A 72089-nucleotide genomic window follows, 5' to 3' on the forward strand; every position below is an offset into this window, starting at 1 on the left:
TCTTATCAATCGCATGCCTCTGACTTCCACCACTCCCACCACTCCATTTGAGCTTTTATTTCATCAAAAGCCTAACTACCTTAAATTACGCACTTTTGGTTGCAAATGCTATCCTTGGCTGCGGCCCTATACAACAAACAAACTACAACCTAGATCCAAAGCCTGCCTCTTTGTTGGATATTCTACTTCTCAAAGTGCCTATAAGTGTTTTGATCCTACTACCTGTCGTCTTTACATCTCGCGACATGTTGTGTTTCATGAAAATGACTTCCCTTCCTTTGTCCATTTTCCCAATCCTTCTGTTCCACCAATCGCAGCTTCCTCTATTCCCGCCTCTTTGATTGTTATATCTCCCCCCAATCCATCACCGTCCTCCTCTCCAGCAATGTCCGCCCCTAGCTCACAATCTTCCCTTCCCATCAATTCGCTTCCTACTGATGCACCTTCCTCTACTCCTGACAACTCTAATCCTTCTCTCCCATTCTCCCATCCAGTTGTCACCACTACCACTTCACCATCTCCTCCTCCTGAACATCGCAGTCACCAAATGACTACTCGCTCCATGAATAACATTTTCAAACCTAAGAATATTCATATGACTACCCTACACCCTTTACCTGAAGCTCCCGAACCTCACACCGTTGCAGCAGCCCTCTCCAATCCTCACTGGCAGAAAGCTATGCAACAAGAGTTTGATGCCTTAATTCACCATCAAACCTGGCAATTGGTTCCTCCATCCGCTGAACACAAACCGATTGGTTCCAAGTGGATCTTTCGCATCAAGCGCCATCCCAATGGCACAGTTGCCCGTTACAAAGCGCGCCTTGTAGCACAAGGCTTCGCTCAACGTCCCGGCATTGACTACACCAATACATTCAGTCCTGTGATTCGTCCTGCAACTATCAAAATTGTCTTAAGTATTGCTATCTCCTGCCAGTGGTCCATTAAACACTTAGACATCAATAATGCTTTCCTAAATGGGATTCTTCAAGAACAAGTGTACATGAAACAACCAAAAGGGTTCGAAGATCCCACACATCCCCATCATCTGTGCAAACTCCGTAAATCTATCTACGGACTTAAGCAGGCTCCTTGAGCGTGGTACACAGCCTTAAGCGGATGCCTTCAGCAACGTGGGTTTATCAACTCACTTGCTGATCCTTCTCTGTTTATTTTACAAGAGTCTCATCAAATTATGTACATACTTGTTTATGTTGACGACCTTATACTTACAGGTTCTTCTCTTACTCTAATTAACAGAATTGCTACAGCTCTGGCTGCCAAATTCTCACTGAAGGATCTAGGCGATCTTTCATACTTCCTTGGAGTTGAAGTCTTACCGACACCAACTGGTTTATTTCTCTCTCAACAAAAATACACTCGTGACATTCTTGAACGTGCTGGAATGGAGGGCGCTAAATCAGTCCACACCCCTCTACCTGCACACTTCTCAGTCAGTGCTGATGATGGAACCCTTCTGTCTGATCCTTCCATCTACCGTCAACTTATTGGCTCTTTGCAATATCTTAGCCTCACACGTCCCGATGTATGTTTCGCAGTCAATCGTCTTGCTCAATTCATGAGCAAACCCACAGACGTTCATTGGTCTCTTCTCAAGAGACTCTTACGGTTTCTGAAGGGCACCATCACTCATGGCATCACTCTCACCAAATCTCACAATCTCCAACTTAATGCTTACTCTGACTCAAATCTTCAACTTCATGGTTACTCCGACTCCGACTGGGCCGGCAATCCCGATGATCGTAGCTCTACTTCAGCGTACATCATCTTTTTCGGCAATAACCCCATCTCTTGGAGATCTCAAAAGCAGCGTGCCATCACTCGATCATCAACGGAGGCCGAGTATCGATCGCTTGCTAGCACTGCCTCTGAGGTTGCTTGGCTCCGGCATCTTCTCACCGACCTTCGCTGGAAACTTCCTCAACCACCTACACTTTATTGTGACAATCAGGGAGCTACTAATCTCAGCCAAAATCCAGTTCTCCACTCACGTATGAAGCACATCGCGGTTGACATTCACTTTGTTCGTTCTCTGGTTCATCAAGGTATCATCACGGTCCGACAAATCTCCACCGAACATCAGCTGGCTGACCTTCTAACCAAGTCTTTATTACGCCATCGTTTTGAACATCTAAGCTCCAAGATTGGAGTGACTTCCAGCCTCTCCATCTTGAGGGGGTGTAAAGAGGAGAAGCCTAGTCCGTCTACAAAGGCCCAATCTAAGGCCCACACTTAACAAGACCAGCTCAACTATTTCTGTAACCATCTTTAGTTTAGTTCAAACCTATATTAAGTCTCAACGGCTCTCTAGTCAGTTTGCACAGTCTTTGTGCAGTCCTCTCTGTACCTATGTCAGTGTTTTCCAACTGTTACCTCTGTTATCAATCCTTTCTATATATGCTCTGTAATATCAATTGTTTCAATTAATGAAAATCATCTCTTCATCTTCTTTAATTTTCACTTCACGTCATTAAAGAGATTTACAAATAAGTTTCTCAATTTCACCCATCAAACACACCGTCATTTCACAAAAGATGAAAAGTTTCCAGCACGCATGAAACAATTCAGGCCTAGACTACCCTTATTTTTCTGAGCAATCAAACAACCACACTCATTGAAAAATCAACACAATTCTTCTGGCCATTCTCCCTCTCTCCGGAGACTCCATCAACGATCGATAACCACAGCTGACTCTAAATATATAGATAGACAACGATGATAGTGGTTGTGTTGAATTTCAGAGGGAAAGAATCTATTAATTTGTTGAATAAGTTAGAATTTGATTATACAAACCTAGCATAAATAAAAGAGAAGAAGAGAAAGTTGTTGGATATATAAATGTTATAATGAAACAAAGTTGAAATGTCAAGTTAAGACTATAACATATATTTGAATTTTAATAACAATTTGTAGTGCAAACACTTATTTAATACAAATAGTCCAATCAAGCATAAATAACACAAATATTTTGTATTGAAATAAACATACAAATTGATGCACCTTTAGACTCAAATAGATTAAATATTACCACAATATACCGATCAATTGAAGAACCGGATGAGTTGATTTGTGTAGTTGTCGAACAACAAGTAAACAACAAGGAAGAGAGAGGTACGGTATGCACCGAATCTCCTTAAAGTGAATTTGCCCCTACCACGTGGTGTCCAACAATGCCGAGCAATCACCTCTCAAGATACAACGCTCCTTCACTACCATGTTAATGACACTCAAAAACAGGTGGTTCAAAACGAACCAAGTAAGAACTAACACTCTCAGACTAGATAATAGAATAGAATTTTGGCAGAGTAACAATAGGGGAGAAGCAGAAGAATTTCGTGGCGACAGAGAAGAAAAATTTTCATGTCTATGAAATGAAGCTACAGGTCTCCCAGAAAAATCAGAGAGTGGTTGATGATTTTCTGGGCACACCTCTTGACCAGGAACTGCCGCCCACCACACGCGACCGAATCGAACCGAGCCGGCCGAACGGACGGCGGCACATGTGTGTTTTTTATCAAAGCCCATAATGGGGAGCGTCTCCCTGCTAAAAAAGCTTGGGTGTTCTTGGTCCCAAAGTCTTACTACAAAGCTTGAGCCTATAAACATCATAGCCAAATTGTATTTTTCCAATGTGGTATTCTCACACACACACTTATTGCACTTTGTTCACCATGCTCATCATGGTCACTTTGGAATATTTTTACATTCAACCAAAAAATGATTTGGTCACACTAATTGCTCCAATTCATTTTCTTTATAACAATGATTAATTATCCATAAATTTCATTCAATAAATATTATTGAGTTTTTAATTAATAATGGTCAAACTATGGTTGACTATCATTTTTTGTTGCCTATCATTTTTTTTAACGAAAGTGAGAGATAGAGCGGAAGAGAAACGAGAGATGAAAGAGTGAGAGAGCTATTTTAATTACAAATTTGCCATCCCTGCAAAATATTATAAAATAACATTTTTTTTATATTTTTTTGTGTTTTGTGTTTTTTTAACACCGGACCTCCCCCGGATCCTTCAGCTTCTCCTATATGCAAGATATCAAATTTTTGTTTATCCGTCTCCACTCTCTAATGGACTAACCCATGTTTACTCATCCTTTCCCCCTTGATGCTCTGCCCGGCCCGACATTGGTGCTCCGGGGGCGTCTTCTTTTTTAGTGTCCATTCTCGTATTTCGAAAAAAATAATAATAATAAAAGCGAGATGAAAGAAATTATTGCATTGCATATTAAACTTTAAATCCTCAGTACAGAGGTGGTATCACGACCATCCGAATAAACATATGCAAGAAATTACAAAAACAAAAGACCCCAAAAAATATCTCAAAAAAATAAAGAACATTAAACACACTCCCGACCGACCCATTGTTTAACATATCTTATTCTTGTTGGATTTCTTAGCCAAGACAAAATTTTTCCAGTAAGTAGTGATTTCCCTCTGAGTCTCCAAGCTAGTTTTCTTGACGACCGTACCATTCTTTCCATTCTCTTGATGAGCAGCACTCATTTTGGCATTAATCCTTGCGGGGAGTGTGTCAAGCTCATGGAGCACCTTTGTGATGTCAAGCACAAGCCTTTCAGCAAGGGTGCGCGAGAAGTCCTCTCTAATCACAACACGCAGCACCGTCACATGCTGAGCGTCTGCTGGCATGGTGTAGGCAGGCACGATCCACCCGAATCGGCGCAGTGTCTCTGCTACCTCAAATTCATCGTGGCGGCTGTTGTCCTTGAGAGAGAATGCCACCAGTGGAACACCGTTGTCCTTTGACACAATGTTGAATCGCCCTGTCTTCTCCAATCCTTCCTTGAGCACAATCATGTTATCATGGCAGTTCTCAATCACATTCCGGTACCCCTGTTTCACATATTTGTTAAGCTAATTAGTGTTGGTTTGAAATCACAATGAGATTTGTACTTCCTGGGATTTATTTTTTGGCAACGAAGGTGTTTGAAGATTTGCCCCAATAAAGATTTCCAACAAGGTCTTACCTCAAAACCTAAGCGGATGAGCTGGTAATACTGGGCAATGATTTGACTGGAACCTGCAAATTAAGGACCATATCAAAGATTGAACACTTGGTAGGATGGAAGCAGATCTATGAGGAGGTTATTTGATTATGTGTGTTACCTTTGGAGAAGTTGAGGGTGAAGGTGGGTTGATCAGTTCCAAGGTAGTTAATGTGGAAGATGAGTTCTTCAGGCAAGTCTTCTTTGCTCCTCCAAATAGCCCAACCAACTCCAGCATAAACCAAGCCATACTTGTGTCCACTGACATTGATGCTCTTCACCAATGGAAGTCTGAAATCCCATTCAAGCTCTGGGTAGATGAATGGAGCAATGAATCCACCACTTGCTGCATCAACATGAATTGGGGTATCCCATCTGCCAAAATGTGAATTGACACAATTAGCACACTTAAAAGTTCTAGACCTGGAGATGATTTTCAACATTAGTGGGCAGAGTGAATGATTATATACCCTGTTTGCTTGTTCTTTTCTACCAAGAGGTCGTTCAAGAGCTTGACATCTTCGAATTCTCCATTAAGGGTTGATCCTAAGATAGCAGCAACACAAATAGTGTTTTCATCTACCATTTCCACAGCTTTCACAGGGTCCATTACGTAGTAATCTTCTCTCAGCTTCACTTCCTTCAGTTCTACTTCAAAGTACCTGGCAAATTTTTCCCAGCAAACCTGTTTTTGCACATACCCAGAATGTAAACATCACATAAAATTCTGTGGGTTGTGATGAATATCAGTTGAATTGATAACTGGTGTTGTACCTGAACATTGGCTCCAGTAACAATGTTTGGGTTGTCATAGGGCTTCCCTTCAGCCTTTCGCTTGTTCTGCCACTTTCTCTTGAATGCAAGACCAGCAAGCATGATTGCCTCCGACGAACCCACCGTTCCCACACCAACAGCAGCCTCGGATTCTCCCAGCGGAGCGTTGAAGAGATGTGCTATCATGTTGACACATCTATTCTGCATATTCATATCACACAACTTGGTGTGTTAGCCTTACATAACAGATTTCTATACATAAATAACATGTCAGTGTCTAAAGAGACTTGCCTGAAGCTCTGTGGTGACAGGGTACTCATCCATGTCAACATAGTTTTTGTTAACGGAATCCATGATAAGCTTGTCACATTCAGGCTCCATCCAAGTAGTCACAAAGGAAGCCAAGTTCAGCCTTGGCTGCCCATCAAGCATCAGCTCATCGTGTATAATCTGGTACGCCGCCTCCTTCGGTATCGAGTTATCCGGCATCCTGAACCTGCATCAAACAAAATCACATGTTTGAACATCATTAAGAACCGCCACAAAATAAAAAAAAAAAAAAAAAAAACAACAATAAAACAAATTGAATTGGCGAAAACATTACCTGGGTAGTGAGTCTCGGACATAGCGAGAGGCGAAGGTGGAGTGGACGGAGATATCAGACTCTGAAACAATCCTTGAGAGCACCATGGTTAATTGATATTCAAGTAACTCAGAGAAAAGAAACTTAAGAGAGACGATGTCTGAACGAATGCGAGTGAATGAAGAGTTGTGCAAGTAGTTATGCTTCTCTGGGTTGCTTGTAGGGTATTTATAGTGATTAGTGAAGGTGATGGATTGAAGATTTTTCTTGTAATTTAAAGTGAGAACAAGAAGGGAAGGGAACTCGGAACGAAACCAGAAGAATGCTCATGCTTTAACATTTTCAATAATCAAGACCCGTTGCCATAGTGGACCGTTGATCTAATCATGCGGGTCCCCCACTAAATACCCTATTGGTTATGTAATGTTCCTCCAAGTCGGTCTTAAAGAAGCAGCGAACCACCGTCACCGTGTACTCAATTTCATAGGAAGGGCTCTCTCTCGGTCAATACTCAATAGACTTGAGGGGCTTTTAAGGCTTTGTTTGGTAGTAGATAAAAAAAGAAAAAAAAAAAAAAAACAGTTGGTGACAAGCCTATCAGGATGGCCATGCCCCGATCCCAAACAAACCTTAATCTGTGGTTCAATTAGCTCGTGTAATTTACTGATCTATTGGTTCGGTTGGTGCCAATCAAGATGGACCCAATCCAAACAAGCCCTAGTTTGTTTGTGTTCCATTTTTTTTTTGGTTTGGTTGGTTGTTCAATTCTTTGAATAGAAAATGAAAGCTCTAGAACGAGTGAATAATGAAAAAAAAAAGGTGGAGATATTTCAAGTCATTGAATTAATTTGAAGACTAAATTAAGAAAAGAATCCAATTCGATGACCTTTTTAGAAAGGTAGTTAGTTCCTCCCTACCCTTGTCAACAAAAAGACAATGTGCGGATATTTCGATTTACCTATTTATTTTGGGTACATTGACTTACACAAAAATACAATGTGCGGTCATTTTGATTTTTATTTATTTATTTTGAGTATATTGACTTCTACAAAAAGTTGAAATGTTGAAAAAGAAAATGTGGCATAATTCATCAAACATTCAACTCTTACAATGGTTTTATTTTTTACCAATGTAAAACTTTAATGTTCGATGAATTCTATCACAAATAAAGCCTTCTTTGGTTCCGTTTGGTAAAATTTATTTGATGTCAAAATAAGTTAGCTTATAAGCTGTGAAAAATAAATAAGCTTATATGTTGTGAAATAAGTTATTAGGTATTTGGTGAAATTTATACCTGATGCTAAGTCGTGAAAAAAGTCTATGTCTACGTAATTTTAGTTTAAAAGATATTATAGGAAATACACCCGAATAAATCACTATTTGTTATTTCATAATTTTTTATTTTTTAGTAAATTTCTTTATTTTTATTCTAAATATTTTTACTAAACTTAATTTTATGGAGTTAAAATATTTTTTATCCAAATAAAATTTAAATTTAAATTTAAAAAGTTTATAATATTATCTTTTAAGAAAAAAGAAACGAAAAAATAATAAAAAAGAAAAAAAAAAGGACCAAAAAATAAGCTTTAATTGGAAACTTTTATTTTTTTGAAACTTAAGAGAGCTTATAAACTAACTTATCCAAGGTGTTTAGTAGAGCGTTTATCCCCATCTTATAAGCTAGTTTATCAACTTTACCAAATAGACTATCTGTATAGATTTATTTTCAAAAATGATTGGAATATATATGACTAGTTTATAAAAATGACTTCAACCAAAGATGAACGTAGTTGATATTATTTTATTTTTAAACCTGGAAACAATATTAATTTTTACTAGTACTTTACATAAAAAATTAAGAACATGTTCCATGTTCAGGCGTTGAAGCAAGATACATAAAATGATAAATGATGGATCATATGCTGAGCAAATCAAGTGGTGTTGAAGCAAGATATGTAAAATTTTCATATGGTGAGCAAATCAAGTGGTGGCATTTGATTCATAATTATCTGAGGTGAGTGTATGGTGAGTATGGTCATGTTTGATATAAAATAACTAGTGAGTATGAGTGTGAGAATTTTAATAGTACAATTTTCATATTATTTTTTTTAAAAAGAATAAAATAATTTTTTATAATAAGGACAAATGAGTTTTTTACACAATAAAACTCATTATACTTTGTGGAGAATAGTCATTCTCACAATTTTATTGAGCTTGACTATTCTCCACGATGGATAATAGAGAGTGGGATGAATTTGAAATTTCACTCTCAAAATTAACTAAATAAGGGAATATGTTAATTCCACCCTCATTTTTCCCTTCTAAATAGCAAAACCAAATGCCCCCGACTATACAGTTCCGCCTTCCCCCACTAGTCTTCTAATAGCGGTATATAAATATTCACGTTGAATACACAGGCACCGACCTCATCTTTAAACCACCCTTGGAACTCCCTAAAAATAATTCATTCCGATGAGAGGAATCAAATGCCCCCTATTTACAGTAGATTGACTATCCAAGATGCTGATTACATCTAACAGCCATTTAGTTATTATTTTTATAAATTATACTATTATAAGTGATGAAATCAAGAAAATAGCTAGGCCACAATTTTTTTATTTTTTTTTTAATTTGAAAGGAGCAACCCATCAAATACACAGTTTAATAGGCTCGGCCTTAAATGATCGATAAATTCGTGGTACATAAATAGTAAATACTTGTGTCTCACATGTACTTGAGGTTCAGGACATTCAGTGTCTATGCTAAAGCTGACCCATTGGATTGTCAGAGAATACGCAAAGCTGCGGTTTTTGAGGAAATGAAATGAGGACGCGGCGAATCCAATTCCCCATTTCTGAATTCCAACCTACTATCACGCTCACGCGTTTTCTTTTGTCCTTTTGTTTGGATGAATTACTTTGATTGGGGAAATTAAAATATTCTACAGTCCAAAAACAAGACTTTCTTTTTTTGAAAAGAAAAGAAAAAACAAGACCTATTCAAAGTTGCACATGTCTAGTTGCTTGGTCAAGAGGAAACACAATAACTTGAAATATCATGTCAACTGTCATTTCTCAAAGCTCTGTGATATATGAAAATTATTTCATAATTATGAGTTAACTACTGCAATAACGTTGAGTCTTTGCAACGCTTATATGTTAACATTCCCATGGCAAAGCACGATCGATAGGAAGATGGAGAGATGCCGCTTGTACATTAATGAATAGGCTAATTGTCAATGTCTTTGAGAAGCAATGGGAAATTAGGAAATTAATATAAAATTTAACTTTTTATCATTTTCACCAATGCACAAACTCAGTTGCTTTTTTTTTTTTTTTTTTATACGCAGCAAATATATCGACAGAACAAGACAAAACAACAGGGCATCAATATGGATCACCTTTACCAAGGACAAAAATACAAGAAGAAAACAACTAAATACTAAAATACTAGAAGTGGCAGTAGTAGGATATAGATTAGAGCCAGAGTATGGAATCAAAGGTCATTCTTATCTCTTCTTTAGCAAGCAAATCAGCTATAGACAGTGGCAGAACCAGGATTTTGATTTACTCTGGGCTGAATTTAAAAGTGACAGGGTTTGGGGCAGCGCCTCGAAAAATTTTTAGAACTTCAATAAAGTCTCAAAATGATAAGATTTAACATGCCTTTCAAGATGTAAAAATAAGAGCATGCTATTACAAATATGCAGGGATACACTATAATAACTAACTACCAACTCAAATACTAGCAAAATGACACCTACTAGGAAAATAGGACTCTTCGATCATTTGAAGAAGCAAAGGTATCTATTATCGAATCTGTATTGATAGTTTCTGCGATTTCTCTTTCGATGAAGACAACCAATGAATCGTTCAAATACTCATTTTCCATCTTGTTACGAAGATCACTTTTGATGAATTTCATAGCTGAAAATGCACGTTCTGTAGTTGCCGTGGAAACAGGAAGAGTCAAAATGAGACGAATCAACCTGTCGATTAAATTATAAGACCCTGCCTTGTTTGTTTCTACTAACCCACGACACAATTCTGAAATTGTTGACATATTCTGAAACTTCTCATGGCAAACCACATCAAGTCAATAATGATCTAACTGACATTTCAAAAGATATATGTCTTGTCCGCTAAAGTCAGCTGGATAAAACTTCTCAGCAAGTAAAAGAATGCGATCATGATCAAAACCTTTGAAGTTGTCCCTAGGATCTAAAGCAGAGCTGAGCATAAGCAGTTCCATTGACTCTTCATTGAATCTAATACGTAACTCATCCAATATATAATCAACCGTAGCTTTAAAGATGTCAATGCAATAGTGATGTTGAACTGTGATATCATCATTCTGTTGGCAATAACATCCTGTAGCTTCTTTGTACCGAGTGCTCATATCAGGTATATCAATATCAAACTTCAAGCAAATTGATTTCACATGCCCAAGGAGATGATCAAAACCTTCTTCTCGCAGTGTTCGAAGTAATTCTTTTGTCGTTGAGACCAAATTCATTGCATTCAAAATATCCAAAGATTTTTGCTGCAAAGTTCGACAAAGCATATCCGAAATCCCCATAATCTTGTGCATAAGATGCAATATGAATATAAAATCAAAGGACTTCATTGACATTAAACAACCACCAGCTTCCCCACAAATTTTATTTGTAGCTCCTTCTTTAACCAAAGATCGAAGCACAATAATAGTTGCACCATACATATCTATCAAACTACAAATGGAGTCAAAATGTGAGCTCCATCGAGTGGTACCAGCTCTATGCAAAGTACCAATCTGATTAGCCCCTTTACCGGTCTCACGTTCACCACTAGCTATGTCACATTCAATCTCAGAAGCTTGGGTAGATCGTAACTCGATATGCCGCTTAGGAGAAGCACTAACAAGATTGACAATGCAAGTCAATTTTGAAAAGAATAGCCAAACTGAAATCTCTTTCTCGGCAGCTGCAACTAAAGCAAGTTGTAGACGATGAGCAAAACAATGAACATAGTATGCATACTCACAATCACTGCGAAATAAAGCTTGCAATCCGTTCCATGCACCACGCATATTGCTGGCACCATCATATCCCTGACCTCGTAAATCTTTGATGTGCAAATTGTGTCGAGTGAGAACTTGTGACATTTGATTCTTTAGAGTTAAAGCACAAGTATCTTCAACATGCACAATCTCAAAAAATCGTTCTTGTAAGTATCCGTGAATATCCACAAATCTCAGAATAATCGCCATTTGTTCTCTATTCGATACATCCTTTGCTTCATCAATACAAAACCTTGCATTCCCAACTTCCTCACGAATTTTGTTTCTCACTTTTGTGGATAGGATATGCAAAATATCCTTTTGGATCAAGTGAGACGTATATTTTGCATTCCCTGGGGCCTTTTCTAAGACAACATCATCAATCTCAACATTCAACTTTCCCAACAAACTAATCAACTCAACTAGATTACCACGGTTCTTTGATGTTAAAGATTCATCATGACCTCTCAAAGCGCATCCTTGTAAAGTAAGCCACCGAACACTATCAATGGTAGTCTTAAGACATAACCGATTTTTCTTAACATTTTCCAAACTTTGAACATTCATGACTTTATCGATGTGCCGAGATATATTCTTCAATGCCTCAACATTTCTCACTGCATTATTGTGTGGGGAAGTAGGACCTCCCATATGTGCTAAGAATACACATTTGGCCCCATTGTTCACTCTCTTCCAACTATTGAAACCATTAACGGTAAAAGCAGGATGTAGAGGTTCGCTATCTTGAAAAACGAAGCACGGAAAGCAAAATGCTGCATCCTTTGAAATAGAGTACTCTAACCATGGAAATTTTATGAACCAACTTTGTTGAAATCATCGGTTTTGACCTCCGCTTTTAGTCCTCGGATAGTTGGCCAAGACAGGTTGATTTGGTCCCCATTTGATATAAGCACGTCTAACTTCATCTTTATTATAAACTGGATGACTCCATATTGGAATACGTAGTCCAGGATCTCATTCAAGATCATTCTCATCAAATGCAATCCTTGAAACCTTGGCTTGAGGTTGAGATTCTGTAATAGTCATAGGAATATCAACACTTGTTGATGTTTCTTCTCCACGTTTCTTGTTGAAGAAGGAGATAATAGTCTTCCCTTTTTTCCGTCCTTGATTTTCCATCCTAATAAAATAGAAAGTAACAAGAAACAAGTAAACAACCATTGTGATTTTGTGAATTAAAAAAAGCTCAAAGACTGCCCAAGAATTGCTTGTTACAAGTAAACAACCATTGTGATTTTGTGAATTAAAAAAAAAAACCCAAAGACTGCCCAAGGATTGCATTTGAAGAGAAATTGAGAATGATCTTGAAACAACTATTGTGATTATGTGAAATAAAGACCTAATTATCATATTCAACTTTCAAGTCAGGCGAAACGAGTTGCAAAGTATGCCAGTATTTCGAAATCACTCAAATCAGTGAGGGGCCGAGATGAGGGCAATACCTACTTCTAGAGACAAAATCGAAGATCTGGACAGTTGGAGACTTGGAGCCTGTACTCTAGAGAAACACAGAAGCTGGACGACTGGAGCTTGGCCCTGGAGAATCAATGAATCATAGATGTTGGACGGCTGGTCCTAGAGACAGAGTTGAAGAAACGAAGAAATTCTTCTCGTCGGCGTCGGCGTCGGCGTCTCAAGTCTTGAAGAGATTAGTTGAGACAATGACGAAGGTGTGGTGTGAATAGGAATTCAGAATTGGGAACCAAATCTAACTCTTTTGGGCTAGCCCACCTTAGTGACATAATGTCTTGGTAGACTAAGTTAATGGGCTTAAGTATATTTGCTAAATTTCTTTTATTTTTTTCACACGGGCTCAAGCCCACCTTAGCCCACCTATAGATCCGCCTCTGGCTATAGAATTTCCATCCCTTCGAATGTGCTGTATTGTTAGGTTGCGAATCTGTGACTTAACGAAAGCAACGGTGTTTGGAAGTTGTGCAAGTTTCCAGGGGGTTTCGCATTGCTCAGTAACCCACTTGAAAGCATTTAGGGAGTCTCTTTCCAATTCCACTTCATTTGATTTACATATCCCCGGACTACACGAGAACAAACAAACAAACTGGCCATGTTTATATTGGCATACGTTAATATATTTATTAGGACAAAATTTGAATCTCTTCTTATTTTAGTAATAATAATAACAAAAAATGACATAAAAAATATAATCCTAAAGACTTGAATTTCTGCAAAATTTGAGTCCCTTCTTATTTTACTACTACTAATAATAATATAAAAAAAATGACTTTGTAAAAAAATAGGTAGTGTGATGATATTATATATTCGCCCGCGAATGGTGGAATCATTGCCTTTAAAATATAAACTGAGGCGTTGTGAATATGTTGACTTGGGTCAATTTTACATGGATGACCAACATATACTTTAGAAATGGATACATAACCAACTTATTTAAACACTTGTCTACAATAATGGAAAGCTGACAAGTTGATAATTAAGTCAAGTGTTTGAAATGTCATTATGATTGCTAGCTAGTTTGATCAACTTGCGAATTTATGTTTGTGTATCAACTGGTTTGAAGGTGATATATGACCTGCACCCAAAAGTGACGATCAAACTACCCAAGTGTAGAATGGTCATCAAATAATAAATCCGGAATATTCGGAGTCGAACCACAAAGAAAATTTTTTAAATCAGATGGATGTGATGCAAAACCTATTAGCAGAGCGTATCACAATTAACATAGAATTTTGCATAGAAATTTAAAACCAACCGATGACTCGATAACATGCGAAATTGTATCAAAACAAGGATTTAAGAAAACTATGAGCGAAAACAACGTAGTCCCTAATCCATCTCGATATACACACAGTTCTCATGTTCAATGCAACAAACACGCGATCACACAAGTTCCTTTAGAAAAGTGGTTTTGACGACTTCAATACAAACATGGAAAGACATCGGATTCATTAATTTACAATAAAACTTAAGAGTTGCTCACTTACGTTTCAATAAAAAGACCTAGCCTAGCAAACATCCTAGTTGCACACTCAAAAATCAATGCACCATAACATTATCACATTCATTCCATAAGTACCAAACAATTCTCAATCAAGACTCATATAATCACCAATCATACAATCAATGAAATTAATAATTGAGTTCTGAAAAATTTCATACAAACATGCTAAGATATCGAATCGTAAGATTATCGATGAAAGTTTAGAATACAACACACCAAATATTATGAATTAATGTTCACAACGACTTGGCTTAGTTGTCAAACTAGTTTCACACTCCAAATCTCTTAATCACAACATTAACATGCTCGCTTATAACTACCCAATCCGAAACCATCAATCAATCCCAAAAAAAATCGAAAGATTTAGAACGACAAACCTTACCTTTAACAATCAAACTTTACACCTACCATTCAGAGATTAGAGACTAGAAAAAATAATTAACTACTCATGATTTTGTGATAAATAATAATTTTATTGATTGAAATCAGTTCTCACAAGAATCAATGAGAAGAAACCAGAAAAATCTATGAAAGCTTGAGAGAAAACTGTTTTACAAATGCAGGGCTAACCACGAAAGTAACTGTTTATAACCATCGCACTAGGGTTGTAAACTCTCTCCTAACTCTAAAAAGTCCTATCTACTCTTACATAAATGAGCCCTAAAAGGTTACATGTTTTATTTTCCAAATTTCTTTGTAAAACACTATTCATGGGTCTGGTGTTCACGACACCCTATTCGAACGACACTCTTAAGGTGTCTGGAAGACCTTCTAAAACCTGTCTACTGCAATCTTCCTCATTGTCCAGACGAGCTTCACTATCTGGAAATTCTGACATATCTTTTGTGTTCGGACGGGACATCTGGGGTGTCCGGACATGAGGCTTTTCTAACTCAGTTTTGTAACACTTCATGACTGATCTACAACTGGTCTTTATTGGAACCTGTTCGGATAGTCAATAATAGGTGTCTGGATAGATATTCTGCTGCCTAACTTGTCAGCTACAAAATTCACTCCAAAACTGCTTGTTTTGTCTCTTTTTTTGCAAAACGAAAGGAAACCGCATGTAAGAGTGAAATTATGCTAAAACACGCACAAATGCATTAACTAAATATTAGAATACCCTAATCAAAAGACATTGAAACCTCAATTTAGAGGTCCAATCACACCCCCCCAACTTAGACGTTGCTAGTCCCTAGCAATGCAAACATATTCTAAACAAATAAAGTTAAACCTAACTCACTTTTGTAGGCCTCACAATTGCATTTAGCGCATTTAACAAGCCTTTAAATCCTTAGGTCACCCTAGTGGATGATTTGTAGTCTCGTGAGGTTTTATTAGAGTGATACCCACAAAAATTTTTCAAGGAATCCACATTTACTTTGAAAACACAACTAAAGATTCTTGAGTTCAAATAAGCAACAGATGAAGCTAATCATCAAAAGATGATCAAGAACACTTTATAAAAAAAATGTAAGTGCAATCAAACGAGTATACTTAGCAAATTCACATCCCCATATTGCATACATAAACATTAAAAACATTGTGATAGGTGAATGACCCACACAATTGAATAAAAAACAAAGTTCATGAAAGAAAATTTAAGATGTACATAGCTTTGGGGAAAGAAAATCACCTACACGAGTGACTTTAGCATTCATCAACATACTTGCTCACCATCGAATTGAACTCATCATTAGGTAAATGGGTTGTACGTGGTTAGGAGACAAGGTGGGTAAAATTTTGGATCTAGGTAACACGTCACAAATTTAAATTCAAAACTTGAGCTTCTGTCTCATTTTGTTATCACTTTTTCACGCACCCCCACATAAACATATCACTTCCTCAACTTTGAGCACACTGGGACTAAGCAATTTGTGTTTCTCGTCTATTCTTTTTTTTTTCTTTTTCTTGTATTTTTCTGCAATAGTTTTTTCTTCCGTTGATATATATAGCTATTCGAACAGAATAATGCTCCATTTCGATGAGTTCAGTTTTGCATATATTTCTCTTAATTGTTATTTCAATTAAATGCCTCACACAAGGATTTTTACATGTTCCAAGGAAAACTAGACATTTAAGCTCAAAACTAGGTAGTAGCTCACGAAAAGAATAGGCTAGGTTCAAAAACACTCCCCTAGTCAGTCGTTCAATTTTATATTCACAAGCAAGAGATAAAGATCTAAAAGTCATACTTCTTAGTAATTAATTGTAGTGTATCAAAGCTATCGAAAGAGTACGCTCAAAGAATAATCATGAGAAACATAAAAAATCACCCAAATCTCAAAATATGTCAATAACGAATGGCTTAAAAAAAGAGTAGGGTAATAAGGATTTTAAAGAAAAAGTAACACGACTCATTCATGCAAATGCTTCAAAACTAAGAGACTTGATTCAAAATAGATTTCAATCAACCCAAGAAAGATCAATCAAACTCATCCCATTCAATCACATGCATTGATCCGCAAAAGAAATCAAAGAATCTACATTACACTTGTAAATTCAAACAAGAATGCGAAATTGAAAAGGTTGGATCCCTTAGTCATCTACCCTTCCATTTCATAGGGTTAAACTATCTATTTCTTTATCAAAGAAATAAAAGCATAAATTGCTAGGAGATAGAGTGTAGAAATCATACCATACTATGATATTAGCACAATTTGAAATAGATAAAACTAACCAAATATTCGAGTATACAATGAAATCCGTGTATGCAATCCAAAATAGTCAATTAGACAAGAAATAACAAGTAAAACAGGGGTCATAGAATTTTACAGAACACGTATATAAAAAACACATCAAATAACCAAACAATCTATGCCTAAACTCCTTAGAAAACTACTTAGGAGTCTACTGGTCAAGTGGTGGTGGTGGTGCAGAAGATGTGGATGGAGCTTGTGGAAACCTAAAAACCAAAGACTAATGGGAGGATGTAAATCTCTCCTTGCTGCTGAACTATCTACTGTAACCTATTATCCATATGTAGCTGCCTGTAGGCAACCTGAGATATAATCTCCTCCTGTCTTTGCTCCATATGATGCAGGCTGGCATCCATACCTGTGTGAAGCCCTTGCATTATATCCACAATCCACTGATATTTGGGTTGCTCTACCGATGGAAGACCCTGATCTGTATAATATATGTCAGTTGATGTTCATTCGCTGATAGAGGTATATTTAAGGCTGCCCATGCCATGGCCATGGAAACATAATTGATTGGCCCTAGCGGCCTTCGAATGTCCAAATTTAGCCTAGATCTAGGATGTCCAACAAGCTGAGTGATATAAACTCCAAAAGGTAAGCTCGTTTGAGCCCCACTAGTTCGTCGATAGGTATTGAATAACTGATGAAAAATAGTGCTCCTCGTGTCAACCATCAGCCCACTACGTATGGCATACAACAATTTGGCTCTCTCTACGCTCACATCAAAAGTTCCACACAGTCGAAGAAGATTGCTACACGAAGACTTATATAATGGCATGTGGTGCCACTTTAGGAAGCCCTTTTTGACTGAGCGACCTATCCAATCCACATTTAGTAAGCACACCTCATCCACAACAACTCTCGAATCAAAAGCTTCACTTCCATATGAGTACTTCGCCTCACCCTCAAACTCGGGTAAATCGAAGAATTGACCAATGGACTACATAGTCACTACAACCTTCTTCCCTCTAACTCTCTTCACTATCCTGCTATTAGCACCATCCAACTTGGCTTTAGAAATATTTACGAAAAACTCGCACACCAAGTTCTTGTGGCACTTTCCAAAAAAGCGCACTAGTGTAGCCTAACCACGACCCTCAATCTATTGTCTCCACACCAAAGATGGGTACCTAAAATCCTCGAGCACATCAAAGTTATCTATCTAATGTCCATTCTCTCACAATACTAACTGCATTGAGTTTCAAATAATTATCGAAGTCATCCACCTGTCGTGCATGCTAGGAAGGTATTTTATACTATTAAGAATAAAAAAAGCCAAAAACCCATTGCTCAATCTACCAAAAATAGCATAAAATCTACTTGACTTCCAAATGAATATTTTGGGCATCTGAATGGGCCTTGTTATGTATTGCTGCAGCTCCTCTTTCCCTTCTCAATACCAATCGACAAACCCAAAACTATCACAGAAACCAATAAATACAACCAAACTAAATTTGATAATCAATTCTACTCAATCCCCATCTCAAAGAAACCACAAAATTAGGCAAATATCATTACCAATTTCGTTTCACCTGTATGGCCAGTCATAATTCAACAAGAGTTCTCCAAATATGAACATCCGAACACAAAAGTCTTTCAATAAACTCTAATTCTATTTCACCTAAATTTTCAATTCCTTGCTTCAAGCAACTCACATTCAACAAAAATTAAAAGTACAAATCTAACCTCAAAGACTTCTTTCTCTATGTCGATTAGGAACCCTAATGCCTATTTCTTTGCTTGAGATGGTGAACAACCAGTAAAAAAGAGTATTATGATGGCTTGGATGTTTGGAATTGTGAGGGGCGAGTGATTTACGGTAGAGAGAGTTCAGAGGACAGAAAGAGAAACTACTATGCTGAAAGATAAACACATTTGGTGTTTGGTCAATGTAGCTAAATTGTAATGCATTATGAATTGGTTTCTGAATTTGCCCTTCAATCTTTGACAATTATTATCAATATGAAAAAGGATTATACTAGCAAATGACAACACATAATGACTCCTAATTCTCTTATCCTCCTCCAACAACGGCGTAATTTAGCATATGCAAGAATAACCAACTAAAGTGAAAGAAATTGCAGAGATTGGTAGGGAAGTGTGCTCACCGAGATCTTGAGTTCCAAACCACGAGGTGAAGTCGGGTCGAGGTTTTACCTGTTTCGCTACCCAACTTGACCCACCTGTTTTGAAACAAACACAACTTAGCCTCCCTACCCGCTGACATTAAGTCCATATTAACTTGAACCTGAACCAACAATTTGTCAGAGCAAACCCCATGGGTACTCCACATTCGACTAGTGGAGATGGAGAGGTAGCGAAGCTGGTGCCATCAAAGTGGAATCCTAGGGCGGAGGTAGTCGATCAAGAAACAGAGAGGAATCCTAGAATGGAGGCAGTCGATCATGAACTAGAGATGGAGACAAACTTCAATCACCATGGATCGCGAACCAAAAATGTAGAATCGCCATGGAGATCGAGAGAGACAAGGGTACAATTGTCTTTTTGATATCTATTAGATAAAGTAAGTAATGATTAACATTATTTGCATCCCAAAAATAATTAAGTACACCCCATTTTTAATGCACCCCAGTTAAAAATATAACATTCAATAGTACGCACCCCATTTTCAGCTTTTTCAAAAAAATACTACCTGCACCCCAACCTCAAACCCTAAATCTGCAACTAGTCAGCCATGGCAGCACCACCATCACCACAATCTACTTCAATAGCAAGATCCATATGAAGCCCATAATAACCCACCTACCCACCACTTCCACTGTTGTAAAAAACACCTCTGTCTTCCTCGCCCAATCACCTCCCAAACAATCATGGCATCTTGGTTGACCTATTTTCTCACAATCTTGATAAGAGAGCATTTTGCAACCCTCTGCTGAAAAGGAGGTGGAGTTGAAGAAGGTGATTTGAGGTTGAAAAGTGTAGGGACAAACAGAGTGTTATTATAAGATTTGGCTTTTTAGCGAGAATATGGCAGCAAATAGTCCTACTCTAAAGTAATAGGAATACTTGAATACAATACGTAATCTAATTACACCTTTGTTAGTCTATCTAAATATATGTGTAATTTGATTACCATTGTAAGATGTTAAAAAAAATCAAACAAACATTGTAATGGAATTGGATTCCAATTATCATTACAATTATTCAACAACCAAACAGCCTCTAAAAGCAGTGCATTGAAATCCCAAATTATTTGTGTAGTTTGGAGTATAGATCTTATCATTACAAGGCCCATGGCCCAGCACCAATCTTGTAACGGGTAAACCAGTAATGAGCTATCATGGGTCCAAAAACTTGTGCTAAAACCATGATCTAATAACTTCTTGGGACTTTTGGAGGCCGGTACACTAGATTATACTTAATTGTAAAAAAATGCAATCACTAAAACATCCTTTTAAAAAAGTACACTGGAGATCATCTTTTACCAAAATAACCTCAATTTTGATTTTCTCTCTCCACGAATTGTGATACAATAGTGTCACTTTTAAATTGAAGATCCAATGTAGTGTTCAATTTATATTTTTGGCTCATAAAATGATGATATAAATGTTAGAATGTAAATTTGATAGCATTACATGTCTTTCTGGTTCAATTATGTCATTTTAGTGGATTTTTGATGTTCGTGATACTATAGTGATACATCTCTGCAGCTGTAAATGTTTTTCCAAAACGAGCAAGAGATGTACAAACCAAGAAAAGAAAACCAAGAAAGGAAAAGTAATTAGGAAGAAGAAGTATGCATATTGGTTCAATTGTATCATTTTAATGAATTTTTTGTGTTCGTGATACTATAGTGATACATCTCTGCACTTGTAAATGTTTTTTCAAAACGAACAAGAGAGGTAACCAAGAAAAGAAAATCAAGAAAGGAAAAGTAGTTAGGAAGATGAAGTATGCATACTAGTTTCATCATTTTAGTGGTTTTTTGGTGTTGGTGATACTATAGTGATACTATAGCGATACATCTCTGTAAAAAACGAACCAGAGTCCAGATCTGCAAAAAAACAAAGCACAACCCAAATTGAACAACGAAGCATAGTCCAGATCTGTCAAAAATGAAGCAGAGCAACTCGACGCAGTCCAGATTGAGCAACGACGAAGAAGGAGATGAAGAGAGGAGAAACTCAGCCAAAAACGGAGAAGAAGACAACGAAGAACCAGATCGAGAACCAGAAGAAGAAGAAGAAGAAGAAGAAGAAGAAGAAGAAGGAGAGAAAGTAGATAACTTTTAATAGAGAAGAATGAGAGAAAGAGATGACACACTAGAGTTGGATAGTTGGAGGGAGAAGAAGAAGAAGAAGAAAGAGGAGGGTATTATAGGTATAAACTAAAAAATATCTTAAGTCAGATGACCAAATTACCTTTAAATTGCATTTTTTTACAATTTTAAAAATGTCCATGACCTTTTTACAATTAAGTTGTCTAAAGTGCTCTTACTGCCAATTGTTCGTAACTTCTTTACGTTCTTAGAAGGGCTACGAGCCTACGACCTGTGATTGTGCAAGGTAATAAATAGCTTGTCGTAGTCTTTAAATGGCCCCCCATAAGCCCAAACAGACAATACAAGAGTCTAAAGAAATTTCCATTTTCTTATTAAGGAACAAATGCTCAATTGCAGAGCTGTTTTTTGGGGTTTTTTTTTTTTTTTTTTTTAATTTTTTTATCATGCATGCACATGCATATTGATGCATGACCAAAAACTCTTCACCTGGCAGGTCCAATATTATTCAACGTAAATTATTACATAATAACTAATGTGGTAAAATTTGGTGGAAGTAATTAACGTGATTAATTGTTGCGGGGGTTCTCATGTCACTTTCTTTATATCCTATTTAGATGTAAAAACTATAAACTATAAAGCTGTATTTGGTGGTTAGAATTTGATTCTTTCCTTATTGACATATATAATTAAGCATATAAGAACTGATCAATCGAACCATAAACAAATCATCACACTTCTTTCTACTACTCTGTCGCTCCTCAGCTCATATCTTTCTGGCAATTACCACGCTTTTGTAATCAGATCCCTTCTGATCGCTCGGGCTAAGGATTTCCTCACTTTCATTTCATATCAGGTATTTTCTTCTTTACCTACCCCGGTTAATGGTTGTTCTTCTGAACTCATGGTAAATTTTCTTTTACTTTCTAAATTTGAAATTTGAGATAGGAAGAAAGAATCGTAGGGGGAGTGAGGTATTAAATGTTTCCAACAATGAGAGAAATTGATTATTTCCCATTTTTCTTGTATAGGTCTCTAATCTCTACATAGATTACCCTCAATCATCGACAGAGGAAAAACAAATGAATTCTCAAATGAATCTCTTGGTCTTTACTCTTGCCATTGTCCTTGCGGCTGCAATATCGGAAGGCCAAAATGCTGGTGGTGGTTGGTCTCCAATAAGGAACCTTACCTATCCCCATGTGAAGGATATTGTAGTGTTGACGTTGAGCGAGCACAACAAGGCTGCAAAAACAACTCTGAAGTTGAAAAGCATTCTAAAAGGTGAAGAACAGGTAGTCTCAGGGATGAACTACAAGCTTGTTCTATGTGCAACAGAAGGAACTGCTACTGGGAACTACTTGGCTGTTGTGTATGATATCACATGGGAGTCCTACAGGAGCCTGACCGAATTCTCAAGGTTCCCTTAGGTTATTTAAAATGAGGTCTTGTAACTTGAATATCTATGAATTATGGACATGGTTAATCACTGTTTGTTACTATAGACAACCACTCATGTTCTATGAATGGACTGAGCTTTGGATTGCTTTGCTAATTCATTTACATTCTACTTCTACCATACCCAAGTAAACTATACCAAAGCACACCTGATATAGATTTTCTTTCTTGTTGACTTCCGATTAATCTAAGCATGCAGAAATCACATGAAAATTATGGGAAATTCATTATTTTTGGTTGGACCAAATTTATTTCACCATTCTATTTAAGTGGAAAAGCAGCTTAGGGGTAGTGTCAGTCAGATGTAAGTTAATGAGTGACAGTCTAAGTATATGGAATACGAATTGACTGCATCGCATGGTCTACTAATTAAGTTCTTGCTGCAAGTGTGTTAAATTTTTTCATAGCAAAATGACCAGACCTCTATTTTGAGGTCCTAAGACCATCTAATTAGGGAGTTTTAGTATCTAAAATAATGCATCTGTGTTTAAATAAAATAATTTTACTCTTATGGTGCGTTTGGTACAGGGGTAATGGGGTGTAATGGTTATAAGGGTAATTAAATTTTAAGTTTACTTATGTTTGTTATGTCAGTATAACTTTTACTCTTGTAATAAATTTTAGTAATTAAGCTTATTTTTTATACATAAAGTTTACTAGTGGGGAGACCTGGGTAATAAAAAGTAATAGAAAGTTTTACTCCAACCTATTACCCCTTTAAATAAAAAATTCTAATAGCCCATAAGTTATATATACACATATATATTATATATTATATATATGTATATATATTATATATATGTATATATTATATATATATGTATATATATTATATATATGTATATATATTATATATATATATATATATATATATATATATATATATATATATATATATATATATATATATATGCACATATATATATGCAGACAGTGCAGGCACTGTCAGTGTATTATATATATATACATATACACAGACAGTGCATGCACTGTTTGTGTATGTGTGTGTATTATATATATATATATATATATATATAAATAAATAATGTCGGGCTTGGGTCGGGCTCGGGCTGGGTCAAATTGGCCCGAGGTTTCGGGCTTCGGGTTGGGCCCGACCCAAAAAATGGAGCCCATGCCCGCCCAAGGGGTCGAGCAGGGCCGGGCTCGGACCTAGGCCCGCGGGCCAAATGGTGACCCCTACTCTTGTGTTACGTCTTTGTCATGGATTTGAATGTTATCAGATTATTTTGTTGAAATTCTTAACAATTGTTATTATATATATATATATATATATATATATATATATATATATATATATATATGTCTGGCTGTGTGTGTATATATATGCATGTGTATCTATATTTTTAAAATTTTGGTAAATAATAGTCGTAAAATAAAAAAATAACATAATCTCACTTTTTTCTAGTTTGGTTCATTACAATAATAACAAACAATGGTAATGGTATTACACCAGTAATATATAGTTGTAGCAAACAAGAGTAATGAATACTTAGGTAAATTTTACCCTTCTTTACCAAACAAGGGTAACACTTATTCTCCATAATTATTATTACCCTTGTAACATTTACATGGGTAACAAATTATACCCCTAAATTCTTACCCCCATACCAAACGCACCCTTATAGATAAATCATTTGGTTTTGCAGAAAATCGGGCTTAAATGACTGAATTGGGGACTCTTGGAACTGAATGAGGAAGCTGGAATTCATCAAGTGTCCGGACATCTGATGTACCATCCGGACACTTCCTTCACAAATCAAGATAGAGGCTTCACCAACTTGGAGGACGCATGAAGTGTCCAAAAACTTCATTTGAAAAATGAAACAGAAGCAGCCAAAGCCAGTCGAGTGTTTGGACACCCCCCTTAAGTGTCCGGCCACCTATTATGGATCTGCAACTTTTTGCATTGAAATTTCAAGGGCATTTGGGGCAAATTGAATATATAACCAATGGGGGACGATTGTATAAGGGTAGTTAGGTATTTTTCATTGTAAAAAGAGGGGAAAACCCTAAGATTTGGGTCTCAACCTCATTGATTCATTAGACAATATTTGAGCCTCCATAGTTTTTCTCTCTAGGGTTTTGCTTAGTCCTTTGATCTTGATTGTAAACTTTGGTTTTTATCTATAAAATTGATGTTTATTCTTATTATAATGAGTGGTTAAGTTCTCTTTCTAGTTTCTAGTCCCGAACGGTGGGTGCAAGGTTTCGATTACTCAAGGTATGTTCAAAGGGTAGTAGCTTCAATCCCTCTCTTTTAATTTAGTGATAGTAGTGTGATTGGGTGCAATAGAATGACATCTTGATTGTATTCTTAGATTGTCTAGTCTAGGGATTTAATTTGATGTGTTTGAATTAGAAGTGTTAAACCCCAATGCATGATTTCCTTATTAATTGAGTAATCCATTGCATAGCTATTAATTATGTGTATTGATGATGGGGTTTTGGGTTACTTTAGGAATGCATATGGGAGAGTTGTGGTTAATTTGTCTTTGAGTGTGAAACTAGGGTGTTAGCTAAGCCGAGCCCCAAGGGGGAACATTAATCCATAATATTAAGTGTTTATCCCTTTGTCTTCATCGTAGACTAAGAGACCCGATGACCTCCATGTATGAATAGAAGTCTTATATCCTAATTCTCTTTGCATATGCATTATTGATAGTATCACACAATGCATTGTGTATGGTTGTGTGTGTTTACAATGATACCTTGAGTATGAGAACTGAGTAGGCACTAGGTTTTTAATTAATTGTTTTAAATCCAATTCGTGCTTACTTTGATTACAAAATCACTCATGCTACCAAGTCATTTCGACCCATTTCATTTACTTGTTTTTATTTGATATTCATTGCGTTTATTAGAATTAGCTAGTCATTTGCATATCATTCATCACTAAATTTGCATTACTTCCTTGTGGATCGATACCAGACTCACCGGTTTATTATTTGTCGATACCCTATACTTAGGATAAGTACACACACTTTGATGTTAGTCACAAAACTACGAGGTTAGGCCGGCCCATGGACCAACGCCAATCTTTTGATTGTTTGACTGTGAAGAGACCGACCTCGCGTTGTCCCTCCTCGGTACAAGTGTCGGTTGTTGACTTTGTTGTGAACGTTGAGGAGAAATGAATCAGTGCTAAATACGTCAACACAACCTTCAGAAAGGAAGCTAAACAGACCATTGAAGGGCGTATTGGCCGTATGTGATGTTCCACTTGTATCGGTGGACTTCCGGTATCTTACGTTTCTTCAACAATTGATTCTTACCTGACAAGGTCATGAGAGATGATATGGTCAAGGTGGTGGCCTGGTATGACAATAAATAGGGATACAGGTGAGAATACTAAACATTCTTAGTACCAACCTCGAGCAATTGGGCATATATAATTAATTAAATATTTAAATTTGAACCTGCAAAATCAAACTCTAATAATATTGTTCATCTTGTCTGAAAAATTGTGTTAATTGTCGTAAACAGCTAAGGGATGGTTGATTTGACATATTTTGTGGGGTGTTTGACAGATCTTATTTTGAAACTTAAAAATAACTTTGCCAAACAAGCTTGTGTGAGTGGTTGGAATTCGGTATACTTATGGCTTGGTTTGTAAGGGATAGTCCGTTGAGAATTTCCTTAGGAAGTGGTGGTATCATTTTTTGTTACTTCTTGATTCCTAACAAAACTCAGGACGTTTAAACCAAATTTATCCTATAATTTTTTTTTTTAATGGAGAACAACATTATAATATAGGCCCAAAGTCATACCATCAGGCCTCACACGCAAAAAAATTTCTCACTAAATTGGGTCAAAACCTAGTGTGAGTGGCGATTGCTTCACCAACTGCGCCTCTTATGATTGATCAATATCTATGATTCATTTCAACCAAAGCTCCTTTTGAAGTAGTCATCCAGTGATTCAACTATTAAGCATTGATCGACCTTCTACAGAAATTAGACATTAACCACCTGCCAAGTAGACACTTAGCATTATAGCAATAAAATATCATCTTCTTGTTTTTCTCCATTAAGTATTTTAACAAACAGATTTGTTCAAAAGTCCAACACAATAGTCCATGAAATTCATTAGAAACAGATCCTCAGTGGGTGCAACTATTCTTCCAAGAATAATCAAAGCTATCTATGCAAAAGAAGCATGGGATACTATTGCTAGAGATTTTGAAAGTGATGGTAAAATGAGAGTCATCAAGTTATAGAATCTTTGACTAGAGTTTGAAAATTTACGAATGAAGGATGCTAAGCACGTGAAGGAATTCTATGATAGAACCATTGATATTGTCAACTAGATGAGAATTCTAGGTGAAGAAGTTTTGAATCAGAAAGTTGTGCAGAACATGCTCAGAAGCCTACCAGAGATCTATGATGTGGTGGTGGCTGCAATTGAGGAATCTAAAGACCTGTCAATACTGAAACTTGAAGAATTAGTTGACTCTCTAGAAGCACATGAGCAAAGGAGGGTGCGCCGTGCAGAACATTCACAGCCCCTTGAATCAACTTTCCAAGCCCTAAGTGTCACTGAGAGAAGAGGGAAAGCATCCAACTTGGAGAAAAAGAGGGTGCATCTGACAGAGTACATCCTCTTCTGATTCGAACTAAAAAATCCCATGTGATATGTAAAATATTGGGTCATATGTCTACATACTATTGGTTTATGGATAAACCATAGTGTTATCATTGTGGAAACTTTGGGGATATTAAGAGAAATTGTCATCTCAAACCAGAAAATAGGGCAAACTTTGTTGAGTTTTCACCTGAACTAGAAGAAAATATATTTTATGCAACCCAAGTGGTCTCAATAAGTAGTCCTATAATATGGAATTTAGACAATGGTTGTAGTAATCACATGTCTAGAAACAAGACACTGTTTGATATTATAGATTACACTAAAACAATAAGAATTCGTTTGGGGAATGGCTCTCAAATGGAGTCTAAAGGAAAGGGTAGAGTAAGAATTGATACTAATGAATGTATGAAATTTATTTGTAATGTGTTATATGTGCCTGTGCTCAGTGAAAATTTACTGAGTAGAGGACAAATTTATTTCTAATGTGTTATATGTGCCTGCACTTCTATTAGCCACTCTCTAGTTTGCTTGCTTCTGCCTTCTGCCATCATCTTTGACATGTACCTTAGCTTGAAAAGTAGATTCCAGAGATTGTGAATGTTCACCTCTCCTTAACCTCCTTTGCTCATGAGCTTCAAAAGACCCACAAGCTCCTTAGGTTTCAATCTTGTGAAATCTTTAGAATCGTAATTGTTAGGTAAGTTGATCAGCATCTTTTGCACTATCTTATGATCTGAGATATCCTCTCCAAGCATTCTCATGTAATTAATAAGATCGATGGTCTTAGTGTTAAAATCTCTCACTCTCACAGTCTCACCCATTCTTAGGTTTTCAAACTCATGCCTGTAGTTTTGGAACTTGCTGAGAATCATTTTTTTGTCACTTTCAAACTCCTTTACAATTATATCCCAAGCTTCCTTTGCACCGTGGGCTCTGATGATACAAGGAAAGATCGTGGCACCAACACCATTTTGTATTATCTACAAGGCCTTTGCATTGATCATACGAATTCCTTCACGCTCCTTCTTCTTTGCATTAGACATAGTATCTTTATCGTTGGGTTCTGAGTACCCATTGACGATAACACACCCTTAGACATCAAATACGTGTGCATCTTGACTTTCCAAGAAACATAATCATCGCCATTGAACACTAGCAAACTAACATTGTCACTGGAGGAAAAAGACAACCGCATTGTTCTGACTAGAGATCGTTTTTGTCACCTGAAGTTCATAACTGCTCCGATACTACTGATAAGAATTTGGATTGGAGGGTGAGCCCACACTGCATGGACTAAAATTGGGCTTTTGAACACATGTGGATGATGACCCATCTTAACTCAAAAGCTATAGCTTATGAGTTTGGGTCCATCCACATATATATAAAGCCACAAACATACCCTTCTTTTTCTAATGTGGGCAGACACAAATTTAATGGCCCTAAGACATTGCATGAATATTTGTAAATATATCTAGTAGTGTTAAACATGATGTTGGGCCTCTCATTTACTACCCAAAATAGCTCTTTAAGAGTACATAATAATAAGTTCATCGAATCTTTTCAATAAATTCAAGAGGAATACCATATTAGATGAGATTGCATACCACTAGAGCAATGGAGACAGGGTCAAATGATTTGGATGGAAAAAAGGTTTGTGTCTTTGCAATTGGCATGTATCCAGGTAATTTGATTCTTTCTCGTGGCTTTTTGTTCCTTGAATTGCGCTATGACAGTAAAGTAAGGTTATAAATCCATGCCCTAGAGCAATGATATTGAGAAATATAATATATAAGTGGTATACATCTTCATGATACCAAAAGAATAAGTTGAGAAATAACACAACTAAAACCGGCCAACCAAGAGAACAAATTGCCGATTTGAGAGCCAAGAGACAGATGAATGCACAAAAAAATAGACCCGCGAGAAAAAAATGGCCCTCTACGACCAATACGAACTCCATTAACAACAAAAAATTGAAAGTCCACAACCTTCCTCATACCACCACAGCACACCACTAAACGAAAACCACACTCGAAACGCGCAAAGCGCCCTCCCAGCATTGTAGTGGCATAAAATCGTCAAGTACTATTAATTGTCGAAAAATCATTAAAAACTCAAAGTAAACTTGGCTCATCAATGACCTGTCGCAGACAAGTGTCCTTGACTATCAAGGACCTAAAGCCGACTATCGTAGAGTCAAGGCCGGATAGTCGAGCAACCCAGACACCCCATCGATCCTACCCTACGTATGTATTTTTGCCATCTCGATATCTGATCCTTTATTATCTTCAATTAACAAACCTTCGTTTGCAAGCTAGTCAAATTAGCACATCTCTGACACACGAAAATTTCCTAACGATGCCCTCTAGAAACATATAGGCGTAAGCAAAAGTATTCTTGACACATAAAGCCTGTTCCACGTCTTGTCATGATAGAGCTTTAGAAGGATAAATCGATCCAAATGAAAAGTATAGTGGTCTCTGACGGAAAAATGATTTTGAATCAAAGGGTTAGGATAAGGACACGTGTACGCATAATTGGAGTATTAATACGAAAAAATCCATCAACAAAGAGCATCTTTTTTTGGACTTTTCTCAACCACTTTCTCCGAAATGAAGAAGGCCCCTACCTAGCTCTTTGACTTTTTCTCCTCAACCTAGATCACCTAACATTATTATTTCATTATTGTTTATCTCTAACCTCTGTATTGATTAGGATTACCAGTTTAATTTGATCATTAAAGCTTATTTGAAAGGTAACCCCAGTGCCCAAGCTTCTCATTCGTCCTTTCGTTCAATCCATGGGTTGTTGGTGGCTCATCTCTATAAACCTTTGATTGTAGATTTCACCCTCTATGACCACCACAACACCAAAGAACAGCTCAACAACTAGGCCCAAAGCCAGAATCTCCAAAACCACAAGGCATAGAGCTTCGAAAGCCACGAGAACGAAAAGACTAACCTAGAACACCACATGGTCCTTGTAAGAGAAAACCAAAAAAACCTCCAAAGCGGAGAATAAACAAGCTGAAAATCAACAACCACAGATGCAGAGAACCCCTAGAGATGGAACAAATCAAGGGGAGCAGAGTCGAAAACTAATGGGCATAGTTACTATACCTAGACCTAACAACAATTGACAGAAACAAATGAAAAATTATTATATTAAGAAAGCAATATCTACCTTCATCTACATTTTTGCAAGCTACCTAATACTAAATTCATTGTGTGGGTTGCCCAAATTAGTCATCCGACCACTAGCTTCCTACAGGATTTTTCTATATGGTATTATAAGTAACAATATTAGATGCTAACAAAAAAGTAGCAATATTAACTTCAAATCAAAATGTGACCAAGGCACAACTGAGAGAGTGGTGGAGAGCATGCACAATAATCAACACTGAAGGGTTATTGACACTCTCTAACTCCTTATGAACATCTGATTCTAGAATTTTCCTTGTCATGTCTCTCCATGGAATTTCCTTCTTGGCTGAACTACTCCACAAACCAAAATTTCTAGTCAAAAATCAAAAACCCACAAATCTTTTCGCATTAACCCACAAATATTTTCACATTTCGTCAATCAAAATAACACACCTGACTTGACAAGTGAACTTCTTCAAGGCTTGAGGATTAAGAAGAGGGAAAAGATGAAAGAACTTGGTATTTTGCTTTTCCCTGGTATACCCTGCCAACCCTTCTTGGGGGTTCTGCATCATTTTGCCAATTTTGTGGGGATGATTGTGGCTTTGTTAGGTTGGAGGGTGGTTAATCAAGGTGCAACATAAAAAATCTGTTAGAGATAGTGGTAATGTTAGTTTCATTCTCTTTGAATGGTTGTTGTACATAGTTGATGCTACTCCGTCTTTCTTCATGTGACATATTATCACGAAGAATGAAAGAATAAAAAAGAAATGAATATCAGTGTCTTGAATGTTCTGAAGTTGGGTATTGCTTTTATAGTTAAAGTGGAAGGAATGCTATTGATCATGGATCGACTCGCTCCGAAGAGTTTTCATGTTTGTATTTTGTGGTTAATATAGTCATTTTAATGTTTTTATTTTGGGGCTAATTCGTTCATTTAGGCATGGGTAGTTTGAAATTATGAAAATGACCACATACGTAATGAGATCAATTTAGGCCTCTTGGTCTTTTTGTCTTTTCTTACTAACTTCCACAATTTAGGCCTCTTAATCTTCCTCTCCTGGAGTTTGAGATGATGACGCTTAGCCGACCGTTTGAGGGAACAATCCACTCGCTTTGGGTGGCTTTCCTAATACGAACATCTCGATTTCCTATGAAGATGAATTCCAGCAAGACCATGACAATGGTGGGTGCTTTTGCTGGCTTTTTGTGAGTTTCAGAGAAGGGAAGAGTTGCAAGACAAGGTAAATTTGCACTGCATAGGCCATTGCTTACAATTTCATTTTCTCTTGATCCAGGACAATGAAATATGATGGTGTTTGTTAAGAGATTGAAGATCAATATATTTGGAAATGGCAGCATTTCAAGTCTTACTTGTTTCTCTTCATACATGGCTCAAATGACACTATTTCTTTTATAACATTATCTTTATGTGACATCGTTCGTTTGTACTTCTTATGCGTATTGTTTGGAGAGACAAAACTTTTCTTTTCACTCTGTAGGTCTCAGTGACTGTTGTGTTTGTCAATAGGTTATATAGCTTCCGCTTCTCCTCTTTGTATTCAAGCTTTTGGAAATCAATGAATAAAGTTATTTCTTCTTCCAAACTCTCGAACCTTTAAGCAGTTTGATTTTGAAACAATTTCATGTTATCAGAGCCTAGGGTTTTGAACATGAATGTGGCGCATCAAAAGTTCAAAGGTTTGATGAATCAAACCCCAAATCCATCTTCGAGCTCACCTGTCATTCAAGAACCACTGATTGGAAATACATAAAATTCTCAACCCTCTCTTCAACAACTAAGTCAAGAAACAAACCCTTTCAAAACCCATTTTACCTCACTCTCTCTAATTTCACTTCAAACCTGATCTCACTCACGTTGAATGGGAAAACTTTTATTTGTGGAGCAATTAGTTGGTGACACCTCTCAGAGCGAGAAACAAGATGAGTTTCATCGATGGAAAACCTTTCAAGACTGGGAACAGTGTGACAGCCTGGTAAGAACCTGGATCACAAATTGAATATCACAAGACATAATGATTAGTGTCTCACCAGCAAGGACTGCTCATGGATTGTGGATAGACCTTAGGAAAAGGTATTCGTCAGCTAATCCTACAAGGGACTTTAAGCTGGCTCGCTCGATTTCTAACATTAAACAGGGTACTTCCACGGTTATAGAATATTATGCAAGAATAGAAACATTAAGGGATGAACTATACCAGTGCAGAGAAGTTGTAGCTTGCAAATGTGGTAAGTGTACTTGTGTGTCGGGAAGACAACGATATACAGTAGAACAAAATTTATCCAGTTTTTGATGGGTTTAGATGAATCCTATGAATATGTGATTAATCATATATTATTGATGGATTCATTTCCTAAAGTGAGCATAGCTTTTCCTCAAGTTGGACAAGTAGAAAGAAAATCAACAATCAATCTAGTTAAGAAATAAGTTTCTATTCAAAAGGATGCTCAAAAGCCAATGGCAATGCATGTTTCTAATAAGAACACTTTCACTGGTTCTAAGGATTTCTAGGGAGGCAAAATATTCCAAGGAGACAAAAAGAAATTATTCTGCAATGCAAGTACTGTAAGAAAACCAACCACACGATTGACAAGTGCTTTAAGTTGGTGGGATATCCTTCTAATAGTGAGAATCCAGCAAAGAGATAGTGGTAGAGAGGTGAATGAAAGACCCATAATGTGAATCAGGTGGACCCAAATATCCAAAATGCCTAATCATCTTCCTTGCAGCTATTTGGAGATCAATGTCAACACCTATTGGCATACTTGAAGGCTAACATGATTGGAGCAAAACTTTTAAATCACTAGGCATCAGTGTCAACCGTGGGAGGTAAAAATGTGTTAAATTCAACATGGATTATAAACATAGGAGCATCTAGTCATGTTGTGTGCATCACTGATTATTTCTATAATTATAGAAAATTGCAAATGCATATGTGACTTTACCTAATGGTAAAAAATGCAAGATAGATTACATTGGAGACATTAAACTAGGCAATGGTCTAATTTTGACAGAAGTGTTATGTGTTCAAAATTTTCATTTTAACATAATCTTTGCAAGCAAGATAGTATCAAATCCAAAATTCAAGATGATTTTTTCTCATAATTCATGTGAATTGCAAGATACATTCACATTAATAAAGAATGGGATGGGAATCATGCACGAAAGATTGTACTACTTGCTTGAAGAGTTAAAGCCATATAGAAGAATGTTAGCTAGTGTCAACTATACAAAATAAAGCTTTTTGTGGCATAATAGACTAGGACATCCTTCAGCTAGAATTTCAGAAATGTTGCCTACTTCTATTTTGTGTAAAAACTGTCAAGATTGTATGTCCTCTAACTAAGATGAAGATAACTTTTTTTTGTACTAGTCCAACCAAGAGCACAAGAACCTTTGAATTAGTGCATCTTAACAATCAGGAACCAAATGATGACTTTAGTGGAGCAATATATTTGGAAATGACAGCGTTACAAGTCCTACTTGTTTTTCTTCATATGTGGCTCAAAGGACAACGTTCCTTTTCTTGCATTATCTCTATGCAACATCATTTTCATTTGTACTTCTTCTGCCCATTGTTTGATGAGACAAGCTTTTCTTTTCACTTTGTAGGTCTCAGTGACTGTTTTCTTTGTCAATAGGTTATATAGCTTCTGCTTTTCTTCTTTGTATTCAAGCTTTTGACAATCAATGAATCAAGTTCTTTCTTCTTTCAAACTCTCAAGCCTTTAAGCCGTTTGATTTTAAAACAATTTCAGTTTTTTTTCCCTTTGCATGTTAGTTCCATCTGCATGTCCTAGCTTTTACATTCTTTGTGGGTAAATTTCATTTGTTTGATTCCCAAGTTTCTTTTGTAGTATTGGGTGTCTCAAGTTTTTGAATTTTCTTTCTATTTCAATTTTACTTTATTTTAATTGCATGCAAAGATGGAAAAATGTTTCTATGTTGGTATTTCTTCAATTCATTTTATTCACTGATATCTTTTTTTTGGGGTGTTGATAAGCTCAATTTGTTTAGTTAGCTTTGAATTCAATCTTTTTTGTTTTGTTTTGATTGCTTGCAAGGATGTCACATTTTTTAGAAAACATGCCCCCTCTCATCAAGATTTACTGTTTGTGTGCAACTTGGTGTTTGGTTTATCGTTTTGATTTGATGCGATTATTCCATGCAAACCTACAAGTGGATATTATGATTGCACTTATTTTGAGTGGGCATGCACTTCGTTTACTCCTCACCCTCTTTTAGGTGCTTGCATGAGTGTTATGGCATGCACTAATATTTGAAGTTTGTGCATATATTCTTTGCATTCATATTTCAAACAATTCATCTCAACATTCCAAAATACATTTTTTGGTCTTGCTTATCATGGACCTTTTGGGCATTTCTTGCACATATGTTACTGGAGAAAGTTTTGAGGGGGAAGAAGAACCATAAAACAATAGCCTAGAAGCTATAATACACCAAAGTATCTTCCAAAAGATTTGTTTCTTTCTTTGCCTTTGGAAAGCATGTTTTCCATCAATTTATGATTAGAATTTCCAATAAAAAAAGCTTTATGCTGATTTTGATCGTGTTAAAGTAAGATGGTGTGATTTTGTTGTCATTATACTTATAATTGGTCATAAAATCAATGGCACTGCTCTTCTTTCGTGCATGTTTTGAATCGGATCATTGCAAATTTTTGTGGAGCAAATGACATCTTCTCCTTTTAACAGCCTGCTTTTCATGATTTACGTTGGTGTGGTTATTGAAAGTAAATACTTGACAAAGTTTGGGTACATATAACTTTGAAACACCATAACTTTGAAACCACCAATCCAAATTACGCAAATAATATATGGATTGAAAGATAATTCGACAAGCTTTCTATACATTAAAAAATTGTAGCCTAATTTTATCTGTATAAAAGTTGTGTGGAAAACAAATTTTGGGTCGCTGTTGCTAGGCTTATTCTAAACATGTATAAGAATCCAATACAAAATTTCATGTAGATCCAGATCCAGATCCGTTTGAAACAAGTACAAAGAATCAACCAAAAACATGCATATTTCTAGGTCCTTAAATGAAAGAAAACATATACATGCATACTAATTTCGTTAAATTATATTTTGCAAGCAATTACGACCAAAGGCTCTAATACCAATGTAGATTGAGTGCATATACGCAGCGGAAAATATATTTACCTCTAGTAACGTGAATTCACGGATCTTCAAGTCATGGTATCCCAGTATTAGACCGAGCACTAATCACATCACAAATACCTAAATGACACAGAAACAAGTTAGCTTTAACACTTTCAAGTGTTAGATGTCTCCTTTATTGAAGAATTGGAAGTATCCGATTCTTGGCTAATGTGCTTGTGAAAAGCATGTGTAAAAAGTATTAACTAGTCTCCTTTATAGAGGCTTAATGATAGAGTTTACATAGGATTAGTATTCAAATCACTATTTAAATTAAACTGAGTTGTTATTCTTATCAACATAAACTCGCTTAAATCCATTTGGGAGAGTTGAGTCTTATAAAAAATCTAATCAAAACACTAATCTCTATAGGTTTTCACCAAGGTTAAACCCATATTGGGTACTCCATTAGTGAGAAAGTAATTGGGCCTAGCCCATCAATAATTCCAACAAATAAGAGAAGAAACTTGGGAATCAAAAAATGAAAAAGCTAAGACATGCTAACGTGCTAAAGGAAAAAATACCATCGTATTTCGCTGCCCTAGACTAGAAAGAAAATGAAATTGTAAGCAATGGCCTATGCAACGCAAATTTCATTGTCTTGCAACTCTTTCCTTTTCTGGAACTCACAAAAAAACTCGAGAAAGCTCCCACTATTATCAATTGTCATGGTCTCGCTGAAGTCATCCTCGTAGGAAATCATGAACTTCGAATTCGGAAAGTCGCCTAAAGCTAGTAGATTATTCCCTCAGACGGTCGACTAAGCGTCGTCTTTTTCAAACCCCATAAGAGGAAAACCAAGAGGCCTAAATGGAGGATGTTAGTTGGAAAAGACAAAAAGACCTAAGATATATAGAACTCCAATCTTACTAAATATGTGGTCATTTCCGTATTTTCAAATCTACTCAGGCCTAACTGACCGAATTAACAAAATACAAACATAAAAACTCTTCGGAGGGGGTCGAACAAGGATCAACAACATTCTTTCCACTCTAACCATCAAGGCAATACCCAATTTTTGATCATTCAAGACTCTACTACACATTTCTTTTCATTCTTTCTTGAGAGAATATGTCGTATGAAGAATGACGGAGTAACATCGATATTGTACAAAAACCATTCATGAGGAATTAAACTAACATCACAACTGTCACTAACAGAATTTCTACATTGCACCTCAATTCACCACCCTCCAGCCCACCAAGGCATCCTCCACAATCATCCCCACAAAATGTTGACCCAGAACCGCCAAGAAAGGTTGTCAAGATACACCATGAAAACGCAAAGTAACAAGTTATGGCATATTCTCCCTCTTCTTGATTCTCAAGCCTTCAAGAAGTTCACTTGTCAACTCAGGTGTGTTATTTTGATTGGAGAAATGTAAAAATATTTGTAGTTTTTTCATTTTGGTTCACTTTTCTCGCATATGGCTGTGAGTTTACAACTGTGAGACCATTTGGCAAGATTGTTCCCAGTCAGATCACTAATCTGGGAAACCCTCACATTGAATTTAGTGTTAGATAGCTTGCAGAAATGTGGACGGAGGTAGATATTGCTTTCTTAGCATAATTTTTCATTTGTTTCTGTCAATTGTTGTTAGGTCTAGGTATAGTATTGTTTTTCGAATAGAGATTAAATGTATTTTTGTTCTACAAGTTTACGCGAATGTGGGAGGAGAATTTGCTCTGGAGGTACCAACTATTGATACAAGCTCCACAGAATTTTCTGGTGAGGGATATTGATGCAGCTCGGCGTGGTGAAAAGAACACGTACTTGGACCTGTTGATTCGACACACGAATACCAGGAACAAGTCTACTTAAATCTGTTAATTCAACACATGAATACCAGATTTAATGCTTCAAAACCTTGTTTATTCTAGTGAATACCAAAGAATTGAAAAAGACTAACCATCTCTTAATTTTATTTAATCAAAAACTCAAAACTGAAATTGCTCAATAGGGTTACAACCTTAAATAGTAAACTAAACGAAACTCTAGACACTTCTAATAGGAAACAAATACTTAAAAATATACTAGACTCCTAGAAAAATAATACTAATTGATTTACAAACAATTGATTTCCTAAAATACCAAAATAAAATATTTAAGAGAAATATCACAATCTCAATCTGCATCATTCTCCCCTTACTGGAGAAAACTCGACCTCGAGTTTTAAATAATTGCAGTAAGAAAACTCTGGATTTCTCAATCATTGTCATTGCAACAAAAGAACAAGCCTCCAACTCGTGGCACTTTAAACTCTTTATTAAATTCAGAAACAATATTAATAAAGAGTATTTTCCATGTGGGTCGTCAAGCAATTCTGGAATAATAAACTCCATATGTTGTATCCCTACGACAAGTCCTTGATGAAATCTTTCTTTAGCTACAAATTTTGTAGGTTTTTCCACACCAATAACTTGTTCTAATAGAAAATCATCTATATCTTCCGGATAATAATTAAACACTGATTTAGCCAAGTACGACTCTGACTTTAGAAAATCGTCTATATCGTCAACATCGTTATAATCATCGAAGATAGGATCTCCAACTGGATCGAAGATCAACTCTTCTACAAGAACTGCCTTTGAATCGAAAATATCAAGAACATCTCTCGCATGATGGTAGACCTCCTCACTCGGAACCCGCCCACCACCACGATTTTCATGTTCATAGGCCTCCTCTTTCGAAACCCGCCTACTACCATGACCTTCACAGACTCCATCAGCTCTACCATCGTGTACAATGATTGCGAAGGAAGACCTCGCTCCGATACCAAATGATGCAGCGTGGCGTGGTGAAAAGAACACGTACTTGGACCTGTTGATTCGACACACGAATACCAGGAACAAGTCTACTTAAATCTGTTGATTCAACACATGAATACCATATTTAAGGCTTCAAAACTTTGTGCATTCTAGCGAATACCAAAGAATTGGAAAAGACTAGCCGTCTCTTAATTTTATTCAATCAAAAACTCAAAATGGAAATTCCTCAATAGGGTTACAACCTTAAATAGTAAACTAAACGAGACACTTCTAATAGGAAACAAATACTTAAAAAGATAATAGACTCCTAGAAAAATAATATTAATTGATTTCCTAAAATACAAAATAAAATATTTAAGAGAAATATCACAATCTCAATCTGCATCAGATACGATGATACTGACAAGAGAAATCCATATATGAACTCTATCAATAAACAATGAATTGGTAAGGTGTGACTCCCTCATCATCCATTTTTTTCGCAATATTTATAAATCATACCTTTTAAGTTTGAAATCATTTTGAATGTGGGTGATTCCATTCGTTATAGGTGTTGGAATCCAACAACTGAGGAATTTTCTTGAATCAACCCTCACCTATCAACACAGAACATATGCTGAGGCAATTAAGAATGCTTGTTGCGGCAAAACAGACATCAATCTAGAAGCAGTAGTCATAAGTCTGTTAAAGGAAACCTTAGATACGGTTGTATGACGTGGAAGTAGAGATCATAGCTTCATCACCTCAACCTCTCAGTCAAGCCGAAGCAGGTCTATCTAGTCTAGTCTAGTGTAGTTGGTTCATTTTAGCCCAAGAGAAAGCCATATTAAATCTATGCATTAAGGTTGGGCTTAGTCCGCTGTGTTTGGCCTAAGTTGATGTTGGGCAATGTGTTTTGCTTTTTTAGCGTGTCCGAAATATTGTTTACGCATCTTCAAATTTGAATATTCATGAAAACTAAAAATAAAAAATACATTATAGTTAATCAATTAACAAACATCACCTTACGTGTGGTTAGGGTTCTTTTCCTCTTACTTTTGGGGTGAGGCTAAAGGAAAGGGAGAGGGAGATGGCAAGAAAAGTGATTAGTTTAGGCTTATTTTTACATTAGGCCGATTTTGGACTGCTAGATTAATATCAGGTGTAAAAGTTTTTTAAAAGATTGGTGCCTTTACGGCTCTATAGCCCCAAGCAACAGCTTTGACTACTTTATCCCAGGGTTGGCACTAGATGAGCACGTTTATTATAATTTACTTTAAAGATACTATATTTTTTTTAAAAAAATATTATGAATATGTTTTGATGGGTTTATGAGTTCAACTATATATTTTTTTGTCCTAAACAAAACAAAATTAAACCACGTAAAGACATAATAATGAGACATTATTAAGTTTGCTGATATTAGCACCAAAAATTTGACGCTTGCAATTAAATCCATATCAATTTTTGATACCGTTGTCGGGGATTGAGACTATTGGTTTTTGTCAAATTAGGTTTTCAATTGTGTTAATTGGTTTTTAATTTTTTTCTGTAGAATTTTTTTTCTCTTGCATGAGCTTGGGAAGGCGTACTCTTAATTCGGAATTGATTGATATTGATTTGGAAATTGAGAGGACACTTCCAATCTTAGGGGGGAGCATACTAATAATATATCATGGAAGGCATGGGAGACAATCAAAAAAGGAGGAATGTTGATGATCTCGGTGGGGGTTTAAATGCTAATGATGGTAATGGTAATGGTAATGGTGGAGGTACTAATGGAAGAAACGGTGGTGAAGAGGTTGAAAACTCTCCTAGGCAATTTGATCCTTGCTCTCTTGAGGATTGTGCTAGGCCTAGTTGGGATACATCTCCTTCAAGCATCCGCTATCCTCCTATCAATGCTACTAATTTTGAGATCAAGCCAGCTATCATTAACATCATCTCTAACTCAGTGACATTCTATGGTCTTCCTAATAAAGAGTCCAATGTCCATCTTCGCTCTTTCTTGCATGTGTGCACTACTTTTGGGATTAACGGAGCTTTTAAGGATGCTATCTTGTTGAGGTTACTCCCATTCTCTTTGAGGAAAAATGCTAAGGCGTGGTTGATACCCTTGCCTCCCAATTCTATCACCACTTTGGATGAGATGGCGGAGCAATTTGTGACGAAATTCTTTTCACCGGCCAAAGCGATGCAAATTAGGGCGGATATCATGTCCTTTGGCCAAAAAAATCTTGAATCATTATATGAGGATTGGGAGCGCTTTAAAGACATTATTAGAAGTTGTCCAAATCATGGCCTTCCAGAATGGGTGGTGTACCAAGCTTTCTATAATGGTTTGAGCATCCATACTAAGGAGACTATTGATGCAGCCGCGGGAAGTTCTTTTATGACAAAAAATCAAGATAAGACTAGGGAATTACTTGAAAAAGTGGCCAAGACCACTAACTCTTGGTTCTCGGTGAGGGGAAAATCCAAAGCAAGGGGGAAGTTTTAGAGATGATGAGGTTATATCTACCTTGGCTATTATGACAAAGAAGATTGATGCATTGACACAAAATCAAGCTCAAGAGGTACATGTTATGCAAAGCACACCTTCCTACATTTCTTGTGATTATTGTTGTGGACGCCATCCTACTAAGGAGTGTCTTATTGCTTCTTCTTCTAACTCTAGTGAGCAAGTGAATGCAATTGGTGGAGCAACTTCGATCAACCCCGCAATGATCCTTATTCCAATTTCTATAATCCAGGATTTAGGAATCACCTCAACTTCTCTTGGAGTAATACACAAAATGTGTAAAATCTTCAACATCTAGTGCAGTCCCAAGACAAGAAGAATTATATTGATGAGATGTTCTCAAAGCTTGCTAGAGGCCTATATACACTTACAACTCATACCTCCTAAGCCACTCTACAAGCTCAAGCAACTTTGATGCAAAACTATGGAGCTTCCATCCAGAATCTTGAGGTACAAATGGGGCAAATAGCTAACACTTTTTCATATGGAGAAAGAGGTACCTTGCCAAGCCAATCAGAGGTAAGGTGGCAATCACTCTCCGGATTGGTAAGGTGGTCAAAAATGCTTCTGATCTAGATGTCGAAAAGGTGAAAAATTTGCAGGAAAAGAAGGAGTGCAGCAAAACAGGAGAGAACCAAGCTGAAAGGTTTCTAGAAGGTATTTTCGATCGATCGGATGGGTTGCCCGATTGATCAGATCTCTTTGGTGAAACTTTACCCAAGGCTATTTTCGATCGATCGAACCCCATCCCGATCGATCTGCTAACTGTAGTAAATGAATAAAAGTTTAAAAATGAGAAAAATGTGTAGACGCGATATGCTGTGGAGTAGGATTGGCCCGATAGTTCTCTTTCTACACCTCCAGTCAAGGCTTATGTGTCTCAAATTCCATTTCCTCAAGGGTAAAGAGCAACAGGAAGAAGTATGATCAATTTGCCAAGTTCTTGGAGGTATTCAAAAAGCTTCAAGTGAACATCCCCTTTGCCGAAGCCTTAGAGCAAATTCCTAGCTATGCCAAGTTCATGAAGGAGATCTTATCCAAGAAGCGAAAGTTGAAAGAACATGAAAAGAAACAATTAACTGAAGAGTGTAGTGTCATTGTGCAAAGGAAGCTCCCAATTAAGCAAGATGATCTGGGAAGTTTCACAATCCTGTGCACCATTGGAAACACTTTGATTGAGAGATCTTGGAGCTAGCATACATTTGATTCCATTGTAGGTTGCATAACAAATTGAGATGAAGGAGATTAGTCCAATCACGGTGTCTTTAATTTACGAATGACGGATAGATCTATAAAGTACCCTCTTGGCATAGTGGAGGACGTTCTAGTGAAGGTAGGTGAGCTAATGTTTCTGATGAACTTTCTTATTTTGGATATGGAGGCCAACCCTACTACTCTATAATCTTGGGAAGGTCATTCTTGAGCACTGGGAGAGCTTTGATAGATGTTGAAAAAGGGAAGCTTACTTTGAGAGGTGCGGGAGATGACCAAATCACTTTTAAAGTATTTGACAATAGAAGGCAAGAAGAGATTTCTCAACAATGCCTCCAAGTGGAGCATATTGACATGGTCATCCCCGACACTCTTGAGAAGGAAGCTACATATATTCCGATGGAAATTTTCCTATGCCAAAATTCTAAGGTTGAGCATGGAATTCCTCAGGCAGCCTCCCAAGCAGAAATTGAAGTTCAAAAATCTCAAGTTGAAGATCCCAAGGAGAAGCAAAAGAAGAGCAAGAAAAAGAAGAAGAGGAAGACCATGAAAATGAAGAAAAATGCCTATCCCAAGGAAGAGGTGGTGATGAAGGCTTGTGCTCCTTGCATGGCACTTAAGCAAACAAATGTCAATCCGAAGAAGCCATCAAGGGGAGTCTACACCACAACCCTCAAGGATTCCGGTTGAATTCACAAAGGGAAGTAAGGCTAAAGACTCTAAACCAAGCGCTTATGGGAGGCAACCCAGGTTTTATTATTCTATCTCTATCTCTTTATTTCTATTTTCACCTATTTCATGCATTGAGGACATTGCATATTTTAAGTGTGGGGGTGGGAATTTAGGTTTTTCTAGTTTTTGCTTAAATTTTTTTTGACTTCAAATGCCTTATGTCATGTCATTCTTGAGTATATTTGGATGAATTTTTTGATCTTTGAAGCATTGATGGACCTTGCTATGGACATTCTTCCCAATTGAGTTGTTCCTATCTTGAAAATTGTTTTGTCCATTGTGCTTTTGTGAATATGGAACACTTATTTGTGGGGGTATGAAATATGACTTGATTTTGGTAATTTGTGGTCGTTTGAGATCAATTTGATTCTAAGTAGTACTACTTGAGCAATGAAAAGGCAAAAAAATTATATAGAAAAAGAAAAACAAATTGTGTTTATAAATAAATGGTTCTTTCATAAGTTTTCTGCTGAGTAACCGAGCCTCTTGCTTAGCAAGCAATGAGTTTCACGTAAAAAGGTAGGAAATGAATGTTAGAGTACCTTGGTGACTAGTTTAACCTTGTAACCTTTTTGACTCGGGTAATTAGATCCATTGGGGTGTCTTAACACCTAGCGCCCTAAGCCAACTGGATTGGGAGTCATTGGTCGAAAGCTCACTACATGGGTAATTTAGAAAGCTTAAGGGGGTTGAGCATTGCACAAGTCACCTTTGAAAAGAAAGAGAGAGAGAAAAAGAAAAAAAAAGAAAAGAAGAATGTGAATAAGAATGAAGTTTGAATAAATGCTCATTGTATTTGCTCTTTGATTCTTATTGTTCTTGGAAAACTACATGGCCTTTGTTTATGTCACTTTGAAGCCAAATATCAAGTGAAATCCATTATGTGCATTAATTCTTGAAATTTTAAGCAAACGATGAGATAAGATTCTTGAAGAAATGCTTTTATTGATTTGAATGCCGTAATGCTTGATTTGTTAGTGTGGATAAGGTTGCAATTGAGAATCCAATTTTATACTTTTACTGATGGCATGAATTTTGGCATTGAAGTTGTTTATTATTTGTGGTTATCATTCTGGTAAACCCTCAGGAGGCACAACTCCTTCTACTAGGGGCACCTAGGGGTTTAAAGGCTTGTGGCACATGCTAAGTGTCATCGTGAACCCTACGAAAGTGGCGTAGTTTAATTTCTTATTTTTGTTTTAGTATTAGTTGTTTTATTTTTCATTTGAGCTGAATTGATAACTCTTGTCCTTCGGTCCTTAGTTTGCTCGAGGACGAGCAAATGTTAAGTGTGCGGGTGTTTGTTGTGCTAATTATATACATATAATTACGCACCCTTTACATGTATTTTATGGTTCTTAGAGTGAATTTAGGATAGATATTGCCTAAGGATTGTATATTTGCACATTCCAGGTGTCTAGGAGCATATCGGATGAAAAGGAGCTAAATCGGATCAAAGATTGAAGAAAAGACAAAATAATGGTAGAGGGCAAAACCGATCGATCAGCCATGAGTCCCGATCGATTGGCTAGTGTCAAGTCAAAGATTAACAGTAAGCAATTCTGATCGATCGGACCAGCCCAGATCTGCTATTTTAGATTTTCCAATTACCCCGAAGACATCGTAAACTCATATAGGACCGACTCGAAACGACACCAATGCTTATTATAGATGACATATGGGTTTAGGGGCCATAATTAGGTAGATTTTTAAGGTTTTAGGAAGGCTACAACATTCTAGACTCTTGGAGAGTGAAGGAGAGCTTGGAGGCCACGATTGGAGCTTGGAGAAGAAGAGAGTTCATAAGGGGGTTTTTCTTTTTCCTCTTTTATCTTGGTTTTTATGGTTGATTTCTATTGCTTGATGATGTATCTGACTCTATAAGTGACTAGATTTCTTTACTAGGGTCTTAATGTAACCAAACCTTGAAGATTCAATAAATTTGGTTTCCTTTTTTCTTTATTTCTCTCTTTTGTTGATTGTCTATGGGCGTGCTTAATACTTTTCGATGCTTGATCACCATCTAAATGCTTTGTTGCCTAGATTGAAACCGAAAGGAGATTTTTAGGGTTTTCCTCAAGCCATAGATGACATAGGGTGCATGAACCATAGAAATATAGGGACGCGACCTATGCAATCTCCAAATGGTTAATCCACAAATTTTAATGAGTCTTTGTCTTTTGAATCCGATTGTTAGACATAATAGGGATTAGTGATAGAGATACATTTGGTCTGACTAGGCACAGAGCGTTGGATAGGTTAGGGAGACCGATTGTCAATATTAAGAGAGGAATTGGGGATTAAGGAACCAAGAGAGTTGAATTGGATAAGTGAGGTGAAATTAAGTACCCTAGTGCTTTCCATCTTTGATTACATTTGTGTTTAATTTGTATTTTGTTCTTTATTTTAGTTTAGTTAAAACAAAACCAACCACTCATCCTTTTCACCCAATTTACATAATTGTTGCTTATTTGACATCGATTTCTATTATTAATACATTCTCATGGGAATGATAATTTACTTATCATTTTATTATTTAGGCGATTTGTGCGTTTGTAATTAAATCCATATAATATATGGAATGTAATTTGTTTTGGGAGATGTACAAATACCGCCTCGTTTTTTGGTGGGTGTGGAGACATTATGAATGGCGGTATTGACATCCCAATTTATTTTGGGAGAACGTGCAAATACCACCAGTAATTTGTTGACGAATTATTTCTCTATAAATTATAGGACCATTCAATCGTGCTAAAAAGTGGGTGCAAGAGCGAGGTGCTTTCCATATTGCTTGACAAAAAAAAAAAAAATTACTTTCCATATTGAATCCTTATCTTTGTAGTCTGTACCTTATCTTTGGGTTTGTAGATAAGATTTGAGAAAATCATGATCAAAGGAGGAGTTAGGTTGTTAGGATCTCTTTTACAAACCTATAATGAATCTCATTTGTTTGTTTTTAATCTTCAGTGTCGCTGTTTAAATATCCATGTTTCCTGAAATTTAGAAAGCAATGATGTCTTAGCTTAGTTGAAAAGGTTGTGGATATATTTATTTTAGCTCATTTGATTACATATTTTTCAGTTTGTGTCTGCTTACACATCTGGGATGCCCTATTATTTTCTTTTTTTTTACTTCAATATATTGTGTTGCTGCTTGTTTTTATCTTACAAGTATTTATGAGCATTAGTATCTTCTTTTGCTGGAAAAATTTAACAAGCTAAAGGAGGACATTCTGACACAGTGATCAATCTCCTCCACCAGTGAGTCACCTCTTGAGCTGTTGTATGATGATCCTTTATTCCTTAAGGCGATTGGTGGGAAGAATAAGAAAAATAGCATCTACGGGCTTGGATCTGAGGCAAGCTTCTTGCCTGGTTTTTTATCTTGCTCTAGTGGACATTCCAGATTGTATACTCAGGCGGAGTTGGAGCAACAGTTAGAGGAGCGCATCGCTCGGATGAACTCTGAGTTATTGGATGAGGTCAGTGACTTGAGGCAGTGGATGCAGGATCAGGAACGGATGGTGCAGCAATTATTTTCTCAGATGCAGATGCGATCCCCCAAAAATAACCCTGAAGATGATCGTGCTTCACATGGACACCTTTCAGATGAAGATTACATTGTATTTCATAAAAATACTGAACCACTTATGTATAATATTAATTTTTATTATATGCTATTTCTTGTACATTTTAATAATATATCGAATTTTAAAAATTATTATTATAAAACATAAAATGAAAAATAATAAAAATAAAATATTTTTATATAAATAAAATATATTTATTTAAATAAATAAAAATTTAGAAAATAAAAAATTTTACGACGAAAATCTTGTCGCAAAATTCATGGCAAATTTGCTCCACAAAAAATTTAAATTTTAATAAAAAAATATATTTTGCGACCGAATATGCAGTCACAAAATGCGTGACAAATTAGCTACGGAAAATTCCGTGGCTAATACTCATCAATTAGCGACGGGATATTCCGTCACAAATGGCATTGCAAATTAATTCCGTCGCAAGTTCATCGCTAATTGCCGTCGCAAAGAATCCGTTACTAATTTTTGCGACAATTATTTTTGCAACTGCAAAAAATCCGTTGCAAAAAATATTAGCGAAGGAAACTTCCGTCGCAGAATAGCTTTTTTCTTGTAGTGGTTGCAAGAGACAACTGCCATAGGAGAAGGCATAAAATATGAGGTAGAAGAAAGGAGAAGCAAAATGTACAAAGTTGAAAACTTAATTTTCATGTTAAGTTATCTTGATTGCATAACCATAAGATTAAATCAATGGATGTTGAATCCGAAGGCATACACACCACTAATAACTTAATAATAATAAATAATAATAAAAGGAAGAGTTTCATACGTGCGTGAGGAATGCTCAACCGCAGAACTGTTTTTTGGTTTTTTTTATGATGCATGCGCATGCATATTGATGCATGACCAAAAACTCTTCACCTGACAGGTCAAATACTATTCAACGTAAGTTATTACATAATAACCAATGTGGTAAAGTCAGGTAGAACTGTAGAAGTAATTAGCATGATTAATTGTTGCAAGGGTTAGTTCTCATGTCTCTTTCATTTTATCATTTTTAGATGTAAGACTATAAAGCTGTGTTTGGTGGTTAGAATTTGATTCTTTCCTTATTGACACATAAACTAAAGCATATAACAACTGATCAATCGAACCAGAAACAAATCATCATAGTTTTTTCGGCTACTCTCTCGCTCCTCAGCTCATATCTTTCCGGCAACCTCTCTCTTGTAATCTGGTCCCTCCTAGTCTCTCCGGCTAAGTATGAGGTATTTTCTTCTTTACCTACCCCGATTAATGGGTTATTCTTTTGAACTCATGGTAAATTTTCTTTTACTTTCTTAATTTCAAATTTGAGGTGGGAAGAAAGAAACGGAGGGGGCCGAGTGAGGTATTAAATGTTTCCAACAATGAGAGAATTTGATTATTTCCCATTTTTCTTGTATAGGTCTCTAATCTCTGTTGGAAGTAAGACTAACAAATAAAGAGAAAACTCAGTCTCTGCAAGTAAGAATAGAGTATGCACGAGAGTTTAGATATGTGAAGAGAACTTGAATATTTTTTATTACCAAATAAAACAACCAAATGTGCCTATATATAGGCTTATAGACTCAACAAACTCCTATTAACTCTCAACTAAGGTGAGACATATCTGCTACTACTAACAAATGAGAAATACTTGGCATTATTAACTGTGGAATAATAAAATAGCTCAAGCCAAGTTAGCATGTCAAGTGGGGTTATACCAAGTCAGCCTGACACATCACGTTAGAAATAGTAGATTTATCCTACTAACAAACGTTCAAAAGCAGATGAGATCAAAGATTAAGGGAGATTAGGGATCAGGGATCCAGAGAGATTTGGTCATACCTACCATGATTCTCCATATCCTACCCACCATCAGGTCAGCATACCAACCTAACAACCATGCATGATCTAAGGAAGCACCTAGACTCAACCCACTGAACCCAAAGAATGAAGACTTCCTAACGACAACCTAGGCAAGATTCAAACTATAAATGATCATGAAGAATCCTCATATCACAATGAATGATCAAGATCTCAACAGACTTGGGATATGAAAATCCCAACAGATACTACCTACAACACTATAAAAGAATGATGATCAAACTCATCCCAGTAGGCTCTCACAAGAGACATTTCACTTCCATTTTAATTCTCTGAATAAGATTACTGACTTGAGGAGTGTCTCTAGACCATGACGGCCCGCCCTCTCCCTTGTTCTTGTAGGATTTATAGAGGCTTGTCGCTGCGTCAGCCTTCTTAGTAGTTGACGTGATAATCGTCCAAATTTTTTCATCCACATTAACAAACACAACAACTAACAATTTTGACCATAATCAAATAACAACGTGGAATAGTTTAAGACTTAGTCCATCACTATGACTCAAAAATAAATAAATTAATATAACCCAACTTTGGATCATATTTTGACACTTCCCCTTGATTCAAAGTCGCACACACCAAGTAGTGATCTGAAGTAGACATGTTTACCATAGGAGAGTGACTTGGTAAAGATATCTGCCAATTACTCTTCTGTCCTGCAAAACTTCATAGTTATACTTCTTTTTGCCACCAAATCTCAAATGAAATGGTGCTGAATTTCTGCATGCTTTGTTCTGCAAACGAAAGCCGCATTTTTCGTCATAGCAATAGTTGCTTCGTTGTTGCAAAATATTTCAGTTGCTTGCTATTCCTATGGTTCATGCACCCTATATCATCTATGGCTTGAGGCCAACCCTAGATATCTCATTCCAGTCTCAATCTAGCCAACAAAGTATTTAGATGGTGATTAAACATCCAAAAGCATTAAGCACACCCATAAACAATCAATAAGAGAGAGAAATCAAAAAATAAGGAAACCAAGTTTATTGAATCTTCAAGGTTTGGTTACATTAAGACCCTAGAAAAGAAATCTAGCCACTCATAGAGTCAGTCAAGATACATCATCAAGCAATGGAAATCAACCATAAAAACTAAGATAAAAGAGGAGAGAGAAAACCCCTTTGTAAACCCTCTTCTTCTCCAAGCTCCAATGGTGGCCTCCAAGGTAGAGAATGAATCTCAGCTCCAAGAACACCCCCAAAACCCTATTTTATTCGCTTTTATACTTCCCTAAACTCTTATGTCATTTTTCAAACAAGTTGGGGTCGTTTTGAGTCAAAAACACATGAATTCAGAACTTTTTCGAGAAACTACGCGTGTTGTGAATAGTAACTCCGATTGATCGAACACTGTTCCGATCGATCATAAATGCAGTCTGTCTCCACGAATTCAAGGTTGTTTTGGCAGGTCCGATTGATCGAAAATCGCTTCTGGAGTCCAAATCTTCATTTTGTACTCTTTTCCTCCCTTTCTTGCCTTGGCACCTACAATATGCAAATATAACTTTCTTAGGCAATATCAACTCTTAATCAACTCAAAATGGGATGAACTTATGTGTAAAGGATGCACAAATGTATGTATATATTTGGCACATCACTTGCTTTTGCTCTTTACAAAGATCTTCAAGTAGTCTCTTTAACCAAACCGCTTGACAAGCTAAAGAAGTTGAATTGCATATTCTTCTTCCGATGACGACAAAGTTGTTGTTGCTTGCTTCTTTGAGCTCCAAGAGATCGCACCAGATCCAAGACTGGACATGCTGCCATATGTGCTCTTTCTATCCTCTACCAAACTTGCCCAATCACTATTAGTAAAGCCAGGCAATCTAAAATCATCCACATGAGAATACCATATTCCATAGTCAACTGTTCCAACAACATAATACAAGATCCTCATTGCCGCACCAAAATGTTGGTGTGTGGGACTATGTGTGAACCTGGAATATCTTAAAGTAGCAACTTTTCATTCACGTTCATGGGAGTGGGTGCCACATTGTAATTCAACATATTAAATCTCATGAGAATATCATTGCATATTTCTTTTGTGAAAGAAATATCCCAGCTTCTTCTTGCTTCACTTCAAGCCCATGGAAATAATGCAGCAAACCCAAGTCTGACATTTCTAAACTTTACATCATGCTGGCCTTAAATTCATCTATAAGAGAGTGAGATGACCCCATATAAATCATATCATATCAACGTATAGATAAATTATTAAGAGATCATTTTTATCTTGCTTCTTTAAATAAATAGTAGGCTCACTGTCACTTCTTTCAAACCCATTTTGACGAAAATAAGAATCAATTTTACTGTAGCATGCCCCGTGGAGCTTGCTTCAATCCATAGAGTGCCTTTTTTAATCTGTACACCTTCTCTTGTTTGCCATGTACTATGAACCCTTCAAGTTGAGTCACATAAACTTCTTCTTCTAATTCACCATTTAAAAATGTTGACTTAACATCAAACTGATAAACAGGCCAATGTAATTAAGCAGCAAAAGCCAAAAGCAACCTCACAGTTTCAAACCTAGCAACAGGAGAGAAAATACCTTGTTGTTGTGCATACCCTTTTGCGACAAGCCGGGCCTTGTATTTTTGTACACTCCCATCAGCATTATACTTGGTCTTGAACACCCATTTTAGCCCACTAGCCTTCTTTTCTTTCAGTAAGTCTACTAGCTACCATGTTTCATTTTTCTGAATACCCAAAATTTCTTCTTCCATTGCATGACACCATTCTTCATTTGCTGCCGCCTCTTGAAACTCGTTGGATCCGCGACATACAAGGCAAAGTTGCACGATTCATAGAGCTCTCTCAAGGATCTAAACTTTCTTGGAGGAGTTTCAGAAGAATCTCACTTGAAGAAGAGGAACAGGAATTGCTTGGAGTTGAGGGAGAACTGCTACTTGGAGTTGTGCAATTGTCGCTGTCATATGAACATGTAGGAGATGAAGAAATGAGATCCACCACTTCATTCTCTATTGGAACTTGGATTTGAGACTCTGTCATATCACCACTCCAATTCTAACCTACACTTTCTTCAAACTCTAAATTTCTACTAATAATCACCTTGCCACTAAGAGGATTATATACTGTGTATGCTTTGGATTGTGGACAATAACCAATAAAAATACATTTTTCTGATTTCTCATCAAGTTTTTGGCAATAATGAGAATTTACCAAAGCATAAGCAGTACACCCAAAAATTTTTAAGTGGCTTACCCGAGGCTTCATCCATTTCCAAGCTTCATACGGAGTCCGATTCAAAACAACTTTTGTTGAAGAAATATTCAGCAAATAAACTGCTGTGGGCCAAAAAATTTGGAACCTCCTTCGCTTTGAGTAGACTTTTTCCCATCTCAACAACATTATGATTCTTAAGTTTGGCAACTCCATTTTGCTCTGGTGTATAAGGTGCGGTTAATTCCTTGTGAATGTCATTCTCTTCACAAAAGACATTAAATTCATTAGATAAAAACTCACCACCTCGGTCACTACGGAGGGCCTTAATGCATATACCACTTTCTTTCTCAACAAGACCTTTGAACTTTTTAAAGGTTTCAAAAGTTTTTGACTTATTCTTCAGAAAATAGACCCAACTCATTTGGCTATAGTCATCCGTGAATAATACAAAATACTGACTCCCACCAAGTGACTCCTAGTTCATTGGCCCGCACAAATCTACATGCACCAACTCAAGACATTCTGAGGCTCTCCATGCATGCCCAACTGGAAACGACTTTCGGCATTGTTTTCCATATATGCATCCTTCACACAAATTTTCAAGTGAATTAATTTTAGGCAACCCAACTACCATAACTTTTTGGCTCAATAACTTCAGAGTTGAGGTGCCCGTACCGCAGATGCCATAATTTAGACTCATCATTCACACTAACAGCTATACACGCTTGGTTATCCATGCATGAAATTTCAAGAGGAAACTTCTATTTTCTACCATACGAATACAAACCATAGTCTGACCTGATTCTTTGTCCTTAATAACACACATTGCATCATCAAATAAAATTGAATATCCACCAGCCATCAATTGTCCAACACTCAACAGATTATGAGCTAAGCTAGGAACAAAGAAAACATCATGAAGATATTTAACTTGACCACTTGTTTTGACATTAACTGTACCTTTCCCTTCAACTTGAATTTGCTTACCATCTCTAAGTCTAACCTGTAACTTTTTAGACTCATCAAATCTTTGAACATTGACCTCATGTCACACATTTGATTAGAACATCTGCTGTCTAAAAACCAAACACCATTTGATACACCATTAGAATGAAAACAAGCCATAAACAACTTACTCTCCTCTTTGTTTTCTTCTTCAAACCTTGCTTGGTTCTCCTTTTTCCAACAACTTGCTTCTTTGTGCCCAAATTTTTTGAAAAAATGGTACTGAATTCCACTTCGATGAAATTTGTTCTCACCATGTGACTGCCTTTGATCACCTTGCCAACCATACCTGCCTCTACCATTATTTCTACCATGACCTCTGCCGCAAAAACCACCAGGGCCTCATCCTCTTCCTACTGACACTTCATTTCTGTCTTTTGGAGTAAACAACTCCCCTTCACCTAAAATGCTTTTTCTTTGGATTTCTCACCGGACTTGTTAAGCCTTACTTCATGTGCTTGCAAAGAACTCATTAGCTCATCAAAATAAAAATCAGATAAATCTTTTGATTCCTCAATTGCAACAACAACATGATCAAATTTTGGAGTCAAACTCCTCAAGACTTTAACAACTACAGTGTCATCATTAATTTTCTCACCATATGACTTCATCTGACTAACAATTGCATTTACTATTAAGAGAAAATCTTGAATGGATTCTTTGTCTGTCATGAATAATATTTCAAACGCACGGTGGAGTGACTAAAGTTTCACAATAATTACCTTTGATGAACCTTGATACTCATTTCGTAGTAACATTCAAGCTTCCGTAGAGGTGGTTGTTGCAATAATTCTTGAAAATATTGTGTCATGGAGAGCTTGTTGAATGAAGAAAAATGCCTTGGAATCCTTCTTTCTACTTCAATTTTCGCTCTTCATCTGGATCAGCATGCCCATTTTCCACCAAGTCCCAAATATCTTGAGATTTAAATAGAGTCTTCATCTTAATGCTCCAAAAATCGTACTGCTCCCACTTGAAAATAGGAATTTGTGGCTGGGACACGCTCACAGAAGCTCCATTGACAACCATGATAGACACCGAGTATGATAAAAACCCAAGTTTCAAATAGAGTAACATCACATTTGACTTGAACACAATAACATTATATAATCAAATACTTTGACCTACTTTCTTCAAATTTTGTAGTTCTTTTAATTCTCCCTGTTTACATTTGTCACACAATGTCAATAAAAAAAATATTAGCATTATACCCAAATGCAATGAGGCAGTTATATGCATGTATCGGCCACATTTGAAGGTTAAAGTGCCACTCGCGGCGGTAAGAAATTACAGTAAGGTTGTTTGAATCCTTTTTCCGATCTTAAACTTTGTATTGGTAACCGAGAATAACACTATATTAATTTTTCATTTGGACATCCAATATGAGCCTAAACTCGAGCTATCAATCTTACACATAGAGAAATTTATCCCTTAATACCAGAGTAAGTTGAGTCAAAACTCAACATGTGAACAAACGCATCTAGTTAAGAAAGATATTGTGTGTAAAAGACTTCCCAGTTTCAAGAAAAATCTTCAAATTTATCGAATGGACTTGTATAAACTAGGTGGGAGAATTTTAAAAATATCAAAAACTATGCCTTATATTCTTAATAACGTTTTTAATAGCCACTAACTGTTGTTAAAGCAACCATGGTATTGTGGTGTAGCTATAATATAGATATATGATTTATTTAATATGTACAACCTTGTACTTGACATTTGGCACACAAACATTTTGTGGCACAAAAGATAGTGGAGGATATAATAATGAAGATAAAACCTCGCATGCCCCAATTGGTATGCATGTTCACACACACTTACCATGTAATGTTATATTGAAATAATTACCTCTTGAAATAAAACCAACCCTTGAACCACATACTTCCACCACCTATCCCAACCACCCCACTAACCCGAAAGGTGTTCAATTTAGTTTCACTTTGCATCACTTATAAATACATAGAAGTGCACTGAAGTCTTCAAACAAGAGAACAGGAAAATGACCTCTAACATGAAAGTCTTCCTTGTGAGTATGCTTGTGTTCTTGCTAGCCTCAAATGTCTTTATCAATGAAATTGAAGCTGCCGGAGAGTGCGGCAAGACTCCGATTACGTCTGCCGCGGCTAGCCTGAGCCCGTGCTTGGCTGCAGCCAAGAATGCCAGAGCTAAAGTGCCACCAATTTGCTGCACTAAAGTAAGTGCCTTGATCAAGACTGCTCCGAGATGTTTATGTGCTGTCCTCTTGTCTCCCTTGGCAAAGCAGGCCGGGATCCAGCCCGGTATCGCTATTGGCATTCCTAAGCGATGCAATATCAAGAACAGGCCTGCTGGAAAGAAGTGTGGGAGTAAGTGGTCTAGGCCCAGTAGTGTTATATGGGCCTAATATAGAAGCCCAATAGTTATATCTGAATTTTGCTTATGCTAATTAAACAAGTTGTTAACAAGTTTTATGTCTGTGTGTTTATAGGGTACACCGTCCCTTGATAAGCAAAGGCAAAAGGTCGAGCTACGGAGGAGGAGGATAGTGACTAGAAAATATTGAATAAGAGTTTCTATATATGCCATGTAGGGTCAATATTTATGCTACATTATTTGACCCGCACCGTTTTATGTACTTGTGATGTTTGTTTAGCGGATAAATATTATTGTGCTTTTCAAGTACTTCCACTTTCTTTTCTTTGATCTTTTGGACGACGATGGTTTGGAGTTTTTATTTTAAATATTTTTGGGGTGCTTTGGAGATGATTAAAAAGAGGACCAAATGTGGATGTGAAATAGTAAAACGGATGGATCGATCAAACAAAGTAGACTAGGAAATTAAAAAAAAATTCTGAAAAAATAAAAATACAGGAAATAAAGGGAGAAAAAACAAACCAAACGGATCGTTAAGAAAAAATGGATGTGAAGCATGTTCTTAAAAAAGCACTAAATGATGGTTTTAAGCTAGTTTATGAGCTTCAAAATAAGTTAAGTCAAACAACCCATATAAGCTAACTTATAAGCTAGCTTATAAGCTCTAATAAACTCCAAAAAAATAAGCTTCAAATTGAAGCTTATTTTGAAGCTTATGTTTGTTTTTTTCATTTTCTTGGTTATTCTCTTCAATTAAGAACATTATATATAATATTATGAAATTATATCTTTTAAATTAAATTTACATAGACCTTTTTAGATTTTATACGCTAGCTTATCTTATAAATTTTGCCAAACACATGACAGCTTATCTCACAGTTTATAAATTAGCTTATTTTTCACAGCTTATAAGGTAGCTTATTTTAACAACAAATAAGCTCTACCAAACGGAGCTAAAATCATCATTTGCGAAGCAACTTTTGCTTCATGCATCGGAACCTGATGATCAGTTTCAAAATACTTAGGGCACAGTTAGATTCACCAAAGTCAGGCCAAATTATAGAATCAACAAGCAAGTGTACATAGAAATGTAGAGATTGACAAAGCTTAAGAAAAGTGAGAGGTCCATAACTTTTCAGCTTTCCTGTTTTTCCACCATCAAAAAAAGGTATGACTTGACTTTTTAGAATTTTTTGTTGCCATACCATTCCATTTCAATGACCTGCGTAAAATTTCCTATTAAAAAAAACACCCGAAGAATGTTGATTAAGCACACAAGATGGGTCATAAATAAATTGTGTTTACTAAACTTAACTGTGAGGCTTACCTAGCTAGTTGCAGAGGAGATCTTGATTTCCAACATAGATAAAAACTCTGATTCTGTTTACAATAGGGTAGGAATGCCTACCTACGTCAAGGTTGTTCATCTTGTCCTCATTTAGAGTCTCAAATACCTTAACACTTGATAAAACACAAGTCATTTTTTGTTTTCGTACATCTTGAGCATCCTTTTCTGATGGCACATTCAGAAGCGTCTACATATTTGAGTAGTTATATAATTTCAGCTGTCTTAACGTTTCTTTCTAATATCGTAATATTGTAAAATCATAAATGTTGCAATTAAAAGGCGGCTCCTGCACCAAACGGAAGACTTACGCTAGCGGAATCGTTGGCATATACACCAGCTTGCAATCATGATAAGATTTAACATTTAAAAAAAAAAAACATAAAATGGGGTCCCAATTGCATAATAGTATTTTATTAATAAATCATTAATATTTTTTAAAAGTTTATTAATATTTTAAAATGTGGGTCCCACTTTTATTAATCAATATTTTCCAATAAAATATATTATTATTTACATTTAAGAGGTTTTTATAGTTAAAATTAATTTTAATAAAAAAATATATCGACTAGATTAATTTTAAAAACAATATAAAAATCATAAAATCTAATATTATAATACTTTAATTCAACAGTTTTTCTACTAGTGTTAGCTTTTAGTTTTGTCAAACATCTCACAACATATTACACAACTTTTAGCTCAGGTTTTTTTTTATAGTTTTTCCGCTAACATTAAAAATCAATTTTTCTGCTATATCAAACGAGCACATTATGTGCTTGCCTAGTACACTTGTTAGATTTTATTAGTATCTTACATAATTTTATTAGTATCTTAGATAACATCTAGAGCTTAAATTCAAAATTCAGACAAAAACATCTAGCATGCAAACCCTAGGCACATTCGGTAAGAATTTTCACCAACCTCTTAGCTATCGAGGTCCAAGCTTGCATGGTTGAATTTATCTACTCATGAATACTTAACGAACATATCTTCCACTGCCCAAAACTCATCTTTGGTATTCCTGGCCTTGCATGAACACAGCTGTAGCACCAAATTAGAGTTTTGGTTTTCATTTTGGCCTTAGGTCCTTACTTCTCTTCCTTAGGCCGACCATGGATAGGCAAGCCTTGCTCTAGGAACCGGCGGTTCACTATTTGGCCTAGGAGGTCAACAGCCAACCTAAACAACTAGTGTTTTGTCCCTTGTGTATATCTTTGACCCTAACCTAGCCTAACCTTTTCGCCTAACCTAGCCTTGAGATACTCCTTTGCATTTTCTTCATTCTTCCTGATTAAGATTTATTTTGTTATATGATTCCTATCTTTGTAAATTCCCATTAACCAATGTGATATTAGAGAATTTTTTTCAACCTTTCTTAAATAGGAAAAGAGGATTTTATAAGCTACAAGGCAACTCCGCAGGACATACATAATGTGGCTCCCAAAATATTATTCTTTACCGTCAAACTATAGGAGTACGTATAACGTTTATATTCATTGTTTGTGTAATACCACTTGAACTATGGATGCCCTCTAACATATGTACGATTCATATATCGAGGCTTCCTTAAACATGTCCTTGACCTTTGAGATATCTATGATTAGGTCTTCAATGCTACACCCGAAAAATTGGAGTGAGAGTGTGTACTATCAAACATTCCAAGATCCATGTTTTTTATGAGCTCTCGGTTCCTTTATATCTATCCATTGAGTGTATAAAATTAATCTATCGATTAACTCATATTTCAATTTTCTCTAAGATATTGGAGCCTAAAGTTTCGATACTAACTGTAACGACTTGTACTAAAGGGGCTTCTACAAATGACTAAACTAGTCTCGACTACCAAAAATTTTGTGAAATTCCTCAAAGTACATCTATTATTAAAATAAATAGTAAAAATGTTCAAAATAAACAAAATAAATCAAATATGTTGAAGCTTTAAAAAAAAATCTAACTCTAAATTATAACCCTAATCTCCTACCCATCAACCCCAAGCATGAAGTATCCATGACTCATTGTGCTCACGCCACAGGATGCTGGTCTCCTTCAACTAACTCTTCTGAAAGTGAGAAAACAAAGAAATGGTGAGCAACAAAGCTTAGTAGGGGTAAATACCCGACAAGAATTCAGATACCTATGAGACAGGTACCTAAGTGAGCAACCAAACAATGGAGCAATATACATTGTCCATGGTAGACTAAACCTACCCAAAAAGATAGCAAACAAACAAAACAATCAATGAAAAATATGAGCATAAAATAATCGCAGCGATAAAATTAATTACAAGATGACAAGAAATACTACAAATGTGTAGAATATGTCTACCGAAACGAGAGAAAATTGAGTACATCTTTTATTAAAATAAATAGTAGAAATGTTCAAAATAAACAAAATAAAATCAAATATGTTGAAGCTTTAAAAAAAAACTCTAACTCTAAATTATAACCCTAATCTACTACCCATCAACCCCAAGCATGAAGAATCCATGACTCATTGCGCTCACGCCACAAGATGCTGGTCTCCTTCAACTAACTCTCTGAAAGTGAGAAAACAAAGAAATGGTGAGCGACAAAGCTCAGTAGGAGTAAATACCCAATAATAGTTCAGATACCTATGAGACAGGTGTCGTAACCGGGGTCACAACTGAACCGACGATGAAGGATGAAAAGAAAAATGTTTAGAGACGCCACCAATTGATTTGAGTGCAATTGGACACTAAAAATTTGGTCTACCAACCAGAAAATGGGTAAGGGGGTATATTGAGTGTGAGAAAGGTGTTAGGCACCCCACAACTCTCTAAAAGGTTACCTAGATGATCTATGTGTTTTTTTCTGAAAATTTGTTGTATTTTTTCATATACCCGAAAAACCATGTATTATCAAATAGGTGGAATGTTTTCCACTAATGTTAGACCGAGGCTTTATTGTGAAAGTCCCATTTTGATGGGTTTTATTGGAAATTGATGAAAAATCCCATTTGAGGTGGGTTTTGAAATTTTTAGAATGGGTGCACAGGATCACTATGGTCATTTGTAAAGAATTTGGTGGAATTTGTAAAAAAGGCATTGGGTTTTATACCAAGGGGACTTCCCGATCACATAATCAAAGAACAAGGAACAAACAGAAAGACGGTCAAATTTTATTTGACGAATACAAATGGTATTTTAATTTGAAAAGATAACATAATTAAAATCTAGGCAAGAGCTGAATGTCATCAAGTCCTCCTCCTAATGAACTTTAATTTAGGCATCTAATAAATTAAATTACCATTACTTTTACGAATACAAATGATACTTTAATTTGAAGATATAACATAATTAAAGCCTAGGCAGGAACTGAATGTCATCAATTCTCCTCCTAATGAACTTTAATTTAGGTATCTAGTAAATTAAACTGCCATTAATTTACGAATACAAGTGATACTTTAATTTGAAGAGATAACATAATTAAAGTCTAGGTAGGAGCTGAATGTCATCAAGTCCTCCTCCTAATGAACTTTAATTTAGGTATCTAATAAATTAAATTACCATTGCTTTACGAATACAAGTGATACTTTAATTTGAAGAGATAATATAATTAAAGCCTAAACAGGAGCTGAATATCATCAAGTCCTCCTCTTAATAAACTTTAATTTAGATATCTAATAAATTAAATTATCATTTGCTTTTCGTTTAAATGAAGATAACATAATTAAAGTTTAGGCAAGAGCTGAATGTCATCAAGTCCTCCTCCTAATTGACTTTAATTTGGGTATCTATTGTTTTCCCGTTATTTTGTTTTAAATGAAAATTTAGTGAAGATGTGGTTGTTGAATTGATGAATTTACAAAACTAAGCATACAACCTAACATATAATTATGCGTTCTAAATGATTTATCAATTACTCGTACTCATGCATCTTTGATATTCTAAATTTACCAATCTCTAAACATGCATACTAATCACATTAAACATGCATAAAACTAAACTACACTACTTTTTCATTATTTCCACTATCCTATTACATTTTTACATTTACAAAGATATACATGCCAAATAAAAACAAGATAAAAATGAAAATACAAATATGGCCCATGGAGCCCGTATGTTGCTCAAACCCGGTCCAATTTCCAAATGAACTCTCCGGCCCCGAACGAAGTCAAGTCCGGCCCAACTAGGATCAAGCCCGGTCCAAACCCAAAACAAACAAGAGGATGGGGTTAAAAATGAGATGCTCAAATATAATTAAAAGTTAGATTAATTCAAACCACAGTATGAGAATCATGCATGTATACACAAATATTATATCATACATATATAAGCCTATCTCCAAATCACATATGAACCACAATTTGGAAGTTGGCCTTGAGCAATGACCAAAGACAAATACCAGCTCATATCAATATCAAAACCAAAGCCAAATATCAACTCATAATCAAATACCAAAACACCAAAACCAAAGATCAAAGATCAAATATCAGAACACCAAAACCAGATTTCATTATGAGCAAGAGATATATTCACAGACCAGGTTCAATATGAACAAGCAGACGTTTGCACAGGCCAGGTTTTATTCAAATCAGATATGTGTGCCCACAATCCACATACAAGTAGCAACAACTTCATATACGGACAAACTAAGCCAGGTATTGAAACAAATATCACAATGGTGGACAATGGGTTTAATCTGGACATCAACAGCAAAGAACAAGCAAGTATGTTTCCTTCAAGTCCAGTACATATTATAGATCATACGCATCGGAATAGACTAGGAGAAATACATCCAAAAGCTTGGCAAAACCAAAATCATGATCTAGAATCAGAGGAATTGAAACAGGGAAATGCAGAGATTGAAGCATACACAAAAATGGAACTCAAAACGAAAGATGAAAGTGTGTGTGAATCGTCACCTTTTCGAACCTGAACTAGATGAGACCGAATCTCTCTCTTCTCCTTGTTATCTCTCGGCTTCCAGCTGCAGATTCTCTCCTTCTCTCTTCTGCTCCCTTTACTGCTACCCTATTCGTCTGAATTTGTCCTCTCCATGACTCTTGTACCCGGCGCCATCTCTTCTCTCCTTGTTTTTTTTCTCTATTTCACCACCAAAAACCCAAAACCCCCTTCTCTCCTCTCTTTTAATTGTGCGGCTCCTCCTCCCACTCTCTCTTTAACTTGTATTTTTTATTCTGAAAATGCCCCTCAAACTCTACTTTTTTTTTTCTCTTTTTAAAACCCTCAAGACTAACCTTTTTCTCATTTTCATTCTTCTTGCAAAACCCTAAAAAGGTGCTACCTTTTTCTTTTCTAAGACTTTATTTTTGAATTTTTTAAAATTCTATTATTTTTTAGATATTTTCTAGGGTTTGATTTTATTGGACTAAGATTTGGGTATTTGTGGGCTTAAGGATCTAAGAAACTGACTTTTGAATATCCGTGGGCTTGTGGGTCAAGGAAATAAATTTTTGTAGGTAATTGGTCCAAAAATGACTTTTTGAATTTTTATGAGCTTGCGGTCTCAAGAACGGGCTTTTGCATTTTTCCTTTATTTTTTCTTAATTAATTTATTTATTTTTCCTATTTATTTTTGTGTTTTTGACCAGACGGAAACCGTTTACTACAACAGGTACCTAAGTGAGCAACCAAACAATGGAGCAATATACATTGTCCATGGTAGACTAAACCTACCCAAAAAGATAGCAAACAAACAAAACAATCAATGACAAATATGAGCATAAAATAATCGCAGTGATAAAATTACAAGACGACAAAAAATACTACAAATGTGTAGAATATGTCTACCGAAACGAGAGATTCAATCCAACAATGTTGATGATGTCTAAAACAGGTCTACCCTATCAGACAAATCAGCCAAGTCAGACTGAGCTGGAATAACTAATTTCTCCTTTGCTGGTACGTGATCTCTTCCTTCCTTCCTGCACAAGAAGCGAACGTAAGCTTCGGTAGGGCCCTGAGGGTGTGCTCGGGGGGACCTCTCCGACGCTCAAGTCAGTAAGGTACTAAACTTGGGAGGATGGCTCGTTGCTTCAAGCGTTGCCTCTTGCTCAGTAAGTATTTTAGAGTGCAGGAGTTAGATTGCTTACCTGAGGGCAGAGGTTCCCCTTTTATATGAGTTTGAAGTGTTTGAGTTGTAGTAGGAGTCGGACTCTCTCTCATTGGTTTTCCAAAGGGTTTCTCGGATGGTAAATCCTATCTGCATCCCTCTCCAAAGGGGAGTAGGACTCTATCTAGAATTGGCGTCCTATGAGGAGTCTTCATCAGTTGAACTTCATGCGTACATGCTTCTGTAGTACGGTTATCGAAGTGCGGTCTTCGGTCTGATAGTGCAGAGGTATACACTTCGGTCGAGAACCGAAGTGTACCCTTCGGTACGTCACCCATATTGTCCTCACTGGAACTTATTCTGCCACGTGGCTTTCTCCCATTAGTGGAGGTATTTTGGGAATATCAGTTGCCCCCCACACTCGTACCGAGGTATCTTAACGATGAACTGGGTATGAGTGTAATAATGTTTGTTCGATGGTTCATTTTTGTGGACAAGATCGAAGGATGCAGAGCGTCACAACCTACGCATCGTTAGATCAGATCTTTCTTCCTATAAATAGGTGGCCTGCAGTTCTCTTCGATTTTTACTCGTCCCATTTTTACTATTTAGAGCGTTTAATCTGACTGACCGATCGAAGCCTTCCTTTGCAAAATCGAACATACTTCAGTCTCTAGTTCTCTCAGTTTCCATACCATAAGGTCAGTCTTTACTTCCTTCTATTGTTTTTGTTTTTATTATGTCTCTAAGTTCCTCCACTTCATCTTCCTCTTCGGGGGACGCGTCTTCTTCCGCTACTTCGAGTGAACGGACTGCGTCTGACTCTGAAGTTAACATCATCGATTCTCCTACCCCTGGCCTTACTGAGGCTTCGGTACTTCGGTCAGATTATCCCGAAGTTGCTGATCGAAGTGAACTTCCTCCAAATCAACAAGTGGGGGGAGACGAGGTTGATTACGAACCGACATGTTTATCCGATTCAGGATTGGATGATCATGGGGTGTCAAATATCAAGAGGGACTTCGGTATCCCCTGGGCCTGCCGTCGTATACCTTCAGTCGAACACCCCCTTCATCCAAAGGAAGGGGAATTCGCCGTCTCGCTCCATTCCATAAAATACGATGCAAGGATTCCATATCCTTCTGCATTGACCAGTTTTTTCCGTATCTTCAATATTTGTCCCGCTCTTCTAGCCCCGAACTCCTGGCTCTTCCTTTATACCGTTCTTAACCTTTGTGTCAAATATACTATACCCTTCAATTCTTTTATCATTCAACACATTCTTAGATTAAGTCGTCATGGTAGGGAGGCCGGTCTATACTATTTCCAGTTTCGGCCACCCATTGAATCTCCTCGTTATCAGGCTTCAATCAGGGATTGGAAGAAGAGTTACTTCTTTGTGAAGGCGCCCCTTCAACCTGAAGAACACCTCCCTTTTCGAATTGAGTTCGGTATTCCCCATGTCTTTCATTTCAATAATCCTCGCGAACTAAGGCATGAGATAGATAGGGATTTATTGGACCGACTAAAGTCATACCTTCCTCCGAACCCTTCGGTCAACATATCTTTTAGTAAGATTGACTCTGCGTACACCTATTCTTCGGTCCTTCTTCAGAGAGGTGTGCTTCGGTTGGTCTTTTTAGACTTCGAGAAATTCATTTGTCTATATTACCTATTTATTAACATGTTCGGTCATCCATTGTGCAGATATGGCGAGCATGGAGGACTACGTCAACATGTTCAGCGCTGGGGCTTCGAAGGGCAAGAAGCACGACATTGGTAAGGGAAACATGAGGAAGCCGAACCCGAAGCGTTCAAGGAAGAATACAATGGGAGAGACTTCTGCTGCAGCCAACGTGCTCAACGCTCCCACAACTGTTCACAGTTCGGTCAGGGTGACTCAACCAAGCTCGAACCCCTCTCGGACTTCAGATTATGTCAACATCCCTCTTCCAGTGACCCAACCTCCCCGAACGATGGATATTGAAGACCTCACTGTTCATACCCCGAACTGGGATGTTCTGGTGAGTGATTCTGCCAATAACCCAACCATTGCGGGTAGGATGGTTGCGAAGGCTCCAACTCCGGCTGACTTCAGTCGATACGAAGCGCTTGCTTTGTCGGACAAGGTGTCAGCGCTGAACGTTGCAGCTATGAAGGTATAATAATTTTATTTAACTTCGGTTCTCCTTTTTTGACTTGGTATTTTTACAGATGAAATTGGTCCCGAAGTACCGAAGTTCATTATGCCTATGTAGGTTGTCTCTGTTCTTGCTACACTTCCTGGAGGCATAGCGAACATGGCTCACAATGAAACGGCAGCAATTGAAAGGGCCGAAGCAGCTGCCATGGCGAAGGCGAAAGCTGAAGCCGAGCTAGAGACATTTCGGGCTGAACTGACGGAGAGGACCAAAGCTCTAAATGCTGCTAACGCCAAGGAGCTCAAATACCGTAAGGAAAAATCCCGGCTGGAGGCTGAGGTCACTAGGCTTTCCCAAGCTGCTGAAGCTGAACGAGTGAAGCTATTGCCGAAGGCAAGGCCCTGGGGGTTCAAGAGTTCAAAGCCTCTGAGGAGTTCAAGTTAACTCTTCGTCAAGAAGGCTACTTCGGTGGTCGTAATGCCTTCAAAATGGCCATGAAGGCTCTAATTGAGGCTGGGCAAGATCCAAGTGTTCTTGATAAGCTTTGCCTGGTTTTGGTTGGAAAGGACGAACTGGAGGAGTCCAAGGAGGAGATATATGCTGAACTTGCTAGGGCTGAGGAAGAAATTCGTCGACAGGCTGAAGATGACGAGAATTCTGAAGAAGATTTCGAGGATGGGGATGAACATCCTTCCACTGTTGATCTTACCGTAGTTACTTCGGATGAAGATCCCCCTCATGTCATCCCTACCGAAGGTGATTCTCCCATTCACTAGGCCGAGCTTGGCGAAGTTCGTCCCTTTACGCCAGAGGGTATTCCTCCACCAAATCCTCCTGAACCGATCTTGCCAGAAGCTACCCTGCATGAACCTTCAGAGACGGAGCTGCCCCCTTCAACCGAAGACATTTGACTTCAATATTTTATTTATTTATTATTTTTTTTTGTATGAACGGTTAAGTATCATTTGGTAATGATATCTCTCTCTTTTCATGTTCAGTTTGCTCTACTTTGATTTGCAAAATTTGTTGTGAATGCTTGAAGTGTGCTTTATTGTCTGACCTTACTTCGGTTGCGGATGCTTGAAGTGTACTTCGAGCGTGAAGTACTTGTCGTGGCCGAAGGGTTGGCTTCGGATGAAGTATACACTTCAAGATCGAAGTACCTGATTCGACCGAAGGGTCTAAGGGCCGAAGTGGCCTAATTTTGAGACTTATAAAAAATTTTTTTTAAGCTTTGGGCCGAAGGGCCTGTTTGGACCGAAGGGTCTTATGTGGACCGAAGGGTCTTATGTGGACCGAAGGGTCTAAGGGCCGAAGTGGCCTAATTTTGAGACTTAGAAAATTTTTCTAAGCTTTGGGCCGAAGGGCCTGTTTGGACCGAAGGGTCTGGTGTGGACCGAAGGGTCTTATGTGGACCGAAGGTCTTGTTTGGACCAAAGGGTCTAAGGGCCGAAGTGGCCTAATTTTGAGACTTAGAAAAATTTTCTAAGCTTTGGGCCGAAGGGCCTGTTTGGACCGAAGGGTCTGGTGTGGACCGAAGGGTCTTATGTGGACCGAAGGTCTTGTTTGGACCAAAGGGTCTAAGGGCCGAAGTGGCCTAATTTTGAGAGTAGAAAATTTTTCTAAGCTTTGGGCCGAAGGGCCTATTTGGACTGAAGGGTCTTGTGTGGACCGAAGGGTCTTATGTGGACCGAAGGTCTTGTTTGGACCAAAGGGTCTACGGGCCGAAGTGGCCTAATTTTGAGACTTAGAAAATTTTTCTAAGCTTTGGGCCGAAGGGCCTGTTTGGACCGAAGGGTCTAATGGAAGGAATGATTGGGACAACTTCTGATCTGTTGTTTATTAAACTAATGAAATAATAACAACTCTTTTTATTGTTCAACTAAATAAAATATCTACGTAGATTGTCAACATTCCATGGACGCATCTTCTTCCCAGGGTTTTCTGGGTCTTCAATTCGGTATGTTCCTTCCTTGAATGCTTCAATTATTTTGAAAGGTCCATCCCACGTCTCCCCTAACTTTCCGAGGTGTTTTCCTGCGGCCTCCTTCTTTCTTAAGACAAGGTCCCCTGGGTTGAACTTTCTTTCTTTGACCCTTCGGTTGTAATACCGGGCTGTCCTCTGCTTGTACGCAGCAGTTCTGATTCGAGCCTCTTCTCTAACTTCCTCCACCAAGTCTAAATTATTCAGAAGTGCTTCATTATTCTCTTGGATATTGAATTTAATGATCCTTGTAGACGGAATTCCAATTTCTACAGGTATCACGGCTTCAGAGCCAAATGCCAGGGAGAAGGGTGTTTCTCCAGTAGAAGTCCGTGCTGTGGTTCGGTAGGACCATAGCACACTCGGTAGTTCTTCCACCCATCTTCCTTTGGCACTATCTAGTCGTGTCTTCAAACCTTGGAGGATCACTCGGTTTGTTACTTCGGCTTGCCCATTAGCTTGTGGGTGACTGACCGAAGTGACTCTGAGATCAACCCCCAACTCTTCACATAGCTTCTTCATCTTTCCTCCGACAAATTGTCTGCCGTTATCAACAATAAGGGCCCTTGGTATCTCATATCTACAGACAATGGTTCTCCAGATGAAGTCTATTACCTTATTCTCAGAAATAGTTGCAAGTGGCTCCACTTCTACCCACTTAGTGAAGTAGTCCGCGGCTACTATCAGATATGTCCTTTGACCCGATGCTGGTGGGAATGGTCCAAGAACGTCCATACCCCACTGAGCAAATGGACAAGGACTCTGAATAGGCACCATCTGGCTAGGAGGAAGGTGGGGTACATTGGAATGCCTTTGGCACTTATCACATTTTTGAACAAGCTTTTTGGCATCTGACACCATTGTAGGCCAGTAGTATCCACAACGTAGCACATGATAACTTAATGTTCTTCCCCCTATGTGACTTTCACAAATTCCTTCATGCACTTCCCTTAGGGCGTAATCGGCCTCTCTGGGCGCCAAACATCGCAGGTATGGAAGTGTGAAGGATCTTCGGTATAATTCTCCTTCAATCAGAGTATATCTTGCTGCCCTTTTTCGGAGACTCCTTGCTTCATTCCTATCTTCAAGAAGTTTCCCTTCAAGCAGGAATTCTCTGATTGGGTCCTTCCAGCTTGGTTCAGCTTCAACCGGGGCCACTTCTAGTTCAGTCGAAATACTTGGTTGAGGAAGTACCTCAATTCTGACCGAAGTAGGTCCTTTGGCTGAACAGGCTGAAGCTAATCGAGCAAGGACATCTGCTTTTGCATTTTCCTCCCTAGGTATTCGATTGATCTCTACCTTGGGAATCTTGGCCAGTAATTTCTTGACCGCAGCTAAGTACTTGACCATATTTGAGCCTCTCGCCTCATAGTCTCCCTTCATTTGTTCAGTTACTAGCTGAGAGTCACTGTTGATCAACAAATACTTAACTTCAAGTTCGACAGCAAGTCTCAATCCAGTTAGTATCGCTTCGTATTCTGCTTCATTATTGGACGCTTTGAAATGAAAATGAAGTGCATGTTCAATACATATGCCCCCCGGACCGAAGAGGAGTACTCCTGCTCCGCTACCCTCTTGGTTAGAAGAACCATCAACGTAAAGGTTCCATTTCGGGTAGTCCTCTTCGGTCAGTGTCACTAAGGTTGGGCGACAACATTCAACAACAAAGTCTGCTAAGGCTTGAGCCTTAATCGCATGTCTTGGTTTGTATTGAATGTCAAACTCACTCAACTCAATGGACCACTTTATCAATCTTCCTGATGTGTCCAGCTTCTGAAGTATTTTCTTCAATGGTTGGTCAGTAAGAACTACTACAGTATGGGCTTGGAAGTAGGGTCTTAATTTTCGAGCTGCAGTAACCAATGCTAAAGCAAATTTCTCTGCTTCGGTATAACGAGTCTCAGCATCTATCATGACCTTACTAACATAATACACTGGCTTCTGAATTTTTTCTTCTTCCCGGATAAGGACTGCATTTACTGCATGATCTGTCGTAGCAAGGTACAAGTACAATACCTCTCCTTCTTTTGGACATGTTAGTAGGGGAGGATGTCCGAGGTATTCCTTTAAACCCTCAAATGCCTTCTGACACCCTTCAGTCCATTGAAATTCCTTGGCCTTTTTTAAGGCCTGGAAGAAGGGTCTACACTTATCACCCGACCTAGCAAGGAATCTCCCAAGTGCCGCTGCTCTTCCCGTTAATCTCTGAACCTCTTTCGGAGACTTCGGAGGTTCCATCTGAAGAATGGCTTCAACCTTCTCTGGGTTTGCTTCGATTCCTCTACTAGTGACAAGGAAGCCTAGGAATTTTCCTGAGCTTACTCCAAAAGCGCATTTGTCTGGGTTTAATTTCATTTGAAACTTATCTAAAGTGTTAAACACTTTTTGAAGATATGAAGGATGATCTTCTGCCCTTCTACTCTTCACGACCATATCATCTACATATGCTTCTACCGATTTTCCTATCTGATCAGCAAAGACATGGTTTATCAACCTTTGATAAGTGGCACCAGCATTCTCAAGTCCGAAGGGAATAACCTTATAGCAATATGTCCCTTCTGGAGTTATGAATGAGGTACTCTCCTCATCTCTTGGGTTCATCTTGATCTGGTGGTACCTCGAATAAGCATCCAAGAAGCTAAGGAGTTCGTGGCCTGAAGTTGCATCCACTAATTGATCAATCTTAGGAAGAGGATAGCAGTCCTTAGGACAAGCTTTGTTTAGATCCGTGAAGTCAACTCATATACGCCACTTTCCATTCGCCTTCTTTACCATGACCACATTGGCCAACCAATCTGGATACCGCACCTCTCGGATGAAACCGACTTCAAGTAACTTCCCCACTTCTTCCTTGATAGCAGCTTGTCTCTCTAGGGCGAAGTTACGCTTTTTCTGTTTGACCGGTTTAGTCCCCGGTATGATGCTCAAACTGTGGGAGATGACTTCCCTACTAATTCCTGGCATCTCATGCGCACTCCATGCGAAGTTCTTTATGTTAGAGAGGAGGAGCTTGGTTACCTCCTCAACTAACTTTTTATTTAACAGAGACCCTAGAAATAACTTCTTTTCAGTTCCTTTCTCCACAGTTATTGGAAGAAGTGCTTCAACCGGTGTTGGCTTCAGTATCTTCTCTTCTTCCCGAACATCTAAGCTTCCAACTGATATGGAGGTCTTCTTCTTGTCCTTCAAGTCCGTGTAGTACATCATTCAAGCTAACTTCTGATCCGCACTCACTTCTCCTACCCCATTAGAAGTTGGAAACTTCATTTTGAGGTGGTAAGTAGAGACCACCGCCCGAACCTTGTGCAGCAATGGTCTGCCTATGATGGCGTTGTAGGGGGATTGAACATCCACTACAAGAAGATCGATCATATGCATAACCGTCCTTGGATAGGTTCCCAGAGTAACAGGTAGGGATATGACTCCCTTGGGAACTATGGATTCCCCTGCGAACCCATATAAAGGAACCGAAAAGTTCTTCAATTTTTCTTCTGAGATCTTCATCTCTTTGAAGGCGTGATAGAACAAGATATCTGCAGCACTTCCATTATCCACCAGAACCTTTTTCACTGTGAAATTTGCGATGACTGCTTCTATTACTAGGGCATCATCATGTGGATCCTGGATACCTTCAGCATCTTTTTCAGAGAAAGTAATTTTTTCTTCATCCCTTCTCGGCTTCTTTCTTTCCTTACTTACTTCATTTATTCGAGCATAAGCCCTTCTAGCTGAGGAGCTTTCTCCTCCTGCGGCCAGACCTCCTACAATAACTCCGATTGTCCCAGCAGTCCCCCTTTGGTGACGAGGAGACCTATCCCTTCTTCTTTGTCTCCTTCGGTCGTTATCCCTATCATAACCATCGGTTCTTCTTCTCTTTTCTTCTCTATCTGAAGTGAACTGCTTCAGGTAGCCTCGCCTTATGAGGCCTTCAATCTCATCCTTGAGATGCCTACATTCTTCAGTGTCATGACCATGGTCCCTATGGAACAGGCAATACTTATCTGAAGTACGCTTTTCTGCCGGGGCCCTCATTTTCTTAGGCCACTTCAGTATATCCCTGTTACTTATTTCAAGAAGGATATTATGCAACGAATTATTAAGAGGAGTATAGGAACTATACCGAGGGACTGGACCCCGGTCAATCTTCCTACCAGACTGATCATCCTTCTTCTTGTCATTCTTTCCTTCTACTCTTCCTTGCTTCTTGCTTGAAGGGGGCAAGTCTTTCTCACTCTTTCCCGGGGCGCTCGATCCTTTTTTGGCAGGGGCCGAGGAAGAAGAAAACTGAGAAATTTTCATCATGTCTTCTGATTGCATGAACTTATCTCCCCTAGCGTAGAGTTCTCCCATACTCTTCGGGCGTTTTTTCGTCAATGAACGTACATACGCTTCATCCCTTACTGTCCTTACCAGGGCCGAAATAGCTACTTCTACCTGGACGTGTGTGATTTCCAAACATGCTCTATTGAACCTTGCAAGAAATGATCGAAGTGATTCTCCATGCTCATGGTCAAGATTCATCAGATCCAAACTAGTCTTTGCCGTCCTTCGTGCGGCGGAGAAGTGAAGTGCAAGTTTCTCAGACAAGTCCCCAAAACTAGTCACACTGTGTCTCGGTAATCGATTGAACCAAGTTCTTGCTGGTCCAAAAAGGGTTGATGGGAATATCTTGCACATTATCAGGGCATTTGCTCCCCGACACTCCATCATTGATTTGAAACCCTAGATATGATCACAGGGGTCAGTTAACCCTTCATACTTCTCCAGCTTTGGAACAATAAGGTGACGCGGCATTTCAGCTTCAAGTATTTCAAGAGCTAAAGGGGTCAACGTACTGTCCCACACTCCCTCCATTGGGGACACTCCTTGTAGTGCTGCAATCTTCTTGTTCATCTCATCTAGGTGTCGATCGACGTCTTCATTGTAGGTAGTTCCCCTTCTAGTACTTTCTCCAATGGTACCATTGGGATTCACCCCTCGGCTTGGTTCTTTAGACCTACCTGAGTGTGAACTTTGCACCTCCTCATTGTGCGGGATTTCTTGGTTCACTTGTGTCTGTTGGTTCATGATTAGTTCAGTCAACCTTTGCACCTGCTGGGAAAGTTGTTGGAATTGTTCCTGCGTGCAAGGTACTTGGGACGGTCCAGCGTCCTGGTTATGCTGGTTGGTTCGGTCAGCAACATCCTCTTGGTGTTCTACCTCCTCATGATGGGGGTGTTCACCCTGCCCCCGGTCAGGAGCATTAGGGTCATCAACTCGACGGCTTGTATCTGAAGTAGAAGCGACATTCTTTCTCAATCTGACCATTGTGAGTTTCTTTAGGGAAGTGTACTTCCTTCCCACAGACGGCGCCAAACTGATGATGTCTAAAACAGGTCTACCCTATCAGACAAATCAGCCAAGTCAGACTGAGCTGGAATAACTAATTTCTCCTTTGCTGGTACGTGATCTCTTCCTTCCTTCCTGCACAAGAAGCGAACGTAAGCTTCGGTAGGTCCCCGAGGGTGTGCTCGGAGGGAACTCGCCGACGCTCAAGTCAGTAAGGTACTAAACTTGGGAGGATGGCTCGTTGCTTCGAGCGTTGTCTCTTGCTCAGTAAG

At 37.5% G+C, this 72089-nt stretch overlaps 3 protein-coding genes across 3 annotated transcripts; 1 reads left to right on the forward strand and 2 right to left on the reverse strand.

Annotated features, from left to right (window-relative positions):
• Window positions 1-4237: 4237 nt before the first annotated feature.
• Window positions 4238-6625, reverse strand: LOC119985519 (glutamate decarboxylase 4). Its single transcript, XM_038829809.1, has 7 exons — window positions 6421-6625; window positions 6108-6312; window positions 5817-6017; window positions 5513-5727; window positions 5164-5417; window positions 5025-5077; window positions 4238-4890 (listed from the first exon to the last, which is right to left on the reverse strand). Exons 1-7 carry the CDS (start codon window positions 6504-6506, stop codon window positions 4405-4407), a joined length of 1500 nt encoding a protein of 499 aa, XP_038685737.1. The 5' UTR covers window positions 6507-6625; the 3' UTR covers window positions 4238-4404.
• Window positions 6626-10494: 3869 nt separating this feature from the next.
• Window positions 10495-12362, reverse strand: LOC119995541 (zinc finger MYM-type protein 1-like). The gene is made up of 2 exons (XM_038842055.1): window positions 12257-12362; window positions 10495-12179 (listed from the first exon to the last, which is right to left on the reverse strand). The coding sequence occupies exons 1-2, from the start codon at window positions 12360-12362 to the stop codon at window positions 10495-10497; spliced, it is 1791 nt and encodes a 596-aa protein (XP_038697983.1).
• A 42234-nt stretch (window positions 12363-54596) lies between these two features.
• On the forward strand, window positions 54597-55290 carry LOC119995227 (non-specific lipid-transfer protein 4-like). The gene is made up of 2 exons (XM_038841665.1): window positions 54597-54974; window positions 55097-55290. The coding sequence occupies exons 1-2, from the start codon at window positions 54629-54631 to the stop codon at window positions 55111-55113; spliced, it is 363 nt and encodes a 120-aa protein (XP_038697593.1). The 5' UTR covers window positions 54597-54628; the 3' UTR covers window positions 55114-55290.
• The last annotated feature ends 16799 nt before the right edge of the window (window positions 55291-72089 follow it).

Source organism: Tripterygium wilfordii, chromosome 3, assembly GCF_013401445.1.
Source record: "Tripterygium wilfordii isolate XIE 37 chromosome 3, ASM1340144v1, whole genome shotgun sequence".
Lineage (NCBI taxonomy): Eukaryota > Viridiplantae > Streptophyta > Magnoliopsida > Celastrales > Celastraceae > Tripterygium > Tripterygium wilfordii.

What these genes read in the sequence shown, in the direction of transcription:
- LOC119995541 (XM_038842055.1), bottom strand. Translation starts at nt 12,362, where the DNA reads ATGAAGTTAGACGTGCTTATATCAAATGGGGACCAAATCAACCTGTCT. An exon ending in CGATGATTTCAACAAAGTTG is followed by an intron (nt 12,180 to 12,256) that starts GTTCATAAAATT and finishes TCGTTTTTCAAG; the next exon opens with ATAGCGAACCTCTACATCCT.
- LOC119995227 (XM_038841665.1), top strand. Translation starts at nt 54,629, where the DNA reads ATGACCTCTAACATGAAAGTCTTCCTTGTGAGTATGCTTGTGTTCTTG.
- LOC119985519 (XM_038829809.1), bottom strand. Translation starts at nt 6,506, where the DNA reads ATGGTGCTCTCAAGGATTGTTTCAGAGTCTGATATCTCCGTCCACTCC. An exon ending in CACCCTCAACTTCTCCAAAG is followed by an intron (nt 5,078 to 5,163) that starts GTAACACACATA and finishes CTTAATTTGCAG; the next exon opens with GTTCCAGTCAAATCATTGCC. An exon ending in TCATCCGCTTAGGTTTTGAG is followed by an intron (nt 4,891 to 5,024) that starts GTAAGACCTTGT and finishes TATGTGAAACAG; the next exon opens with GGGTACCGGAATGTGATTGA.